Source organism: Pelobates fuscus, chromosome 9, assembly GCF_036172605.1.
Source record: "Pelobates fuscus isolate aPelFus1 chromosome 9, aPelFus1.pri, whole genome shotgun sequence".
Lineage (NCBI taxonomy): Eukaryota > Metazoa > Chordata > Amphibia > Anura > Pelobatidae > Pelobates > Pelobates fuscus.
The window spans coordinates 136,641,773-136,713,861 of NC_086325.1; the positions used below are offsets into that span (position 1 = coordinate 136,641,773).

At 42.9% G+C, this 72,089-nt stretch overlaps 2 protein-coding genes across 2 annotated transcripts in view; one reads left to right on the plus strand and one right to left on the minus strand.

Annotated features, from left to right (window-relative positions):
• Window positions 1-3,469, minus strand: part of FPGT (fucose-1-phosphate guanylyltransferase) — a 17,154-nt gene extending 13,685 nt beyond the window's left edge. The window contains exon 1 of the mRNA XM_063431326.1: window positions 3,275-3,469. Coding sequence (XP_063287396.1) covers window positions 3,275-3,347 — 73 coding nt within the window. The 5' untranslated portion in view covers window positions 3,348-3,469. The remainder of the gene's footprint in view (window positions 1-3,274) is intronic.
• A 16,616-nt stretch (window positions 3,470-20,085) lies between these two features.
• SMC1A (structural maintenance of chromosomes 1A) lies at window positions 20,086-45,607 on the plus strand. The gene is made up of 25 exons (XM_063432505.1): window positions 20,086-20,342; window positions 23,851-24,039; window positions 24,427-24,539; window positions 24,762-24,965; window positions 25,336-25,574; window positions 26,563-26,821; window positions 26,932-27,072; window positions 27,670-27,752; window positions 27,871-28,078; window positions 30,032-30,217; window positions 33,893-34,072; window positions 34,784-34,930; window positions 35,040-35,177; window positions 35,384-35,500; window positions 35,608-35,714; window positions 36,813-36,954; window positions 38,838-38,983; window positions 39,629-39,782; window positions 40,055-40,165; window positions 41,663-41,819; window positions 42,072-42,226; window positions 42,307-42,458; window positions 43,352-43,421; window positions 44,676-44,786; window positions 45,104-45,607. The coding sequence occupies exons 1-25, from the start codon at window positions 20,234-20,236 to the stop codon at window positions 45,185-45,187; spliced, it is 3,702 nt and encodes a 1,233-aa protein (XP_063288575.1). The 5' UTR covers window positions 20,086-20,233; the 3' UTR covers window positions 45,188-45,607.
• The last annotated feature ends 26,482 nt before the right edge of the window (window positions 45,608-72,089 follow it).

Genomic DNA, 72,089 nt, shown 5'->3' on the forward strand with positions numbered 1-72,089 from the left:
AAATTCAAAAGAACTTTCCCACGCTGTGTAAAATGACAGATCACTGTGATTGGATGGTTTTCAAGCCATCCAATCACAGTGCTCTGTGTCATTTTACAAGCGTGGGAAAATTCCAAAGAACTTTCCCACGCTTGTAAAATGACACAGAGCACTGTGATAGGATGGATTTCAAGCCATCCAATCACAGTGCTCTGTGTCATTTTACAAGCGTGGGAAAAACTTTCCCAAGCTTGTAAAATTACACACAGCACTGTGATTGGATGGCTTGAAAACCATCCTATCACAGTGCTCTGTGTCATTTTACAAGCGTGGGAAGGTTCTTTGGAATTTTCCCACGCTTGTAAAATGACACAGAGCACTCTGATTGGCTTACACCAACCAATCAGTGTGTTCTAAGCCTAATTGCAGGGCGGGGCAAGGCTATATAAGCCTTGACCCGCCCTGCGGAGCTCAGTACGCGGCGTGCCCTCCATGGGTGAACATGGATTAATTTTTTTTTTGCGCTCGTTTTTTTTTTTTTTTTTTTTTAAAGTGCGACGGGTATGATGGATTTTTATTTGGCCTTTTTGGGGGCTGAAGAAAGAAGAATTTAGAAAAAAGAAGACGTCAAATGGTAAGTTTAATTATTTTTTTTACAGGTTAGTTATTTTATTCCCCCCTCACTATTTTTAGGGTGAGGGGGGTAGGTAGGGGTTAGAATGTTTTGGGGTGGGGGGGGGGGTGACTAGGGGCTTGGGACCCCTAGTCACCTTGATGGGGGGGGGTTCATTTAGGGCCCCCACCCACCGCTCAGGGGTGGGGGCCAGGGGGGAGGACAGTAGGTCCCCCCCCTTATTATTTTATTAGGGCCCCCACCCACAGCGCAGGGGTGGGGGCCAGGGGGGGAGGACAGTAGGTCCCCCCCCTTATTATTTTATTAGGGCCCCCACCCACAGCGCAGGGGTGGGGGCCAGGGGGGGAGGACAGTAGGTCCCCCCCCTTATTATTTTACTAGGGCCCCCACCCACCGCGCAGGGGTGGGGGCCAGGGGGGAGGACAGTAGGTCCCCCCCCTTATTATTTTATTAGGGCCCCCACCCACAGCGCAGGGGTGGGGGCCAGGGGGGAGGACAGTAGGTCCCCCCCCTTATTATTTTATTAGGGCCCCCACCCACAGCGCAGGGGTGGGGGCCAGGGGGGGAGGACAGTAGGTCCCCCCCCTTATTATTTTACTAGGGCCCCCACCCACCGCGCAGGGGTGGGGGCCAGGGGGGAGGACAGTAGGTCCCCCCCCCTTATTATTTTATTAGGGCCCCCACCCACAGCGCAGGGGTGGGGGCCAGGGGGGGAGGACAGTAGGTCCCCCCCTTATTATTTTATTAGGGCCCCCACCCACAGCGCAGGGGTGGGGGCCAGGGGGGGGGAGGACAGTAGGTCCCCCCCCCTTATTGTTTTATTAGGGCCCCCACCCACCACGCAGGAGTGGGGGCCGGGGGGAGGACAGTAGGTCCCCCCCCTTATTGTTTTATTAGGGCCCCCACCCACCGCGCAGGGGTGGGGGCCAGGGGGGAGGACAGTAGGTCCCCCCCCCTCTTATTACCATTTATGATTTTACAGTGAGCAGCCACAGGCTGCTCACTGTTTAGTGGACATGCCCCTACTCGCGGTATAGCGAGTAGGGGCATTGGGGAGATTTTAATCTCCCTTGTGCTATTATGGGGGTCATATTGACCCCCATAGAGTGAGGGGGGGACCTGGGGGGCTTATGAAGTGGTGGGGAGCACAGCTCCCCACCGCTTCTGTCTTTACATATTACAAGGAGGGAGCTGCACGTCGGTAGCTCCCTCCTTGTTGTAAACTGATCGAACAAACGAACACTGATACTCAGTGTTAGTTTGTTCGTCTGATTTTTTCTATTCATTCATTCGTCTGTCTGATGAATGAATGAATAGATGAAATTCCCGTTCGCATGTCCAGGTGTTTCACTGGGCATGTGCGGGAATCTCACAGTCTGTCTAGTGTGGGTAGATGACGTGTCCCACAGGGACTTCACCTACCCACACAAAGATGGCGGCGCCCTGAATAAAGATCGGGGCAGAAGATACAGATTTAAAAATAGGTAATCTGGGGGGCTTAGGGGCATTTGGGGGTGACTAGGGGGTCAATTGGATGTAGTGGAGGCGGGAGGGGGGTTAAAAAAAAAAACGGGATTCGGCATGACAGTGCCGCTTTAAGGTAAATTACATCTGTTTGAAAGTGAAACCAGTTTTTTTTTTCATACAGGCTCTGTCAATCACAGCCAGGGGAGGTGTGGCTAGGGCTGCATAAACAGAAACAAAGTGATTTAACTCCTAAATGACAGTGAATTGAGCAGTGAAGTTGCAGGGGAATGATCTCTACACTAAAACTGCTTTATTTAGCTAAAGTAATTTAGGTGACTATAGTGCTCCTTTAATTCAAACAGTGAAAATGAACAGTCGGTGCTCCACGCAGTCTGACTCCCATCTTCCTCAGCATTCTCTTGTATTTAATGTTCCTTTGTGTTCCATGTAATGTTATGCATTCTGTTCTAACCTCATGACATCGCTTTTTATATACTGTATCTCCTGGTATCCTGTTATCCACACAGCCGTACACAGACTGCCATATTAATCTATAAATTATATATAAAGTTCCAACAGAGTCATCAACCCTGTGCAGTGTGAGTCATACAAACATACAAGTAAATGTAGAGAAACAAGTTAGGCAAACAGGAACAAATGGTAAGAAGATCCTGCTCAAACAAGCCTTTTGACAACCAACAGGGTTATTTACTAAGGTGAGAATTTAAAGTGCATTTCAAAAATAAGGCCAGAGTAACCAATCTGAAAGCATAGCTGGCAGAGGATTTTTCCAGTTTGGCTATTTTGGTCTTAAATTTCAAATACAACTTGAATTGGCACTTTAGTGAATATCTCTGATAACAGTCTTACATACAGAATGCCTGTCCTGTTAAATCAGAGTTATTACCAATAAATATGTTAGCGTTCTGTACTGTGTAAATGCTCATGCTCTCCTATCCAAAGCCCACTACATCAATTGTACACTTATAAATGGGGTTTTTAAATTCACAATCAAGGGGTAACCAGATATTCCCTCTAAATAGGGTGTACATACATAAAATACTTCAATCAGAGCAACCATAAACTGAATGCAACTTCATCTACGGTGCGGTGTATGTGATGAACACACATTTAAAGGGGAGATATCTGATCTACATGTATATGGTTTGTAGTAGAAGGTAGGTTTTGGGGTACCTCTGATAGTGTTGAATTTAGCCAGCCTGCGGTAGGTCTCTGTCTGCAGACTGACATCTTCCTGATTAAACATCCTGACCCCCTCCTGGTTTCTGGAGAACACCCCCTAAACTTTGATTTAGCTGCAATAGGTAGGTACCAGGGAACCAAAGGCTTGACAGAGGCGAATATGAGACTGCTACAATGTAACAAGGCTGCAAGAAGAGAAAAGTAGGAAATGGGAGGTTTGGCCATACACAGACAGCCTCTTAAAGGGACAGTGACGACATCAGCCTCTAACAAAGGGGAAGCAAAGTATAACAAACACATAGCTGCAGTCAAAGCTCACACATAAAACTGTTTATATTCGAACTTCCTGAATGCAAGCTGTTGGCAAATCATCAAAAATCAACCTAATGTTTCCCCCCTTTTTATCTGTGCCTGCTGCAATTTATATTCATCTTAATGCAGCTATGTAGTGTATAATTTCCAGAGGTATTCACAGTTGAAGGAACCCAGAAACGCATAAAACAAGCTAGTTTCAGAGTAGTATATAGCTAGCCAAAAAGGGGTTTATTTTTGCCTGGCACACAGGGCCATACTTCAGAGTATTGGCAGAGCGTGTTTGAGTTCAGTTGGCTCAGAATTAACTTGTGTCTAATATTAATATAAACTCGTGCTAGCTTGTCTTAGATATATATCCAGAAGCTGGACATCAGAGATCAAACCCAGGACAAAAGCCACAAATTAGGATTGTCTTGCTCAGAAGTATGCTCATAAGCCATTTCCAGGTGGAGTAAGCGTACCAGTTAGTACACTCAGTGAAATAACTTTATTTAGGCATTACAGATAGACTTTCTGTACTGACAAGATTTCAGCGTAAAGGGAAAACATCACAAAAAGCGTGCCACCCAACCACCATTGTTGGCATCACATAATATTAGTGAAGCAAGACTGCCCACATTGACCAGTGCCCCCTGTATTTCCTTTGGCACATGTATTCACAATCAAGAAAGCAGTACTTTATGCTTCTAAATCATTTGCATAAAACATCAGACGGTCAAGATGACATCAGTGGCGCAAATTTCAATTTAGTTTTAGTCATAGTATTTTGACTAAAGAGCCATTTTAGTTTTAGTCATATTTTAGTAATTTGAATTGTTCTAGTTTTGGTCGACTAAATCTCCAATAGATTTTAGTTGATTAAATCTCCAGTTGGTTTTAGTCGACTAAATCTAATGGGTTTAGTTAAAGCCTCCATCTGTCTCTTTTGCCTCTTCTCCAGCACCTCTGTGTCTCTTTGTGTCCTCCCAGCCCCTCTAGGTGTCTCTCTACCAAGCTCCGGTCTGTCTCTTTGGCCCCATCCCCCAGCCCCTCTATGGCTCTTATTGTCCTCCCAGCCCCTCTAGGTGTGTCTCTCTCAAGCCACGGTCTGTTTCTTTAGCCCCTTTCATAGACCCTCTGTGCAGAGTTAATTTTGGCAGCAAATTTCAATTTAGTTTTAGTCATATTCTTTTGGCTAAAAAGCCATTTTAGTTTTAGTCGTATTTGAGTCATCTGAATTTTTTTGTTTTCATCAACTAAATCTCAAAACATTTAGACGACTAAAATTTGACTAAGATTGTTAGTTGACAAAATTAACACTGGACAACATCTCTCATTTTATCAACCTATCTTCTGTGCACATATTGTAAACAAAAATAGTACAAATCATACATATAAATTAGTTACTCATACTTTAGTCTCCTGCAAAGGAATTTTAGTTAGGGGTTTATGCTCTAAACCAGAAATTGTGGAAAACAATTGGACGCATAGGGAATATGATAAGTTCAGAGTTTCTGGCTGTTTGGATGGCCCAATGGCAATGTGTATGTAGGAGAAAATTGAGTGTTGAGTACATACATGTGAATGACGGGTGTATTTGTGTATAGTGCTAGTGTGTGAATTTAGTGGTGTGTTTTTATAGAGTGCCACTGTGTGCACGTCAGAGCATATATGTGTGATGTTTTAGTATGCATGTGTGGCTATTTCATGTGCATGTATAAGTATTTAATGTGCATGCACAGGTGTGTATGTGTGCTGTGTTTCCAATTCTCATCTGCCCCTCTTTATCCCTCCGTGTCTCTCTATTCATACTTCTCCCCCTCACATGTGTTCCTCTCCACCTTTCCCAATTATGCCCTTTCCACATAACCCTTCCTGTCTCCAGCTCTTCCCTCTTCCCGCTCCCCTCTTCCCACTCCCCTCTTCCCTTATTTGTTTCCCTCTTCTTTCCCCCATAATTCACTTGTCCCCCTCTTCTTTCCCCATCCCTCATTTGTTCCCCTCTTTTTGTCCCCATATATCACTGGAACCGCTCTTCTTCACACAATTGCTCTCCTCTTTTCTCCCCCCATCCATCTCCCATTTCAATCACTAATTTTCCTATAATATCCCCCCTTCTCGAACACCTTAGATAACACTAGAAAAAACTCAGGGCTAACAAGAGTATTTCATATTTCTTAGTATGGGTGTTGTTCTGGACCAAACCAAGTGTTTGTTTGTTTGAGTATCTGTCCAGATTGTTTGAGATAAAATGCGTGCACGCGGAAGTAAATCACACTGAGAAACAAGTTTCAGGTTAATGAAAAACTTTGGAATGTTTATTTAGAGGGGTGGCAGACCCCTTATAAAGCAGAAAATACATCATATGCAAAACATGAGATAACAGAGAGATATACATTTTACCTACATTAATTTCTAACCATAACAGTGTTGTGCTGAGACTAGAGAGGGCTGCCAAATGTACTTTTGGGGCAGCACTCACTACTGTAAAGAGATATTTCAGTGTATGCATAGTGTATTATTATTATTATAGCAATTTATATAGCGCCAACAGATTCCGTAGCGCTTTACAATATTATGAGAAGGGATTTAACTATAGATAGGACAATTACAAATAAACTTACAGGAACAATAGGTTGAAGAGGACCCTGCTCGATCGAGCTTACATTCTATAGGAGGTGGGTGTAAAACACATTAGGACAGGAATTTGCAATCAAATAAGGTGGACTGCCCTTTAGGAGAGGGCAAGAGACAGGTATGTGAGGTAAGGGTTAGTCTTGGAGGCCATATGCTTTCCTAAAGAGATGGGTTTTAAGGCACTTCTTAAAAGATGCAAGACTAGGGGAGAGTCTGATGGCGGTAGGCAGGCTATTCCATAGGAAGGGAGCCGCCCGCGAGAAGTCCTGCAAGCGCGAGTTGGCCGTACGAGTGCGGACAACGGACAGGAGGTGGTCACGGGCAGAGCGGAGAGACCGAGAAGGGACATACCTATGGATCTGTGAGGAGATATAAGAGGGGCTAGAGTTGTTCAGTGCTTTATAGGTGTGAGTTAGTACCTTGAATTGACTCCTATAGCATACAGGAAGCCAATGTAAGGACTGGCAGAGGGGTGAGGTGTGAGAGAAACGACTAGAGAGGAAAATCAGTCTAGCAGCAGCGTTCATTACGGACTGTAGGGGTGCAGTACGGCTTTTGGGAAGACCAATCAGGAGAGGGTTACAGTAATCCATGCGGGAGATTACCAGAGCATGGACAAGCTCCTTGGTAGTATCTGGTGCAAGAAAGGGGCGGATGCGGGCTATGTTTTTAAGATGGAATCTACAGGATTTGGCAACATGCTGGATGTGAGGCTCAAAGGTGAGACCAGAGTCAAGTATGACGCCAAGACAGCGCGCTTGCAAGGATGGACTGATGTTGGTACCACAAACTTGAAGGGAGAGTGAAAGAGGAGGATCAGTATTAGGAGGAGGAAAGACAAGGAGCTCAGTTTTTGAGAGATTGAGTTTCAGAAAGCGGGAGGACATAGTGTAGGGGTAGGCAATCTTTGTCACTCAATTTGTTGTTGACTACATCTCCTCTGATGCTTTTCCAGCATGATGGATGCAAGAGCATTATGGGAGATGTAGTCCACAACATCTGAAGTGGCGAAGGGTGCCTATCCCTGACATAATGTATAGCAGCGCCTGTGCAGAGGGCTTCTGTAGTGTTCTCTCTATGTAGGAAAGTCTTTAGTGGTATGAAGTATGCATAATGGTTTTCTGGGGCCATTTGTGATGTGCATCAGGTTACTGGATGTACCCTGGAAAAAAGTAAACCTGAGAAAAAGTTTATATGATCATATTTGTCCTTTGTAATGTGCTGCTGTACATCTAATATAACTCTTACAGTTTCAGTTATGTAAAATATCAAGATAAGGAGTTATTTACCATTATTATATTTTATGCAGAAAGAGCCAACACATTCTGCAGCACTGTCCATGGGAATAAATAAGAAGACAAATGGTACAATACACCAAAGAAACTATACAAAACTTGACAAAACAATAAAGGAGATAGTTAGGGCCCTATTCCCGTGGGAATTTACAATCTAGATACCCAGATACCCTCTCTGCTCACATGAGTTATTTCAAGATTGAACTTGAACCACAAAATGTAGAACAAACGGACACATTGTTCTACTCAACAATTTTCTAAATGCAGCTAATTATCTATAAACATTGTCAAATCTGTACATACTTTACATATTACAGTCTTTACGTGAGCACTACCATCCAGATAGATCTGAGTTACATGAAAAAAAATATAGAGGCCATTTCTCCTTTCTTTCTGCTCTACGATGTGTCCCCTTAATCCCATTCCCTCACAATTTACTCAGTCTCTCTCTTCTTTAACTGTCCCATGTTTAGCTGAAACCTTCTCTCTCTTTTTGCTCTGGCATGCCCCTTTCATCCTTCAAACATGCACTGATCATAATAAAATAGCCTTCTTTTTACCCAGATGTTTTGCCAAGCTATCATCCGTTCTCTCTTCCTCCCTTTGCCTCCAAGCTCCTTAACCCCTTAAGGACCAAACTTTTGGAATAAAAGGGAATCATGACATGTCACACACGTCATGTGTCCTTAAGGGGTTAAAAGGCTTGTCTATACTTGACTTACAGACTATCTGAACTACAACTCCTTACTTGACCTGCTACAGTCTGGCTTCCACTCCCAACATTCCACAGAGAATGTCTCAACATTCCACAGAGACTCTCCACAGACTCTGTCCAGTCACGGAACTACCGCTGGTGCAGCTGCTGTGGCGTACACTATGGGGGCAGAGCGACTGGGTCCCCTTCTTTTCAGCAGCCTGGGAGGAAGTGACTGCTGGTCACTTCCTCCCACAGAGACCGGAGCCATGCAGAGGGAGCAGAGAGGAGCGGTCCGCGCAAGAGAGCAGGAGGAGAAGGAATAGAGGAGGGGGGCTGGGCTGGGCTGGAAGAGCCAGCCTCTAACTCCCAACTATCTCAGCGAGCTGACTCAAACCCAGGGAAGGCACCCTTTAGCAATATAAAGGTAGAAAACTGGAGGGTGGATATACAAGTGTACATTTTGACCTGCATTTATATCTGTATGTCTGTTAGTGTGTGTATCTGTATCAGTGTGTGGATGTGTCTGTCTGTGTGTCAGTGTGTTTGTTTCTGTATGTGTGTCAGTGTGTATCTGTATGTGTGTCAGTGTATCTACATGTTGTCAGTATGTATCTGTATTGTGTCAGTGTGTGTATCTATGTATCTACATGATGTCAGTATGTATCTGTATATTTGTATGTGTGTGTCAGTGTGTATCTGTGTCGTCAGTATGTGTATCTCCATGTGCGTCAGTGTGTGTGTATCGGTGTGTCTATCTGTATATGTGTCAGTGTGTGTATCTGTGTGTCTGTGCCTGTAAATCCACACAGCCTCTCTACGATTTGGAGAGCTGAAGTGGATACTTTCCCTAAGGTCCTGATGTCATATTCCGGCTCCAGAATCACAGCAGAACCCATGAGGGAGCAGATGAAGGAGAGCACACAGATCAGTGCTCACTTGCCGCCCAACTAGAATATTCGTGTTTGCCCTCCTGACAGCTCTTGTGCCCCCTAAAAAAGAGGCTGTCTCTCCCCCTTCTTCCATGTCTCCCCCCACCTCGATCCCAAGTACCAGTCAGATTTGTGTCCCCATCCCTGCTGTTATACCTTTCAGGGGAATGGGGGCTCTTGATGTCCAGCGTGCTGCCTGTAGTTTAAGACTGAGTGCCATGTCGTTATGTGACAGTCCGCACTCCTGCGTAAAATGTATAGGAGAATGCGCTCCTGTGCTAATTTAGTGTATGTGCGGTTCCCTTATGAAGCCGCTTGCTACCTGTAAAAAACAAAAAGCCATTGTGTTGATACCGGAGAAACTGACGGAAGCCAAGCACAGAGAGATGGACACAGGTTTCTTCAGGAAGGAAGAGATTCTTTATTGGATCACCGATCGGGACTCAGAGGGACTAGCGTCACCAAAATACCACAAGTTCTGAGCCCCGGACAATAGTGCAGGCTCCTTATATAGGCATATAACTCCTCCCATATTAAGCTCCACCCGCACATTCTCTTAACCAATCAACACAAATAAGAATTAACTTCCTGTTTGACCGCATGGCTTGTCCAGCACAATGGAGGAGGGGAATACTATATCCTGTATTCTTGCACATGCTCCGTACACTACTGATCGTATCTTGCCTCGTGCAACCAACTGATCGATACGTCAGCATATGCACGTACACATGCCACGTGGTAATCTCGGCCTACTAAATTTATTTTTACCGAGATTCCACCACATTCCCCCCTTTGATGCCTCTTGATATTTTACAATTACTTGAGGCATCACATAACCTTAGTTTTGCTTACACCGCAAGTTACCTTGAACCAGACCAGACTTATCTTATGATGTGAATCTTTTAACACTCATCTTCCTGCATTGGTTCTCCTTGATCTAGAGCCTTATACTTATATATCGCCATTATCTGTGCAGCAGCCTTCCTCTCTGCTATACTTCCTATCAGGCTTTGCACAGACCTAACTACTAAGGGTATAAGACACGGTAGGAGTAGACACAACAGTAAAATCAGTAGGACTCCACCTACCACTGCCTTAAGCCCTCCAAACCACTCATACCAGCTACCAAACCAACTACTTGGATTGTACCCTTTCCATACCTGAGTAGGCACATGCGCTAGTTTAACCATATGGCTAGTAAGCTCAGCTATTGCTTGCCCTTCGTCATCTATTTGAAGACAGCAATTGCTTAGGTTAAACTTCCCACATACACCTCCCTCTACTGCCAAAAGGTAATCCAAGGCTAATCTATTCTGGTATACTGCTGTCCTCATCCTGGTATTATGTTTCACTAGGAGATTGAGCGCTTGTGATGTTTCATTAGTGATAATCTCAACCACCGCCTGTAATCTTATAATGCGGTTGAGCATATAAATAGGGGTTCTATAACCAAAGGTACCATCTTCTGCCCACGTGGCTGGCCCATAATAATCTATGATACGCTGGGGAGGCCATTCATTATCTTCCCAGGTGCCTATCTCTAAGGGTCCCCTTTTCTTCCTATGATTCACATCATACACTTTAACACCTAAAGTCTCACCTGTTTCAATCGGTAACAAGAAGAAGGATGGTTTGAGCATACCCAACACACATGCCCCTTCCCAGTCCTGTGGCAACTCCGAATAGGCTTTCTTACCACAGATCCAGTACAAATTTGCTGGGGCTCTCCAGGTAGATGTGATGGATAAATCAAACCACACATCCTTTAAACTGGCATATCTAGCAAACGGGTTAGATGGTTCTGAGACATTTGAAGCCGACCACCAAGTTGTATTTTTAGTATCATCATCATAAGCTTTTTGCCCTAGACAAGTTAATTCTCCTACAGAAGTATTATACATTATTCCTTTCCTTGCTATGCAAACATAACCTATGATGGAGGTCTTTAATCTCCACTCAGATTTACCTCTAACACTCAAATGATAATCGGCTTGTGTAGATATTAGTTGGTCAACTGCCTCAGAACCGGACATTACCTCCTTTGCTTCCCAAGGCCATTGGTCTCCCATGTTAGTACCTCCACACACATAGCAGTTGGTAACATTAAGACTACCGGCAATACTTTCAGCTAGGTCAATGAACAGGTTTTTAGCGTTATGGGGGATCTTATTATCTATACTCATCTCTTCATAAAAGGAATGGTATACTTGATGAGTCTGGGAGGATACCGTATCAGTCTCTATTCCTATAAACAATAATGTCCCAGGATCTAAACCCGTCCCGTATATCTGAAACCCAAATAAATTTCCATACTTATCTAGGAACTTGTCGGGGTTATTAATAAGTATATGGACTGGGTTGCATTCCATAGATTTACAATAAGGGCTAGTCGGCAACTTAGTCACTATCATGTCTTTATCTACTGTCTGTCCCCAAGTCGCCCACCCCACACAAGACCAATATGGGCAAAAGTTATAGTCTTTATTTGGGCATCTAGGACTTACATATTTATTTTTACTACTGGGACAAATATATTTATCATTAGACCCATACGTCCTCTCCCATCTAAGATCCCCACATACATTCCACGGTTTTCTACCACTTGATATCGCCTTACATGCATCAAATAGCAGAACACCCGAAGAATATACGGATTCTAACACCGTCTTATTAATTAGGGTCCCCTGAGGATCTCCATTCCTGAGAGTCAACCAAATTGTACGAGGTTGATACTCTGGACTGAAGCACTTAGGTTCTCCTACTCCTAAATGGCACACACTATAGTCTATATTTAGGTATCTACATCTTGATACCTCTCCTTTACATTCGTATTGTGAATGCCAAATTAGGGTTTGGGAAATATGGTTACCTGTTCTCGTAGTCTTAATGCATACCTCACAGCTAGGAGTGTCGGTACCTCTACCTTCCTGAATATAAAAACACATGTAAATAAACACAATCAAAAGCACATCTTTCGCCGTCATCCTCAGTCTTCGTCCGTGCGATGGAACCTCAGCTTCCAGGATGTGAGGGCTGCAGGGAATGGAGTTCTGCTCGTCTTCACAGGTGTCCCTTCGAGACTTTCCTGGCTTATACACTATGTGTTGGTAAGCGGACAGGCTTTATTATGGCCTTCTCACTCACACCTGTAACAATAAAATTTGTAATCCACAATAATTCCTCGTTACTCCGACTGAGTAGTGCGTTTCAACCGGATCTTGCAGGGATTCTCTGGGTCTGCTGTAACTTGCCAAGAATCGACTGCTGCTGGTTTAACCCTGGAGTGATGTATCCACGGAGTTACTTCGGCTACTTTTATCGCTGTAGGGGTAGACAAAAGAACAACATAAGGACCTCTCCACTTGGGCCCTAACGGTACATTATTCCACTCTTTAATCCACACTTGGTCTCCTGGATGATAACTATGAACAGGGGGATAAATATTCACAGGTAATCTATCTTGTACCCATTTCTGTACCTCCTCCATAGTCTTACCCAACTCTACAACCTGCTGCCGGGTAATTCCTTCTCCCAACTGACTCAAATCCCCCCTTAAGTTACCAAGTACGGGAGGTGGTCGCCCATACATAATTTCAAAAGGAGAGAGGCCCATCCTTCTGGTAGGGGTACTGCGGATTCGCAATAGAGCTATGGGTAAGAGAACGTTCCACTTAAGTTGGGTTTCCTGACACATTTTAGCCAACTGGTTCTTAATAGTTCTATTCATTCTCTCTACCTTACCAGAACTCTGGGGTCTATATGCAGTATGAAGCCTCCACTTTATACCAAGCATATGAGTCAGTTGTTGTAGGCACTGGTGAACAAAAGCTGGACCATTGTCCGATCCTATAGAACAGGGTAGTCCATATCGGGGTATTATTTCTCGTAGCAGGAATCTTACAACTTCTCCTGCTTTCTCTGTACGAGTAGGACATGCTTCTACCCAGCCTGAATAGGTGCACACAATTACCAACAGGTAACGATGTCCACCCGATTTAGGCATTACTGTAAAGTCTATTTGTAGATCGGACATGGGGAGTCCCCCCATAAACTGGACTCCTGGTGGCTTTACTGGTCCTTGTCTTGCATTATTCTTAGCACACGTTACACATCTGCGTACAATGGCCTGAGTCAAGTTGGACAATCTTGGTATGTAGAAATGTTTCCTGAGAGATTCTTCAGTACTGTCTCTCCCAGAATGTGTCCCGTTGTGATAATTTTGGACAATTTCTACCGCTAGTGATGCTGGTATGACTATTCTTCCATCTTCTAGCTGATACCACTTGTTCTCCAAATACTTTCCCGGTTCAGTCTTTAACCACTCCTCTTCTTGAGCTGTATAAACTGGAGTCCATTGAGACAGTGGAGTTGGTATAAGAGCAGCTATATGCCCCACATACTCCTGTCTTCCTGATTCAGCAGCACGCTTAGCTGCACTATCTGCCATCCGATTTCCCTTGGTTACATCACCATCTCCTCTCAGATGCGCTCGACAATGTATGATACCGACTTCTTTCGGCTCCCACACTGCTTCCAATAGTTGTAGGATTTCGGCTGCGTATTTGATTTCTTTGCCTTCTGAATTCAGTAGTCCTCTTTCTTTATACAAAGCTCCGTGGGCATGAGTGGTTAAGAACGCATACTTAGAGTCCGTATAGATATTCACTCTTAAACCTTCAGCCAATTGTAACGCTCGTGTTAGTGCTATTAATTCTGCCTTTTGTGCTGATGTTCCTTTCGCCAGTGGCCGAGCTTCTATCACCTTGTCTATTGTTGTTACTGCATATCCTGCATAGCGGATCCCTTCTTTCACATAACTACTGCCGTCGGTATAATATTGAACATCGGGGTTCTGGATGGGAAAATCACGAAGATCTGGTCTACTTGAAAATACTTCATCCATTACTTCCAAACAATCATGTTGACTTTCAGTAGGTTGCGGCAAAAGGGTAGCTGGATTTAAGGTGTTTACAGTCTCTAAATGCACTCTTGGGTTTTCACACAACATTGCTTGATACTTGGTCATACGGCTGTTACTAAACCAATGATTTCCTTTGTAATCCAACAACGTCTGTACTGCATGTGGGACTCGTACATAAAGTTCTTGACCCAGAGTGAGTTTATCGGCTTCAGCTACTAGCAGGGCGGCTGCAGCTACGGCTCTTAGACAAGGTGGAAGTCCGCTGGCCACTGCATCCAGTTGCTTAGACATGTAGGCAACAGGTCTTTGCCATGATCCCAAGTACTGTGTCAATACTCCCACAGCCATTCTTCTTTGCTCGTGTACATATAAGTAGAATGGTCGTGTGTGATCAGGTAGACCTAATGCTGGGGCACTCATCAAAGCCTTCTTCACATCTTCAAATGCCGTTTGCTGTTCTTGGGTCCATAAGAAGGGGTCGTGCTCTGTACCTTTGATAGCTGCGTACAGAGGTTTTGCCAGTATCGCATAGCTGGGAATCCATATCCTACAGAAGCCTGCTGCCCCCAAGAATTCTCGCACTTGTCTTCTATTCTTGGGTATTGGTATTTGGCAGACAGCTTCTTTTCTCTCTGGCCCCATAATCCTTTGACCTTCAGAGATATGGAATCCCAGATACTTGACAGTTGGCAAACACAACTGAGCCTTCTTCCTGGACACCTTGTATCCTGCCTTCCAGAGAATATGTAGTAGATCGTGCGTTGCTTGCTGACATTTTTCTTTTGTAACTGCTGCTATCAACAAGTCATCTACATATTGTAACAATACACATTCTCCTGGGATAGACTCGAAATCCAGTAGATCTTGACTAAGAGCTGAACCAAATAGAGTAGGTGAATTTTTAAACCCTTGGGGCAGTCTTGTCCAAGTCATTTGGCGTTTTGAGCCAGTTACAGCGTTCTCCCATTGGAAAGCGAAAATACATTGACTTTCTGCGGCAATTCGGAGGCAAAAGAAGGCATCTTTGAGATCTAAGACTGTGAAGTAAGTAGCCCCGCCCGGAATTAAAGCAAGCAGGTTATATGGATTGGGTACAACTGGATGTATACTAACAACCGCATCATTGACTGCTCTCAAGTCCTGCACAGGTCGATACTCATCTGTACCGGGCTTTTGAACAGGCAGCAATGGGGTGTTCCAGGGGGAAGTACAGAATTTTAGGATACCATACCGTATGAACTTATCCAGATAGGATTGGATGTTCTTCTTAGCCTTCTGTGGGATGTGGTATTGTCTTAGGCTCACTGGATAAACCCCAAGTTTCAGTTCAATTTTTATAGGTGGAATATTGCGGGCCAGTCCTGGTGGGTTGTTCTCTGCCCAAACTCCTGGTATGTTAAACAATGTCTCATCACTCCTAGGGTTTTGGCTAGTCAACACTGTATAAAGTCGCCACTCTTCTTCCTTTGGTACGGATAAAGTCATAATACCTGAAGGTCCATTAAACTTTAAGGATGTTGTTCCATTTGGTAGGAACGTAATCTGCGCTTGTAATTTTGATAGCATATCACGTCCCAGCAATTGGACTGGACATTCAGGCATATAAAGGAATTGGTGTTTTACTACGTGGCCTCCCAATGTACAGAGTCGACTTTTAAGAACCGGTTTTTCAGCACTTCTTCCAGTTGCTCCTATCACAGTAATAGTCCTTCCAGATGGAGGAGCAACTAGATTAGTCACCACTGAATGTTCAGCACCAGTGTCGATCATGAACGCACTCCTTTTTCCCCCTATTGATACATCGACCATAGGCTCCGCTCGACCAAGGGGGATGGAGCCCGGTCGGTATCAATAGTCCTCCATGACCGTGTCAGCCAATCCTACAAAGTCCCTACCTTCTCTATCGCGGGACCTTTGCGCTGCTGGAATATACCTGTCTTCCCTAACACTTCCTCTGTTCCCATTACTCCCTCTATAACCATTACTCCCTCCGGGGCCTCCTCTACCTCTCGCTCTGCCTCTAAAGTTTCCGTAGCCTGCCCTGGGTTGGTCTCTCTCGTACTGCTCTCTTTGCGGACATTCGTTCCTCCAATGCCCTTCTTCCTTGCAATACGCGCATTGATCCCTACTCAAAGGCTCTCTACTCCATCTATTATTGCCTCTATCTGGGCCCCGTTTATCTACGCCTGCAATCGCTACCGCTAGCATATCAGCCTTTTTACGCATCTTGCGCTCTTCCTCTTTCTTACTTTCTGTATCCCTGTTCATATAGACCTTATTTGCTACCTCCATTAGTTGGGTGATGGACATACCTGCAAACCCTTCTAACTTTTGTAGCTTGCGCTTAATATCCCCGTATGCTTGGCTGACAAAGGCGGAGTTAACCATTCGGGAATTATCTGCGTCTTCCGGATTAAAGGGGGTATACAAGCGGTATGCCTCCAATAATCGGTCATAAAAGACACTGGGCGCTTCATCGCTTTTCTGGATCACCTCAACTGTCTTCGACATGTTAATGGCTTTCTTTCCTCCTGCTTTCATGCCAGCAATTATAGCGTCTCTATAGGCTCTGAGTTGAACCATATCAGCACCATTTACGTTCCAATCGGGATCAGTGTTGGGATAATGTGTTGCGGCCCATGCTGCTGGATTAGCTTGGTTCAAAACACGGGCTCTATCTTCTAGTGCTTTTATGGCTGCTTGATTTATTCTTGTCCTTTCCTCATTGTTAAATAAAGTCATTAGTAACTGCTGGCAATCAGCCCATGTCGGATTATGCGTCTGTACTATTGAGGTGAACAGATCAGTCATAGCTTGTGGTTTCTCAGTATACGAGGAATTATGGGTCTTCCAGTTTAAAAGATCGGTTGTGGTAAATGGGACATATACGAAGACTGGGTCAGCGTGTGCCATTTGACCTGCGGCATCGATATAAGCTGACCCGGGATTCAGACGAAGAGGCATCTGATAGTGCTTTAATTGTTGGGCACCAGTCAACTGTCGGGTTTGGATGGGGCTACGTAGAGAGGCGTCAGTCATGGGTTCCGGTCGGGGAGAGATAGGGTATGGGGATGTGGGAGGTTGGTTTTGGGAAAAGGTCGTAAATAAAACACTTCGAGCCGAGCTAGATGAAGCTTGACCGGAAGTCTGAAGTGGCGCCAAATCAGGATATTCGTTTCTAATGGGGGTGGGTTCTGGTTCCGGAAGGGGAGATTTAGTACGAGGGGGGGTGGATCCTGTACTGGAGGAGGAAGCGGAAGTGGATGGGGGTAATGAGGGGAGGGCTGCAGGACTTCCTGCGTTTGCGTCACTTCTTCTTAACGGAAAGTAAGGGGGCGGCAAAGGGATCTCGGACTCAGGGGGCGTGTCCAAAATGGGCCTAACACCAGTCCTAGTGGACGAACAAGTCCTAGCTACCATGAGGCGACACTGCTCCTCGTGGCATGTCTGGAGCCATTTTGGCGAGTCATTTACGGCCTGTCTCCAACAGTCAATATAAGGAAACTGGCCGTAAAGTTCAGGCCTACCTGATACAGCCACGTGTAAGCGCTGTACCAGAGTTAGATCCAAACTGCCACGTGGCGGCCATGCCGCAACCAAAGTAGGCCACTCCCTAGTGCACAAAGTAACTAAACGCACAGGAGACATCTTAACCCCAAAATCACAAGTTTTGAATCCCTTTTTAAAATTCTTCACCATACAACCTAAGGGATCCGGAATCGTTGACTGCGACGCACCCATACTTAACAATGGAACGTCGTCGACAACGAATACTATACACGCGTACTATTCAACAGTCACACCCGTTTCCTCTGGCAACAGCACCACGTGGTACGGTTACCAAGTGAAACGTACACAATAACAATAAACACTCAGGGAATTCCCGTACACACACAGCTGTTACACCAGTCACTATATAATCAATATTATGCCCTTTGGCGTAACTATACAGTCACCCACGCTATAATTCTCTATATATGAATTACCCGTCTATAACACACCCCAGTAACATCGTCTTTTACAATTAGCGGTTACAGTACGGTTAGCATAGGTCAAAGCACAAGTTAAGGTCACAATACAATTATTAGTGGTTATGGTGTTAAACATGCAATGGACGACAATGATTAGTACTTATATACAGTGTCAGTAAATATACAGGGTTATGGTACCGTGCACTATAATACAGCAACACACTATTAACACTCTCGCTAGACGGCTGAGCTCGCGCTATCTAACAAGATATACACTTTACTAAAACAATCGTTAACACATTTACAATTCCCAACTAAACTATTGGCCAGTACCTTGAATGGACTACCTAAAACTATATACACCCGTTTTGGTTAGCCACACTGCCCAATCACCACATATATAGCGAGCTAGAGAACCGAATTTACACAGGCGCCTCTTAGTCGCACTATCAAAAGTCTAGTGGGTTCCAAATTTACACGCCTTCCCACTTAGCCCAGATAGGATGAGAACTAGCGAACCGAATTTACACAGGCGCCGCTTAGTCTCCCGGTCCCTCCGACCTAGCGAACGTAATATACACCCTAGAACGCTAGTCTAGACAAGACACCGGTGTCCGGCTAGGGCTATTTACACCAGGACCCCGCCTGACTAACCAAATCAAACGGTCTGACTAAAGAGCGTTCGATCGAGTGGTGCGCCTTCGCTCCTTCCCTCCGACAGAGGGGGCAGATACACAGATTCAAAACCCCTTTGGGCCTACCGCACAATCGGTATACCCCTAGTGGGTCCTGCCGTCTAAAACAGCAGTTGTCTTACCTCCTCGTTCCTGAACCTGAGTTCACACTCATCGACGGGGACACCCCAGCACTTCTCACGTAGAGGCCGATGATCTCCTGGACAACAGACCAGTGGCGCCGAGACGAAGGGAGGTCCACGCAGAAGTTCAGGGGTGCAGCCGTAGAGAACGTGGGCAAAGATAGACCGTCTCACGCCTCTGCCTCTCAGCTACCGTTGAACGATGAGTTTCCCGGCCAATGCACCAAATGATACCGGAGAAACTGACGGAAGCCAAGCACAGAGAGATGGACACAGGTTTCTTCAGGAAGGAAGAGATTCTTTATTGGATCACCGATCGGGACTCAGAGGGACTAGCGTCACCAAAATACCACAAGTTCTGAGCCCCGGACAATAGTGCAGGCTCCTTATATAGGCATATAACTCCTCCCATATTAAGCTCCACCCGCACATTCTCTTAACCAATCAACACAAATAAGAATTAACTTCCTGTTTGACCGCATGGCTTGTCCAGCACAATGGAGGAGGGGAATACTATATCCTGTATTCTTGCACATGCTCCGTACACTACTGATCGTATCTTGCCTCGTGCAACCAACTGATCGATACGTCAGCATATGCACGTACACATGCCACGTGGTAATCTCGGCCTACTAAATTTATTTTTACCGAGATTCCACCACAGTGTAATGGCGCAGCGAGCCCCCCCCCCCTTAAAATGCCAACTGGGGCCATGGCCCCAACCAGTCCCATTGTAGGGCAGAGCTGTGTATGGTGGAACTTCTTAAAGAGAAACTCTTCACTTACAGTGGAACAAATGCACAGTGCAAATTTTAGGTTTTGTTTTAGAACTTGGACAGTTAAAATGTATAATGTGTATAATACATGACAGAATATATAGAACATATAGCAGTGGTGATGTATTCTCACTGAGTGACATCATGAATAGGGAGAATGAAATGAAAACTTTGCTGGCACTATTTTAATCAGTCGCAGTTTATATTATAATGAGGGGGGGGGGATTGTAACCAACAAAATGGCACCGTTCCTCCTTGGTGTCGACACATTCCATTCACCCTTCTTTGCTGCTATCATTTTAGAATTCGCAGTTCATGTTATAAAGGGGAGGAAAAAAGTGTAACCAACAAAATGGCGCCGTTCCACCTTGGTGTCGACACGCTTCTAATGCGTGAGCACGTCGTACGTCGCGGCGCGCAGCGCCCCAAGCTTCCGGGGAGGAAAAAAAAAAAAAACAACACTCGGTGACGTCACAACTAAGCGCGCACAGGTTGGGTTCGTAGTGGGGAATTGGCGGTTTTTGGGCCCCGTGTCCCGTTTCCTCGTCGGGCGGTGAAGTAGGAGGTGCTTACCGAGTGACGGCCACCGGGTTACGTCACATGACACTCCGCCATGGGCTTCCTCAAACTCATCGAGATCGAGAACTTTAAGTCGTACAAGGGACGTCAGATCATCGGGCCATTCCGCAGGTTCACGGCCATCATCGGGCCCAATGGATCCGGTGAGTAAGGCGGCCAAGGGCTGCCACATCCAGGGCAATGTACCCTCCCTGGGCTTACTGTCCAGCCAAACATCAAGCTAGCCGTGCATCATGGGAAACGTAGTCCACTGTAGCCACAGTTTAGCCAGCAGTAGCAAAGGTCATGGGCAGGCACCCTCTGGCACTCCAGATGTTGTGGACTACATCTCCCATAATGCTCTTACAGCCATAATGCTGGCAAAGCATCATGGGAGATGTAGTCCACAGCATATGGAGTGCCAAAGGGTTTATATACGGCAGGCGGTTGGCAACTTTTGGCATTCCAGATGTTCTGGACTAGATTTCCCTAAATCAGGCATAGGCAACTTTCGGCCCTCCAGATGTTTTGGACTACACCTCCCATGATGCTTTGCCAGCGTTATGGGTGTAGGAGCATTATGGGGGATGTAGTCCACAACATCTGGAGTGCCGAAGGTTGCCTATCCTTGTCCTAAATGCTTGTGCAGACATAATGCTGGCAAAGCACCAGGGGAGATTTTGTCCTCAACATCTGGAGTACCAAAGGTTGCCTATACCTGGTATATAGGGTGTAATCTACCTGGCGGTAATTTATTTTGGAAAAGCGTTAGGGGAGATGTAATCCACATATGGAGTGCTGAAAGTCGCCTACGCCTCGTTTAGTGTATTCAGTTGTGAATAGTCACACATTGTTTACAAACACAATGTCACATTTTATAAGTTACAATGGTGCTACAAGTAAACACAATACAGAAACCTCCTGCAAAAAGACAAAACCCTTCCTAGTAATGTGACCTGGAAGTGATGTAGGGATAGATTTCTTACATGAAATGTTTTGCAGAACACAGTCCTTGTTTTAAAAGACACTCCAGGTTGCAACTGACCCAAATCTGTTTACATGTTAATATATTCAATGTAGAGCAGGCATTTGAATCTGCTCAGAAAAACACAAACAAAAGAAACATCATTTAAAGTTGAACTGTCACTTTCAGAGAAGTGACCTTACATCCTTTCCTCTCCCCCCCCCCCCCCCCCCCCCCAAAAAAAAAAAAATAGAGCTGGTACCCCATGATGATTTTCATCTACTGGGAAATACAATAGTGCCAAATATGTGCAGTTTAAACAGCAAGTAAAGTTAAAAAAAAAAAACAACATAAGCTCAGCATTGTGGATCACACTTGTCTTACATCCAATGTAAATGGACTGAAAAGGCAAAACTCAAGAGACCAGGCAATTGCCTGGAGCACCTGTCTTGCAAAGACTTCCCATTGAGCTGCATTGGGAAGTCTGTGATTGGACAGCCACAGGAAGTCTGGGCTGAGGAAGAAGAGGAAGATTTGCAAAGGTTTAAGGCAAAGGATGAGATCTGCAGCTTTTGCAAGCAGTTTTTAGATATTCTTCCAATGAAAAAATACACAATTTGAATGCTTTCATTGGCGGTATATCCTCTAAACAGTGATTTTTATTTTTTTACATTTTGGGCAATGGAGTGTACCTTTAACTTGGGAAGTAGCAAGGATCACAATGTGCATTGTGGGTGTGCTTTTAACCATGTGTAATCATGTCCATTCTATGTAATTTGTACTATAACTGGTGCAAAAATATATAGCTAGTTCAAATATATGTATAATGCTTTATGGGTAATCAATTTCAATTCGAGTCGGTTGTCAAGTGTATTAGCTGGATAAATGTGATCGTATACTTATCTCACACATTTTTCCACAGTTGTGTACATGAGGACTTTGACTTTATTATCTTCTGTACTTGTCCCAGTCTTTTCATTTATTTATAATAACAATAGATCGTGCTTTAAACCCAATAAAGAGTACATGCATTTTAAGTTGCATAGTTCCATACTAATCTAGTTTGAATAAATAATCGTCCATAATAAAGTCCATCGATTTCAACCTTTAAAACACATCTATTGTTTTTTTTAAATAGTTTTATTCGTGCATAGGTTAAAAAAGCAGGGTTGCACTGCTACAAAAGCTGGTGCAAGCAGATCATAAGGCATAGTATAACAGTTTGTGTGGCATCGAAAATATTTTGTTAATGAGAATAAACAAGCTTAAAACTAATGTCTTCATGTCACAGCAGTGAACAGGAAATATTAAGATATGTCAGGGGTAACGTAGACATGAGGCTGTCTGAACAAATCCAGTATCTTATTTAAGTAACAAGCTAGGTAGTCAACTATATCTTGTGAGTGAAACCACTAGGATGTGATTTAGAAGAGTGAAGGTTTGTATCACTAGGTAAGTAATAATGTGTGCAGGCCACCAGCGGGTACAACTTCAGCAAATTCCCTGGTTTGAGAGGCAGTGGGCAGTCTCGGGTTAGTCCTTGGGGCAAGTGGCAAGATAGGAGCGAGCCGGGCCAACCCTCCAGCTCCAGGCCTGATCAAAGGGCCGCGTCTTTGTAGCACGAACTTGGGTATACCAAGTGCTTTGCCTGAGGGTGTCTCATTCACCTTCCTGGGCTCCTATTTTATGCCTAGATCCGGTGCTATCCAAGCTGCTATTGCTTAATTAAAGCGGTCAAAAATCTCCTCCAGCCTCTGCAGACGTCAGCTTGTGCTCACGATGTGATTCTGCCATCTTGGGATAGCTAGGTGCTGTCTGGGCTACTGTATGAGTTGGCATCTGAGCGTTAGAGTTAGGGGTTAATTTCAGTGGGGACCGGGATAACACCAGGTCGTGAGAGTGACCGCTTCACCTGCCCGGTATTTCTACTAGGCCTCTCCAATACCTTCGGTAAATGCAGTGGCAGACCTTCAACGAAGCCACATTTGGCCACCACGTGTGGTTCCAGAGATTGGGTAGTCACAAATTGTGCAGGATGTGAGTGCTAGGCATTAAGTACAAGAATCCTGCAGGAGTTCTCACAGAATGCGTCTGGCCACCATGCGGTTCAGCCCCCCGTCCCCCTAAAACACATCTTTTTATGCTGTTGAGCCAAAATAAGTGGTTTCTCAACACATTCTTCTCAATACATTCTTTTTTTTTTTTAAGGATTCATCCAACCCAAAACCAGTGTTACTTAAAAATAAAGCTTAAATTTGTCTAATTTCTATTGCTGAGACAAAGTACTCTCTCTGCTTGATCCTCTTAGAAAGTAACAGGGTCGGTGGTCTGACAGCCAGGTGGATATAACAAGGTTAATTTATACAAGTGCCAAATTCTGTTGAAATCTGTCCCTTTTGTAAAATGAAAAAGAGGACACAGTTCACACACAAAGCATCAACAAGCCCAATTGCTTTATCGTCCCTTTAATTTCCTGAATAAAGAATTGTCATGAATTTAGACTAAATTCCAAAATGTAGTCAAAAATGGCGTAATTTGGAAAAATTTGCAACTATTTTGCTTTTATTTTACGTTTTAGTTTCTGTTCACTACAATTTGCTGTTTTTTTTTTTTTTTTTAATAAGCACACGATGTGCATAATATTCATGTTTGCTCTGATTGCTTATATTTATTTTACTGAAGCTTTCCAACCACCTCTTAATCCACAGGAAAGTCGAATCTTATGGATGCTATCAGCTTTGTCCTGGGGGAGAAAACCAGCAACCTAAGAGTAAAGACATTACGAGATCTCATCCATGGAGCTCCTGTGGGGAAACCTGCCGCAAACCGTGCATTTGTTAGCATGGTGTATGCGGAGGATAGTGGCGAGGAGAGAATCTTCTCAAGAGTTATTGTGGGTAAGAGTGTGGCATAACCGGGGATAACTGAATTCCAAAACAAAATCTTCGTTGTTAATCAGGCGTTGTTAATTTTTTTTTTTTTTTTTTAATTTCCAATTTTACACCGGATCATAATTTGAAATGCAATTATTTGTCAACAGCATGGATTTACATATATATCAGCAGATTTTGCAACTACATTATAGACTAAAAACAACAGCAGCAAAAAATGGGTGTTAAGAGGATCTTAATTACGATATCAAGAATAAACATGATTTTGGAGAGTAATATATTATACGTTTGATAATCCGGATGCTATTCGCTTTTTAAAACTTTCATACAGTTGATAATGTTGGTGTATTTTTCCTTCTTAATCCTGCTTGTGCTTTTTTTATTATCTACTAGGTGGGTCATCTGAATATAAAATCAACAAGAAAGTAGTCCAACTGGCAGAATACAGTGAAGAATTAGAGAAGCTGGGGATCCTTATTAAAGCAAGGAACTTTCTGGTGTTCCAGGTATGCAAACACGTTTAAAGTTCACAGATTACTACTATTGAAATTGTTAGCATTTCTTCTGTAATCTTTTGTAGCTTTCCTATAAGTGCTTTCAGTTTGTTGTGTTGTGATCTCATTCTGCATTGGTGACAATTTCAGTAGAGGAATTTCTCCTAAATGCCACAATTATTATTCTACATAGAACATCACTCTAAAGGTGGGTTAATATTGTGTCTTACTCAGGGAGCTGTGGAGTCCATTGCAATGAAAAACCCCAAAGAGCGTACGGCATTGTTTGAAGAGATAAGCCGATCTGGGGAGCTGGCACAGGAGTACGATAAGCGCAAGAAGGAGATGGTGAAGGCAGAAGAAGACACACAGTTTAATTATCACCGCAAGAAAAACATTGCTGCTGAGAGAAAGGAGGCCAAGCAGGAGAAGGAAGAGGTTTGTAGTAAAGTTTTTGAGGATTGTCTCTATTAAGAGGGAAAGCACAGAGACAGCTATGTGAGAAATGACTGTTTAGATGTATGTGCTGGTAAATAATTAAGGAAGCTATGAGGAATAGAGTGCTAGAATAAAAAAACTTCAAGCCCCATGATGTACATTTCTGGTTGATGATCTGTCTTTTAGAGATTATCTAATGAAAAGACAGTCTATGCATTTTACCAGGCAGTAGGTATGTGAACTACTGAATAATACTGGGGAAGAAAATCAAACACACCAACAAACAAACAAAACAGAAACCATAAAACCTCATACTGTATCTATAAATCGGTGGATCAGAATCTGTAATCCCATGTTTTGTTGTATGCAGGCGGAAAGGTACCAACGGCTGAAGGATGAGGTAGCTCGCGCTCAGATCCAGATGCAGCTTTTTAAGCTTTACCACAACGAATCTGAAATTGAGAAGCTGAATAAGGAGCTAGGCACGAAAAACAAAGACATTGATAAGGACAAAAAACACATGGACAAGGTGGAGGAGGAGCTGAAGGAAAAGAAGAAGGAACTGGGCAAACTGATGCGTGAACAGCAATCCATTGAGAAAGAGATCAAGTGAGTGGCACATAAATATTTGGTTTCTACTCCCACTCGCCCAAAATAAATGCAATGCAATAAAATGTCACATTCTTTTAAATTGCTATCCTCTGCATTGGATTCTCCATTCTTTGCAGTCTTGTTAGTTGCCCAAGTGATTGGTAATAGAAAAAAATGGAGTTGCGCTTTTGGTTTAGTAGGCTTTAGATTATTTGGGTATGTATTTTTTTGTAAGACTGGTTAGTGCTCCAGTTTTTCTAATATTTAAAGCTTGTGTGGTTTTGCACACAGAGGCTTCTTGTTGTGGTCCTGCAATATTTGTAAGAATAATGCTCTGCATGTTGGCTCTGTATGGAGATTCCAAACAGTTCCAATAGAGGTTCATTGAGCCAATGTATCTTGTAGGTTTCATGCGCACTTATGCTGAAGCATTTGATTGGCTTAGATGATCAGTAATGATGATCCTAGCCAGGGGAGAGGGGTGTTAACCAGTGTAAGAATAGTACTTTGAGGGTTGGGTGGATGCATAATCTAAATAGTATAACACTTTAACATTTGAAATGCTTGTGTTCCTTTAACAGGGTGCTAAGAAGGAGACTCCCAGGTCCAGGGTAGAAATTTGTCTACCTATATTTAAGTAGATTTTTTAGGCCTCACAAAAATATTTTTGTTTTAATATAAGGGGTAGGTAAACATATTATTAAGAATCCTGGGTATTTACTGTCCTCTTTTGGGTATATATATTGTGGCATATGGTGCATATGTGTATGCAAGGGTGTGGGGGCGCCAATTTGGTTAAGCCTCCATACAGAGGAAATATCGCTCCTAATCTATGAGCAAACCTCTTCAGTTCAGTGCACTGCAGTATTCGCTAATGTAATATTAACATTGTTTCGGAACTGTTTATTCTGTTCTGTTCTTACGTTAGAAAATAAAATAATATGCTGATGGAGAAAAATGGTCAATGGCCTTTTATCTATTTCCCTCCCCCCATCCCCCTTTGCAGGGAAAAAGATGCAGACCTGAACCAGAAGCGTCCTCAGTATATTAAAGCCAAAGAAAACACTTCACACAAAATTAAGAAGCTAGAGACTGCAAAGAAGTCCATGCAAAATGCTCAGAAGCAATACAAAAAGCGCAAGGCAGATATGGACGAGTTGGAGAAAGAGGTGAAATCTGTAGATAAGGCCAGACAGGAATTTGAGGAAAGAATGGAGGAGGAGAGCCAGAGCCAAGGTCGCGATCTCACCCTAGAAGAAAATCAGGTAATTTTTAAGAGAACACTAAACTTGAAAGAGCAAAATTGACTTGAAAGCGGGACACCATATTTAATTTCCAGTTGACAGAACTGATCCTGTTGCTTTCTTATTGACAGGTTAAACAATATCATCGCCTGAAAGAAGAAGCGAGCAAAAGGGCAGCCACTCTTGCCCAAGAGCTGGAGAAATTTAACCGGGACCAAAAGGCTGACCAAGATCGCCTTGATCTGGAAGAGAGAAAAAAAGTAGAAACCGAGGTATGTATGCATTCACATGCCTAGTTCTGAGTGAGTGAGTGAGTCCACCCCCTCCCTTTCTCCCGTACCCCTTTTCTTTAAACTGAGGGCACATTCTCGCATTACTCCTGGGCAGATTTTTGACTGCCCCTATTATGGCTTTAATGATGTGTACAGTCAAATTACTACACCCAAAGGGGGGGGGTCTCTACCTTATGCATGTTCTGAAGAAGTGTACCTAATGATGATATGTCTGTTACTGGGATTATTATGGATTTCCCCAGTTGCGTGTTATTCATTATTTGTATGTTTAATTTATGTTGAAGTAATGCTTATTTTCTTTTCTGTGAACTATGTGAAAATGATAAAAATAAAATAAAAATAAAAAAAGCCGAAATGTTAATCTATTTTGGATAAAAGGAGAGAAAACATTCTTATACATAGTTCATCTATTTAGATCAACAATGGCCCTAAATTCTTAATTGCACCTGTAAAGAATATATGCTGTGTTTTTCAGAGTGGTGAATGAAAAATAACTAAATGTATGTTAGATATGTGTTTAGCTAACCGCACAAGATTTTGAACATTAGTGGTGGTGTTTCTTGTTCCATTATACAGGCAAAAATCAAGCAAAAGCTGCGTGAAATAGAAGAGAACCAGAAGAGAATTGAAAAATTGGAGGAGTACATTGCCACTAGCAAGTATGTGATTATTTCCTTGCAGCGCCTTTGCCATTTACTGCTATTTAGAATCAGGTGTGCAGGTTCCTGCATACACTTATCCCTTATCTAATATCACATTTTCTTTACCACTGTATAGGCAGTCACTGGAGGAGCAGAAGAACCTGGAAGAGACCTTGACTGATGAGGTGGAGATGGCCAAAAGAAGAATCGATGAAATAAACAAGGAGCTGAATCAGGTTATGGAGCAGCTGGGTGATGCCAGGATCGACCGTCAGGAAAGCAGTCGGCAGCAGCGCAAGGCAGAGATCATGGAGAGCATCAAGAGACTGTATCCTGGATCAGTGGTGAGTTCCCAAAATGTGTCTAGAACCTCCATGGAAAGCTGTACGTGAAAACCATTAATAGTCAAATGAAGTCTTCATATACAAATATCTCATGTTTTCTGTAGTAAATACAAAGTTACAATACTTTAATTTAGGAGACAAAATATTATTGAAAATAGGAGAACTTGTTCAATACCAAGTGACATTAATGTAAGCAAACTAAACTTTTAAATATAGTTGCAATATTTAATTACCGTATATACTCGAGTATAAGCCGACCCGAATATAAGCCGAGGCCCCTAATTCTACCCCAAAAAACTGGGAAAACGTATTGACTCGAGTATAAGACTAGGGCGGGAAATGCAGCAGCTACTGGTAAATTTCTAAATAAAATTAGATCCTAAAAAAATTCTATTAATTGAATATTTATTTACAGTGTGTGTATATAATGAATGCAGTGTGTGTGTATGAGTGCAGTGTGTGTATGAGTGCAGTGTGTGTATGAGTGCAGTGTGTGTATGAGTGCAGTGTGTGTATGAGTGCAGTGTGTGTATGAGTGCAGTGTGTGTATGAGTGCAGTGTGTGTATGAGTGCAGTGTGTGTATGAGTGCAGTGTGTGTGTGTGTGAGTGCAGTGTGTGTGTGTGTGAGTGCAGTGTGTGTGTGTGTGAGTGCAGTGTGTGTGTGTGTGAGTGCAGTGTGTGTGTGTGTGAGTGCAGTGTGTGTGTGTGTGAGTGCAGTGTGTGTGTGTGTGAGTGCAGTGTGTGTGTGTGTGAGTGCAGTGTGTGTGTGTGTGAGTGCAGTGTGTGTGTGTGTGAGTGCAGTGTGTGTGTGTGTGAGTGCAGTGTGTGTGTGTGTGAGTGCAGTGTGTGTGTGAGTGTGTGCAGTGTGTGTGTATATGAATGCAGTGTGAGTGTGTGATGCAGAGTGTGTTTGTGTATGTGTTGGTGGGGGGTGGGCATTTTGATTGTTATTTTATTATTATTTTGATAATGTTTTGTTATAATATTATTATTATTTTATTTTTTTTTATATTATTTTTTTTTATTATTATTTTTAATATTGTATTATTATTATAATTTTTTTTTTCATCCCCCCTCCCTGCTTGATCCATGGCAGGGAGGGGGGCTCTCCTTCCCTGGTGGTCCAGCATTGGTAGTTCAGTGGGGGGAGAGGGGGGCTGGCAGAGCTGTAACTTACCTGTCCTGCAGCTCCTGTCAGCTCTCTCCTCCTCCGCGCCGTCCGGTCAGCTCTTCTGTCAGCTCCCAGAGTAAGTCTCGCGAGAGCCACGGCTCTCGCGAGACTTACACTGGGAGCTGACCGAGGTGCTGAACGGACCGGCGCGGAGGAGGAGAGAGCTGACAGGAGCTGCAGGAGAGGCAAGTAACGCTCTCTCACAGCCCCCACAGCCCCAGTCTGTATTATGGCAATGCAAATTGCCATAATACAGACTATTGACTCGAGTATAAGCCGAGTTGGGGTTTTTCAGCACAAAAAATGTGCTGAAAAACTCGGCTTATACTCGAGTATATACGGTATGTCCTTTATGTATCAATGTCTAGATATAGATAGTTAGATATAAAATTCCTTAATGAAAATTGTCCCTGTAAATATTTTAGGCTTGTATCACCTTAAAAAGTGGACACTCTAATCAATTTATGTTTTAAAGCGGACACGCTAATCAATTCATGTTTTGAGTTTGTTGTGTAAAACAACAATAATGATAAAGTATAAAATTATTACAAAACTTGTTTGTTGATGGCTTAGGTTGTGTACACAGCCTGATTCTCACCGGCTGCTTATTAAAGTAAAATTTATTGCCATTATATGTGTGATGGCAAGGGATCGTGGTAGTTTTTATTTTATCAAGAGATCACTTGATTAAGATGTTGTAGGCCTGGTTTAGATGTTGGGTTAAGTGATCTACTGCATGCAAATCAAATCATTTTCATGCATGTTACTCTTCTTTCACCAGTATGGGCGCTTGATTGACCTCTGCCAGCCTACACAGAAGAAATATCAGATTGCAGTCACCAAGGTGCTTGGAAAAAATATGGATGCCATTATTGTCGATTCGGAGAAAACAGGAAGAGATTGTATCCAGTACATCAAGGAGCAACGAGGCGAGCCGGAAACTTTCCTCCCTCTTGATTATCTGGAGGTAGCTTTGGTTTTTATATTCCTTTTTACTGACCACAGTGTGCTTGAACTATCCCCGCACCACGGAACGTGATTTGATTCATATTAAATCCTGTTGTTTATCTCTCGAAGGATGTGCCAACATGCTGGCTTTAACCCCTTAAGGACCAAACTTCTGGAATAAAAGGGAATCATGACACGTCACACGTCATGTGTCCTTAAGGGGTTAAAATCTTCACCTTTATAAGCGGCAATACAGCATAGTTTTCGTCAGTTCTAACACTCCCATGTGTTGTTTAATGCATGACAAAAAGGTAAAAAAACCTGCAATCCAGCACAGAAAAACAAAAAAAATTACAATAAATCGGAACAAAAAGGGTGGAAAAGCAAGACTAATTCCTTCGAAAGATTTGTGCAATGGTTTATATGTGGATACCACAAAAAAACAGGAAAGGCTTCCCCTCTTGCACTTTCCTAGTCTATGTAAACCTCTGTCGAAGTTAAACATCTGATAATTGATTGTGTGTCCCCCTTTTCAGTCAAATACTGTTTTTGTGATGCATACAGAGTGCCCGGTTGGTAATGACTTAAACCAGGTATAGGCAACCTTCGGCACTACAGATGTTTTGGACTACACCTCCCATGATGCTTTGCCTTCATTATGGGTGTAAAAGCCTTATGGGGGATGTAGTCTACAACATCTGGAGTGCTAAAGGTTGCCTATTCCCATGTGTCATGCTTTCCCTTTGAAATTAATGCATGCTCCTTAATCATGTACAGAGTAGATTTACAATGTTTTCACTGTTAGTTAATGGTGTCTTTACTGCTCTTGTGAGTGGCTTTTAAGCTTTGCTTATGCATTTTGCATACTCTTCTCTTTTAATGGGGGACACGTAGCTATAGTTGACAAATTGCTGCCCTGAAGTTGTATTGATCTATGCATGCGTACATGTACAGAAGTATTGATCGAAATGCATTTGTAATCTTTGTCTTTGCTCTAAATTTTGTATCAACTTAAAAAAGCAAACTTTAATTTCACCCCATTCACCCCTTTTTATTATGCCTCCTATCTATCTCTATATTTTATTTTTCCTATATTTTTTTTAAATTTTCCCCACTCAAACTGCAACATGTTTTCATTACCTTTCTATTTACAGTACATACAATACAGTATGTCTAGCTGTCCAGGCACCGCTCAAGTATACAACTCAAATAAAATTAACCATACAGTGCTGAATTCAACATAGTGGAAGAATTTTCATTAGCACCTGTGTTTTTACAGCATTCTCTACAGATGCCCAATATCACGTGCCCGTGCTCAGATCATCATGGGAAAGTGTCCCCACATCCTTTAAAAAATATATATATATATATATATATATATATACATGGCGCTTAATATGGTGAAGAACTGTCACAATTTGTATTAACCCGCAGGTTCCATTTTTAACATATGATCTGCAATACTGCTGTTTTATTGTTACAGTTGCACTTTTTTTTTTTTTTTTTTTTATTGTATTGTATTTTGCTTTAATGTAATTTCAGGCCAATTATTATTTTTTTTTTTTAGCCTGGTTACCCTCTTTTTTTTTTTTTTTTTTTTTTAATTCTTTATTTTATTTGTGGATATGTACATGCAAAAAGAGGTACAGTAATCTTGTTATCCACTTTTTTTTTTAAATGCTAAGTATGGTAACAAAAACATGCATATTCAACTTTCATAAGTATGTTTACAGCAGCACAATAGTGTATATGCAGTTAGTTTGCATGAGTTGGGTTTTGCTATTGTGTTGTGGTGTGTGAGCTAATCCCTCTGGGGCTTAACATGTTGCTCGGGGGGTCGTCCCCTGGTAAAGCTAAGTGCTCCCTCGGCCTGGGTAGTTGTTAGTGCGTGCGCAGGTATCTACTGAGGCTCTGGGTTAGTATGCAGGAGGTGGGTGCCTGGTGAAAAATGGCTTGGGGTTGTGTGAGTGCTTAAGGTGGCCAGCGCTCTTGTGTGCGGAGCGCACTGTCCTCGCTGCTGAACTGCGTGTCGCCTCTGGCTAGGTCCTCCTATGTTTCGTCTGGGTGTCATCCCTACTGTCGTGTGGGTGTAAGCAGACATGTGGTGGGCATGGAGGGGGTGTGAGTTGGTTGGGAGCTGGCATATATGTTGGCTTGCTGGTATGTGCTGTTGCCAGGCTTGCGGTCTAGCCACGGATGGTACGCGTTCTGCGCAGGTAATGCTCGGGCTGAGTTCTGTGGGTGAAATAATTTATGCATACAGACATTTTAACGGTTTAACGGTAACTGACATTTTAAAACGTTAACTAGATTAGTGCAGAGTAGTTCAAACCGGGATTTGGACCCGACCACGGTCGGGGAAGGTGTGTAACTTGGGTGAATGTCCCGTGCCTCTGCAAGGCCAGGTAGCGGTAGTCCTTTGAGTTTAGTCCCCTGGGTCATTTGTAGATGGGTGGGAGCCTCTTCTTGGCTCAAACGGGGTGATGTTGTTCACATCCCATTGTTGTCTCCTGGGGCTGCCCTTCCTATGTTCCGTCTGCGTTGTGATGCCCCGCTGGGTCAGGAGCAGTTGGCCCTCCGTTGGGGAGTGTAGCTTGTGCATTGTTCCCTCCACAGTGACCTGAAGGGAGCGTGGTGTGCCCCAGCGATATGGGATCTTCTTCTGTCTCAGCACACTGGTAACAGGGCGCATTGTTTGCCGCCAGAGCATGGTGGGCTTTGATAAGTCATTGTAAAATGACAGTGTGTGTTGCTCGAAGGACAGGGAGGGCGAGTTCCTGACCGCTGTCATGATTGCCGCTTTGTCCAAGTATGTGACAAGCTGCATTATGACATCGCTTTGTGGTTGCTGGGGCAGTCTGCCCTGTCTGCGGACTCTGTAAATATTGTCCACCAGGATGCTTTTAGCCTTCCTGTGGGGAAGTAGTTGCTGAAGCAGACGTCTTATATATTGTGGCAGTTCTGTTTTCTCTATCGTGGTAGGTATGCCTTTAATCTTTATGTTTTTGCTGCGGCTGCGGTCTTCAAATTCAGTCATTCTCAGGGACATATGGTGGCTTGTGAGTCTGCTAGCCGTTTCTGCTCTGCAGTAAGTGTGCTTTGCTCGGCTTTGAGGTGGTTGGATGTCTCCTCTGCAGCCTTTATTCGCCCTGTGATTGAGAGCATATCTTCTCTCAGTATTGTTAGGTCCGCCTGGAACATCTTGCGGATATCTCGGAGTAAAGATTTAATATCTCCTTTTGTAGCTGGGATGTTGTTCTCCTCATCCGAGGACTCCGCATGCAGGCCCCCGGTTTGGGGGATCTCATCCAATGCGTCCAGAGAGAGTTCTTCCTCGGACAACGTGATTTCAGCTTGTGGGTCCGCCATTTTGGGCGCCATGCGCGGGAGGCCTCCCTGCATGTAGTCTCCGATATTTCGGGATCCCGTGGCCAGGCCTGCTTTAATTTTCTTTGCCCGTTTTCCCATTGCAGTTTGGGGGTGCTGGTCTGTGTATCGGCGATTTATCGACTGGTTTGCTGCCGTTTTTGGGCTTATTAGTACGGAGCTCTCTCTCTGCACGTCCGTTCTGTGTGCTGGCTTGGCTCCGCCCCCCACAGTTGCACTGTTTTAAAAAATAAATAAAAAATTACCTGGTGTTGTTTAAATGCATAAAGTATATTTAATAAATTTTTTTTTTTTTTTACGTTCACAGGTAAAGCCTACAGATGAAAAATTGCGTGAATTGAAAGGAGCAAAACTAGTAATTGATGTAATCCGGTACGAGCCCCCGCATATCAAGAAAGCTCTGCAGTATGCTTGCGGGAATGCTCTCGTATGTGATAATGTGGAAGATGCTCGAAGGATTGCTTTTGGGGGACACCAGAGACACAAGGTGAGCATTTGCAGTTCTGAAACCATAGGGCAAGTGTGTATTTTTTATTGTATTGTACTTCACTGTGGGATATCTTGGCACATTTTACTGTCCCTTTGTAAAGCAGATTTAAACAAGAAATTGTTCTGTTTTAAACACTCCATGATGCAATGCCATTTTCCTTTTTTAATTACTGCTTATCTGGTACACTTATTTTTTTACTTTTTTTTTTTTTCATGCCCAGTGGTATCTACTGATACTCCACGACAGTTTCTTAAGTTAACATCATGCTTATGACTGGCACTTATGTTTTTCCTCTTGCTAGCTCAGCACTCATACTTTTTAATCTCTTTGACAAAACAACTATACCTTTAATATTCAAGTTATGTATTAGTGTGTAGAATTGACGTACCTGCCTAGCATGTTTATTTTCCTATTATGCTATTTTAACGAAAAATGAGGCTGTCCTCTCTAGAAATATATTCTTTGCTGCTTTGATACCTTTTTTATTTTCAATTTTTTTGTGTACATCTGATTTAATTCCATTTATTTTTTCTGTAACACATGCATCTTAATTCTCAACAAAAGAGAGATTGCAAAAAAAAAATAAAAAATATATATATATATATATATATATATATATATATATATTAGCACTTCTGAATGAAATGTACTGATTGTGTACTATGCAATCTACTATCAGCACATTGTAATGGTTTCTCTTTTTCACAGACTGTGGCCCTAGACGGCACCTTGTTCCAGAAGTCTGGTGTGATATCTGGAGGTGCTAGTGACTTGAAAGCCAAAGCCAGGCGATGGGATGAAAAAGCTGTGGATAAACTTAAGGAAAAAAAGGAACGTTTAACAGAGGAATTAAAGGTAGGTTCGACTCTGTGGTTGGTGTATTTAAAAGATAACTTCTAATTGATCTTCCCAGTACAAGAAACCTCCATTAGTTTTTGTTAATTTTGGATTGTTATTTTTACAGGAACAAATGAAAGCCAAGCGCAAGGAAGCTGAGTTACGGCAGGTCCAGTCCCAGGCTCACGGTTTGCAGATGAGACTTAAATATTCCCAGAGTGACTTGGAGCAGACCAAGACACGCCACTTGGCCATGAACCTCCAGGTACCTGCTACTGGTTATTTACGTGGTTATAGCAGGCACAGGACTATTTTCTCTTGTGATTAGAAAGTTAGACCATGAGTAATAATTTTAAAAACGCTTGTGATAAGAGTTCCAGATAAAAAGTTAAAAAAAACATAAACTCTCTTTAAAACGTCCTGTTGATCTAATGGCTCGTACTGTCACTTTTTTCTTTTTTACTCATGTAGGAAAAGTCCAAGCTTGAAAGTGAGCTAGCCAATTTCAACCCACGGATCAACGATATCAAGCGAATAATACAGAGCCGTGAGCGGGAGATGAAGGACCTTAAGGAGAAGATGAACCAGGTAAGGAGTGAATGTTGTTGTATAATGGTCTCTGGAACCCTGTGTTGGTTACCAGAAGCAATATTACATGTCTCCATTTAATCGCTATATAAATCTGTGATTTCTAGGTGGAGGATGAGGTGTTTGAGGAGTTTTGCCGTGAGATTGGAGTTCGTAACATCCGAGAGTTCGAGGAGGAGAAGGTGAAGAGACAGAATGAGATTGCTAAGAAGAGGTATTTACTTTGCTGCCCATTTTTCCTTAGGCGACGTTGTTATTTGTACGTTATTATTAACCTATTCCACTGCGCTTTACAAATATACAGCGGGGCCCTACGGAAACAAACTTACAGTAATGGTATGTTTGCTATGCCTACTTGCAATAAGGATTCATGTAAGCATAACAAAAAGCAAAGGAAACAAAAACTAAACCAAACAGTGTGAACTGTCTAATGGGATTGAGAGATGATATTCAGTTAGAGTTTACATACACAGCAGTTTAATAAAAAGACTTGTTGTGGGATGTTAGCATTATTGTATGGGCATTATTGTATTTGTTTATTTGTTAGCATTATTGTATTTGTTTTGTGCTTTTTTTTTTAAATAAAGTTTTGTTTGTTAAAGGGAGACTCCAACTCCCACTACCCTTAACCCTTCATAAACTGCAATATTTACATTGCAGGGTTCAGTCCTCCTCTAGTGGCTGTCTACTAGACAGCCACTAGAAGAGAGTTCCATGTTGATAGAACACGTGTTTTAAAACGACGCTGGACGTCTTCACGCTATGTGAGTACCTCCAGCGTCGTCAAAATCCCCATAGGAAAGCATTATATAATGCTTTCCTATGGTGAGGTCTAATGCGCGTGCGTGCCCATTGACGCGCATGCGCATTAGGTCCCCTCTGCCGCCAGTCACGCATGCGCGTTAGGTCTGACGGCGGGACAGGATCGTAGGTGGAGCCTGACCCAGCGCCGAGGGACATCGGCAAGTCACTGAAGGGGTTTTAACTTGGGATGGATATATTCCTGGCACTGGAGAATCCCTTTAATGTCTGGCATTGAAGCTGTTACACTGACAGCCACTAGATTGTGCTTCTGCAGTGAGAGCAGAGTCGTACCCGTTTTTTGACGTTCGGCATCCTCACGCATTATATTCGTCAATTTCCCTTTAATGTACATAAAACGGAGCATTAGTTGATAAACAGTTAACACAACTTACAGGTGATTTTCAGTTTTGTATTCAGTGGTGTAATTTATGGAAAACTGGTACTTCCGCTGTAAGATTGCTTTATTTCTTTATGGACTTCGTTAGCTCATGTAGATCTTTCTCTGTAGGCTGGAGTTTGAAAACCAGAAGACCCGTCTGGGGATTCAGCTGGACTACGAAAAGAACCAGCTAAAGGAAGACCAAGGGAAAGTCCAAACTTGGGAGCAATCTGTGAAAAAAGATGAAAATGAAATCGAGAAACTTAAAAAGGTAATTGTGAATATGCACGTAGCTGGGGGGATTTGATGGGGGTCACACTCAGTTAATTTGTAATTATTTATGTGCTATAGCATTAAATTGTTTTAGAGAATTACTTCTCTGAAAGTCAAGCAAAAAGAACGTTTTCCAACATTTTGCATCCTAACCTGCACCCTGTCACATCTCCCTTCCCTCCATTTTAAAATATTTCTTTCTGGCTGGTTACACCATTGAATCATAACTGCCTTTTTGTCCTTTCAGCAGGAAGCATGGCAGAGATTTCTGGGAATTGTAGTTCAGTTAACAACTCTCATAACTTGAACTAGAACTTCCACACACCACTGTTCTGGCCATAATGTCGTGATGTGCAGGGATTTGTGGGATAAAGTCGGAACTTTAAAATGTACTCTAGAGTAGCTTTTTAAATTCTTTTTTTATTGAGGCATGTGATTCATACGCTACAGAAAATGGAAAAGGGTAGTATAGCAAGAATACACAGCATAAGAATATCAGATTGCATAAAATTATACACCTATGCAGATCAGCCTCCTTTTAAAAAATGTTTACAAAATTAAATGTTTTTAAGTAAATAAACAGGCTAAGTATTCTCGTCAGATTTTACGTAATAACATACTTTAACATGCTGATGAATATGTCAATAGAGAATTGGGATGAAAGCAGAGAAATCAGGATATACTAACTGAAAATGTGACTAGTGTAAATGAGAACACAGGAAAGCTGCAGGGCGGAAAATCTAGTGTAAGCAAGAAATGCTAATATCACAGTAATACAGAGCCGTCATCCTATGCTCAATTTGGGTAAGAGCAGTGCCCATACTTCAGGAATGCTTCCCAGTGCACGTCTAGTAGGCCCATGCGGGTAGCCACACAATCTCCAGTCTGAGATTAGAGCCAACACCAGTTCTCCACGGACCCAGCTTTTAGTATTGCCCAAGTCCATACCCCTCTGGAGTCTGCGTGGGTTCCAGGTACGATTGCTGCGCCTCCGCTTCAGTCTCTTGCTGCCCCTCTGTTGGTGAGAGTAGTGTGGTGAGGTCTTGCCTCACCGGTAGATCCCAGTAAAGGTGTTTTTTAGGAGACGTAGGGATCAGTGGTAAGGGATTTAATATCTATGAGACTGTATTGCTCTGCAGGATTAGTTACACTCCTCCCCCTTAGCTATAAGAGGTGCCTATTTTTAGGCTGTTTGAGGGGTAATGTTCCTGCATTATTCATGGTACTTTAATTGCTATGAGTGATTATTGAAGTGCAGAAGTACATTTCTTGGCAACTTCACTTTATAATATCTTCAGGATATAAGCAATATCCGCGTTGCCCTTATATATCCTACTTTGTATTTGCTTTTGGTCGTTTCCTTTTGTTAATAGTTGCTCTATGACCATACACTTCACTGTTTAGTGAACTATTTGTGTTCTGCAGCCCTATTTGCAATCTGTGTCCATTTCTTTCCCAATAGTTTTATTTAATAAAGAGTTGCTTTACTGGATACATTTTGTACAAACATAGCTGGAGGTATATAGATATAGTATCCTCCCCCCTTTTCTTTTTTCTTTGGGTATATTCATTGTTTTATCCCTATTTTGTATGTCTCCCTTCAGTATTTTAAAGAGATCTTAATAAAGATTTTTATTTTTAAAGACCTTGTTTGGATTGAACTGGGATCTTATCCTATTGGTCAGTTTCTAAGAAAGATATTATTGGGATTATTTAACTTTTCTGCCACTGCATATTTTTGGGTTACTCACTATTACCCAGTCCAGGTGAACTTCAGGTGTTAAGAGACGGGACATGGGAGGTTTTTGCCCTAATCCCAGTCTTACTTTTTTCTGTGCTTTAGTCCCTCTTACAATTCTTGGTGTTCCTGTTTGTTTTTAGGAAGAGCAGAGACATATGAAGATCATTGATGAAACAATGGCCCAGCTGCAGGACCTGAAGAACCAGCATCTTGCCAAAAAGTCAGAAGTAAACGATAAGAACCACAACATGGAAGAGATCCGCAAGAAGCTTGGCGGGGCCAACAAGTCAGTATATGAATTGAAATGCATATCAACATAGCTACTCATGGATGTATTTACCAAGATATGTGCTTTGAGTATCTGTTGCAGGGTCACTTATCCGTACAGTAGTGTCTCCAATAATTTGATTGCTTCTATAGTTGTGTTTTTTTTTTTTTGACCATACTTTGTGATACACAAACTTTTAACATGTTGTAGACGAAATCTCCCATAATGGACTTACACCACAATGCTGGCAACGCATCAGGGGAGATGTAGTCCGCAACATCTGGAGTACCAAAGGTTGCTTACGCCTGGTATACACAACCGATATAGCAACTTTTAGACACACAGCTCTGATTTGCAAAACTTCATCTCTTATAGTCACAGCTTTGCTATTTTAGCTTGAATTTTGCAATTCGATTTTCAGTTTGCAGTCATTCACTTTTTTTGGGAGGGGGCGGTGTGTTTTTGAATATATTTTGTTAAATATCTTGTCTTTTTGCACATTAACAATCATAAGCTAGGGATCTACACATTTGCTATTGATTTAAATAGCAGGATGGAAAGATTAGGATGTTTTATACCACTTAATTTGAAATATGCTAGTTTGGCTTTAATGGTTTGCCTGGCGTGAAAATATTAATTATGGTGCCTAACTGTTGTTTATAGGGAGATGACCCACCTTCAAAAGGAAGTCACAGCCATTGAAACTAAATTGGAGCAGAAACGCAGTGACCGTCATAATTTGCTGCAAGCCTGTAAAATGCAGGATATTAAGTTGCCACTGACTAAAGGAACTATGGATGACATCAGCCAAGAGGAGGTAGGAACAAAATATTGCAAACTTCTCAATCTACGCAGGTTTCCTTTAGTTGTAAGGGTTCACTAGCAGTTGGTGTATTATGTCTGATTCCAGAAAATCTGCACTGTTGAGTGCCCGTTTTATACATCAGTCCTATATTACCAATTGAGTTTCTGTAATTTTTATCGTATTATGATTGGCATTTCCCATTGCTATTCAGCTTACATAATTATGTAGCTATGCTGTAAAAAATATATGAATGTTTTAAATTGTTTTTTATTAACTCATTTTAGGGTGGGTCCCAAGGAGAGGAATCTGTAAGCAGCTCCCAGAGAAGCTCCACTGTCTATGCTCGAGAAGCCTTGCTAGAGATCGACTACAGTGACTTGTCTGAAGACCTCAAGGTGAGCAGATAAGATCTTCTGAAGCTCTTGAAAGAATAAGAACGCGAATGAAAGTATATGGTAAACCTGGAATGATGGACAGACACCATTATTCCAGTAAGATTTGAGAGCTATGTCCTCAAGATAACACTATGGAAATGGACAGTACAGATAAGAATGTGTAGTCTTTTCCCATGTGGGATAATAGGGTAAATGCAATGGTGAATTAGCAGATACAAGATTGTTTGGATTAATGTAAAGCATTTTAAGGTAAGTTTAAAGACCTGCACGAGGAGGACATCGATGTTGCTTGCACAGAAATTCGAGGAAGGAAAGACTTGGTTCATAAGAACAGAGGTGCCTGATAGGGAAGTGGTTCATAATATGTCTAAATAAGGACACTATTCCTAGGGCTTTTTAAGTCCAAATTCATTTTATGGAGAATTACATACCTCCCAACAATGAAAGGTATGGAATTGGGATGTGGTGTGCAAGGCCCTGAAGGGGTGTCTGGTGATGCCCAGAGGCGGCTCTAGACTTTATGAGGCCTTAGGCGAAACTCAAACATGAGGCCCCACTAACAAAAAAGTGTCACATATACACATTGATGCACAGTTTACCTGTGTATGTGCCTGAGTGTGTCTGACAGAGTATCCTTGTGTGTGAATGTATGTCTCTGTCAGCATGTTTGCGTTTTTGTCTGAGACCCTATGTGTATGGGGTAGCTGCTTGAAGTGTGTTGTGTGTATGGGGGGGTGATGGTGAGAGGGAGAGGCGGGTGATGGTGAGAGGGAGAGGCGGGTGATGGTGAGAGGGAGAGGCGGGTGATGGTGAGAGGGAGAGGCGGGTGATGGTGAGAGGGAGAGGCGGGTGATGGTGAGAGGGAGAGGCGGGTGATGGTGAGAGGGAGAGGCGGGTGATGGTGAGAGGGAGAGGCGGGTGATGGTGAGAGGGAGAGGCGGGTGATGGTGAGAGGGAGAGGCGGGTGATGGTGAGAGCGGGGAGGGGGGTGATGGTGAGAGCGGGGAGGGGGGTGATGGTGAGAGCGGGGAGGGGGGTGATGGTGAGAGCGGGGAGGGGGGTGATGGTGAGAGCGGGGAGGGGGGTGATGGTGAGAGCGGGGAGGGGGGTGATGGTGAGAGCGGGGAGGGGGGTGATGGTGAGAGCGGGGAGGGGGGGGTGATGGTGAGAGCGGGGAGGGGGGGTGATGGTGAGAGCGGGAGGGGGGGTGATGGTGAGCGGGAGGGGGGGTGATGGTGAGCGGGAGGGGGGGTGATGGTGAGCGGGAGGGGGGGTGATGGTGAGTGAGGGGGAGGGTGAGAGGGAGGGAGGGGTCAGAGTAAAATAAGACACAAGCGTTATGCTTGGTTACTTTGGAATATGGTAAGGAAGAATTTGTAGTATTGGGAGGGGGATGTCTTCAGGCAGTGATAGAACATCGTAGAAGAGAATAACTGGTTTTACATTTTGCAGTAACTTGATTTAAATTGAATTATTGTTCTGTTTTTTTCCTGGCAGGATGCAGTGGCAGATGATGATATCAAGCAGGAGATGAGTTCGTTGCAACAAAAGCTGAACGAGCAGCAGAGTGTTTTGCAGCGTATCTCTGCTCCCAACATGAAAGCTATGGAAAAACTGGAAAGTGTCCGAGACAAGTTTCAGGAGACCTCAGATGGTGAGCTAAACTAAAGAATCTTGTTCAGTTCTAAAGCACTAGCCTGTCCAAGTAGTTGAATGGGCCTCCACCCCATCTACAAAACCTTTGGGATTAGGATTAGAACAAGGACTGAGTTTATGCTTAGGTTATTGGTTTAAGGCCAGGAATTGAATCTTGAGGCTTTGTCCTTGAGTGTTTAAAGAAATAGAAGTGATCTACATTGGTTATGTGGTTTTATATTTGATTTTAACTGTGCATCCTTTGCTGCAGAATTTGAAGCTGCTCGTAAACGTGCTAAAAAGGCCAAGCAAGCGTTTGAGCAGACCAAAAAAGAGAGATTTGACCGGTTTAATGCCTGTTTTGAGTCTGTGGCAACCAACATAGATGAGATCTACAAAGCCCTTTCCAGAAATAGCAGTGCCCAGGTAACACGCTAGTCTTTTTTTGATAACCTACTTAGTTAGCTGCTTCCAGTTCCCTTCCTCACTTTGTCCCTTTTGCTCAGGCTTTCCTTGGACCAGAGAACCCAGAGGAACCCTACCTGGATGGCATTAATTATAACTGTGTAGCTCCTGGGAAGCGTTTTCGACCCATGGACAACTTGTCTGGAGGGGAAAAGACTGTGGCCGCTCTTGCCCTTCTCTTTGCTATCCATAGGTAGGTGATAAAGTCAAAAATTGTTTGGTTTGTTTTTTTATATATGAAAATGAACTTTGGCTTTGTGTTAAACTACATATTGAAAAAGAAACATGACTTGCGTATGTTTTATAAACCTGTATATAATTGGTATGCTTTAGTAGTAGTTAAACAAGATGCTTTTGCTATGTTTAATGTATTTCTTCGTGGGTGTTTTTGTAACCAGCTCAATGTTACTCCTGAGTTTTATCCTGTCAAGAATTGAATGTGAAGTGGTGTAGTAGTGTAATAGTGTAGTAGTGTTGTAACATTTAGAAAGTCAAAATAACCTCAATCATTTCTCTGAGAAGCATTGCATTCAGTGCTTCGTGTAGAGAAGCATCGGGCATCCACAGAGCCCAGTGTCCACTTGCAAAGTATATCATTTAATATAATTGTGAAGACTCATGTCTCTGTCTGGTAGCCACTACACTGATTTTATTTGAAAGACTGCAGCGGCAACATCCATGCCCCCAAATCACTTCATTACAAAAAAGTTCTTTTGGTGCTTGGAGTGTCTCTTTAATAAAGAGTAGATGGAGTGCTGAAGGATAGCCATACCGGGTGTAGGGAATCAAGCAGGACATCACTTCTGGCATTTATACTTTATAGCAAGCAGGGTTGGGGTTAGATTTAACTCTGTGGAAATAAATGTATTTTAGGGTTTAAGAGACACTCTACGAATAATTATTTTTGGTGTGATTCCCACCAGGAACTTTATTGTATTACATTAAACTAGCATTCTAAAACAGCCTTTCACATCATCCTGTCATAGGTCAATGATAATAGATCTATGCCAATTTTATTTTTTATTTTTTTAAATGTTTTTATTTTTTTCAATGGCTTACTTTTTTCAATTCTTTCTTCACCCACAGCTACAAACCCTCTCCTTTCTTTGTACTTGATGAAATTGATGCTGCTCTTGACAATACAAACATAGGAAAGGTAAGTGCTTGAGCAAAGATCCATGTTTTTACCTTGGCTACATTAAAAGCCAGTATGTATTTATTTTATTTTATTATTTAAATACATTATTGAATTCTGAAATGTACGGTCTATAAATCCCATATACACATATATTGGGGGGAAGCCTCACACACAGCAGCTCCCATAGATTGTTTCAACAATTATCCCAGAATGCCATGCTGAATATGCAAATGAATACACAACTTTTCTCTTTAGGTTCATTTAGCAATGGTATACTGCTTTATAACATGGCCGTTTTTGTTTTTTTTAATCATTCTTTATTTATCGGTTATATATATATATATATATATATATATCTATCTATCAATATTCAGGAGAAGGGATACAGAAAAGAAGAGGGAGGGGGGGGGGAAGGGGTCGCAGGGTATGCTTTAGAATATTGTAGTACAATGGTATACATTGGCAGTTTGACAATGATTAGCAGTCAAGATTCGATGCATTCTCCCTTTGTCGATTGTGGGTCTGTATTTGTGTATACCTGTATTGCCTCAGTGTGAGGTTGCTTTTGGGATGGGGGGGGGGTGGGGATCTGTTCGGGTCATGTGTTCAGCTGGGGTTAGAGCGCCTTGTCCCGTCAAAGATGCTACTGAGCTCCGGTCTGTCGTTTCAGTCTGGGTTGGTTGGTTTGTTCAGAGTTGTGTCTCCGGTCGTACCCATTTGTTCACCGAGTTTGGTGGTGTGCTTTAAGGGTGTCAGGGATGGGTTCCGTATAACATGGCTTTTTACAGGACTACCTGGGTTAGTAACTAAATGACCAGATATGGACTGCACGAATTTGGCTTTCTAGGTCTCTGGACCAGTGGAGGAAATATCTACGATTTAATGAAACTTGAACCAAGTGGAATTTTTTACTGTGCAAAAATAACAGAATTGGGCAGTACTAGAAGTAATTTAAAACATGATTAGCAATCACATAGTTGATGGCACAATCAAGAGAAATTGGGCTTAACACTTCCTAAGCCTCTTAATATTTAAGCACAGATGCAAAATAGAATGAGTCTTATCATAAAACTATACACTGCTTGGGGAATAAAAAAAAATGTATTTTTTGAGTGTTTCCAATGCAAATCCTAAAAAAAAACTCTTATTTTTATTTATCATGAAAATCTATCCATATGAAGGGCAGCTTTAAATGGAAAGATTTAAAGGTGCAGCTTCACCATGTCAGTTCCTGCATGTAACTCTTTTTCTATCCATATCTTCTTTCTGTAGGTGGCCAACTACATTAAAGAGCAATCCATGACCAACTTCCAAGCTATTGTCATCTCCCTGAAGGAGGAGTTTTACACCAAGGCTGAGAGCTTGATTGGTGTATACCCAGAGGTAAATTAACATTTGGGTTTGTTGGCGAAGAAGGTATACAATGTAAAATGGCAGTGCAAAATTTAATGGAAATGTGATTTTTCAGACAAAATGGCTAAGCTGGAAAAACTTGGTGGATACATTTTCAAAGTTGGCTGTTTTCGTTTAAAATTTAAATGTACAATTCAATTTAACTATTCCTGGTTAATACAGACACAGTAGTGGATTTCCACTTGGAACACGCAGTATAATTCCTTCTATAAAACGTCTTAAGTGTGCAGATTTAATACACTCCTGTGGTCTTTCAACCAAAATCTTTTTTTTTTTTTCCCTTTTAGCAAGGTGATTGTGTGATCAGCAAGGTCCTCACCTTCGACTTAACCAAGTACGCCGATGCCAACCCTAACCCAAATGATCAGTAGTGAGCGTGTGATGGATTACAAGAGTTATATTTCACATCCTTCTGGACATTTTGTTACATTTCTATGTATGCTCAACACATGTGTTTTGATTATGGGACGACCTTGTCAAGTGATTTTTCTTCACATGGGCATTTGTACGTGTAGATACCTGCTGGAAAGCTATGACCTGATCTTTATTTTTAAACCTATGCCTTCTTAATTTTAATCCTAATTATGTTACTTATCCACTGGCTCTTATCCTTTCTATCAGATTCATGGAATTACTGTGTTTTAGAGGTCACCTCCTATTTGGTTTGGAGGTGGATAATTTTAGCGCTTTTATCACTCATGTAGCTGTAATGGCTTTTATTGTTTTTAGTGTATATGTTCTTGCAGCTGCATAGATTGCGTATTGTTTTGCAATAAAGATCCTTCAAGTAAGTCTTTCCTCTTTCTCGTCTCATTCATGATGTTTTTTTTTTTTTTTCTTTGTATGAAACCTGCCTGTGCCAGCGAACATGTTCCTGTTCACACCTTGATGCTTGGCAGGCTACGAAGCTGAGGTGTTAAACTTTCCTCAAACATGCTACATGTGGTATGCAACCACACAGCAATTTTAACTTCCTAAAGCTCAAATTTAGTTTTCACTAAATTGAGGAATTGTCAGGAATTCACCAGATCACTGTAACATCTCTGAATTGAATTTAATTAAAACAAAATACTCCAATTCGATATTTATAGCTCCGTTTCTGCAATTCTTAGCCGTTCAGTGAATACTTCTGTCAGTGTTCCAAGAAGGAAGGGGTAGTGTTCAATGTAAAAAAAAAAAAAACAGTTTTATCATGGAAACTAGTAGAAAATTCTTGATTGCTGCATGTTTGGAAGCACATGAGGAAGTGACCATAGTAGACAGCCACTAGAGGTGGAGTTAACCCTGCAAGGTAATTATTGCAGTTTATAAAAAACTGCAATAATTAAACTTGCAGGGTTAGGAGTAGTGGGAGTTGGCACCCAGACCACTCCAATGGGCAGAAGTGGTCTGGGTGCCTCGAGTGTCCCTTTAAGTTAAGGTGGCAAAAAGAAGTTAACCCCAATATACCGTATTTTTCGCTCCATAAGACGCACTTTTTCCCCCCTCAAAAGTGAAGGGAAATGTCTGTGCGTCTTATGGAGCGAATGTGAAGCTTTACTTACCTGTCTTGCAGCGTTGGCCGGCAGCACAGAGCGCACCGCGGTAGTGGAACTTGAATTTCATGTTCCGGTTTCCGGCGGGACTGAAAGGAAGTGTGCACAAGCTGAGTGCGCACTTCCTTTCAGTCCCGCCGGAAACCGGAACATGAAATTCAAGTTCCACTACCGCGGTGCGCCCTGTGCTGCCGGCCAACGCTGCAAGACAGGTAAGTAATTATAGGACAAGGGGAGGGGGACAGTATGGGAGGGGGATGAAGTCTATGGGAAGGGGTGGGGATGGAAGTCTATGGGGAGGGGAGGGGTGGGGATGGAAGTCTATGGGGAGGGGAGGGGTGGGGATGGAAGTCTATGGGGAGGGGAGGGGTGGGGATGGAAGTCTATGGGGAGGGGAGGGAGGGGGATGGAAGTCTATGGGGAGGGGAGGGGAGGGGGATGGAAGTCTATGGGGAGGGGAAGGGGGGGATGGAAGTCTATGGGGAGGGGAAGGGGGGGGATGGAAGTCTATGGGGAGGGGAAGGGGGGGGATGGAAGTCTATGGGGAGGGGAGGGGGGGGATGGAAGTCTATGGGGAGGGGAAGGGGGGGGATGGAAGTCTATGGGAGGGGAGGGGGGGGATGGAAGTCTATGGGGAGGGGAGGGGGGGATGTAAGTCTATGGGGAGGGGAGGGAGGGGGATGGAAGTCTATGGGGAGGGGAGGGAGGGGGATGGAAGTCTATGGGGAGGGGAGGGAGGGGGATGGAAGTCTATGGGGAGGGGAAGGGGGGGGATGGAAGTCTATGGGGAGGGGAAGGGGGGGGATGGAAGTCTATGGGGAGGGGAGGGGGGGGGATGGAAGTCTATGGGGAGGGGAGGGGGGGGATGGAAGTCTATGGGGAGGGGAGGGGGGGATGGAAGTCTATGGGGAGGGGAGGGGGGGATGGAAGTCTATGGGGAGGGGAGGGGGGATGGAGTCTATGGGGAGGGGGGGGATGAAGTCTATGGGGAGGGGGGGATGAAGTCTATGGGGAGGGGGGGATGAAGTCTATGGGAAGGGGGGGATGAAGTCTATGGGGAGGGGGGGGATGAAGTCTATGGGGAGGGGGGGGATGAAGTCTATGGGGAGGGGGGGGATGAAGTCTATGGGGAGGGGGGGGATGAAGTCTATGGGGAGGGGGGGATGAAGTCTATGGGGAGGGGGGGATGAAGTCTATGGGGAGATGGGGGGATGAAGTCTATGGGGAGATGGGGGGATGAAGTCTATGGGGAGATGGGGGGATGAAGTCTATGGGGAGATGGGGGGATGAAGTCTATGGGGAGATGGGGGGATGAAGTCTATGGGGAGGGGGGGGATGAAGTCTATGGGGAGGGGGGGGATGAAGTCTATGGGGAGGGGGGGGATGAAGTCTATGGGGAGGGGGGGGATGAAGTCTATGGGGAGGGGGTGGGTGAAGACTATGGGAGGGGGGGACACTATGGGACAGGGGAGAAAAAAAATATTCTGTACAAACTGTCCCATAGTAAGAAACACTATGGGACAGTTTGTTCAGAATATTTTTTTTTCTGGGTTTCTTCCTCTAAAAACTAGGTGCGTCTTATGGTGAGGTGCGTCTTATGGAGCGAAAAATACGGTAGTTTCCAAAGCAAACATGCCCTGAACTTGAAATTCCGCTATGAACTTGTGAAAATGTGAAAGGCCCTATTGTATGTTAACCGAAAGTGCAAGGTGTGAAATGTTTTGTGCATGAATCAATAAGACATTTAATCCAGGAATGACGGGGCAGGGGTAGCCAGCCGGGAAGCGGTGGGCAGAGTCTGGAGCAAAGCCTGAAATCGAAACCGGGACAAGTGATCAGCTGCTATATTTGTGACACCCGGAACGTGAATTCAGGTGATAAAAAATTGGCAAGTGGCCGCTGCCTATGTGAGTTTTCTTACAAATCTCATAATTACCAAAGATGATGACTGGCCTTTATTAACAATGTAACAAGTGGCTAGGTTGTCAGAAAAACATCTGACTGAGTGACCAGCCCCCAGGCAACGGACGCGGCCATGATTGGGTATAATTCAAACATGGCCGATGTAGTGGAGAAGCTAGGTAGGGACTTAACTTCTCTAGGCCATGGACCCCAAAGCCATTGATTTCCACAGATGGCTGCAAAGCCAGTATTGACCGCAGCATCTATCCAGAGTGTAGGTGAATTGTTGGAAAGAGGGGGGATGAACATGGCTTGCCCATTCCAAGATGTGAGAAAAATGCGCCACATAAGTAAGTCAGCTGTTGCGTGAGTGTCTAACGTGATGCGTGATTCGTCTGAGGTGAGTTTGGGGAACAAAGAAAGTAGGCGGGAAATGAAGGATCTACCCTGTGGAATGATCCTTATGGCAAAATTGAGCGACCCCAGCAGAGATTGAAGTTCTTTCCGGTTGCAAGAACCTAGCTGTAAGAACAGTTTAATATTCGCCAGAGTGCACTCAATTGTATGCTGGGGAAGACTTGCTTGCATGTGAATAGAGTCTAGTTGAATCCCCAGGAAAGGCATAATTGTGTCTGGACCTATGGTTTTTTTTGAAGGGAGACTGGTATACCCAGGAACTAAAAAAGAGCCAACATATGTTTAAGGCTGCTAGGGGGTAGTGAGTTGTTTTCAATCGGGAGAAAGTAATCTAAATAGTGAATTACAGTCGGACATCTGCACACATTAAGTAGTAACCAACACAAGTTTTCAGCAAAGATATTGAATATTTTGGAGCTGGTCTTGGAGCCGAAAGTGAGCCGGGAGAAGAAATAATATAAACCCTGCCATTTAAGGCCGTGCAGAGGCCACAGTGAAGGGTGAATGGGAAGTAACTTGAAAGCGTTGACAATGTCCGTTTAACAGAATCATGCTCCTGTCCCAGCTGCCATAGTGGCCCAGATGGCATTGTCAATAGTGGCATATTGCAGGGAGAATTTGTCGGAGGGTATGAGGGAATTGAGACTGGGGATAGTGGAGGAATGTGGTGCTGATAAATCGATGATCAGTCTGGGTTTATGGTAAGTTTTCCCTGTGACAACCCCAATAGGGTTAGTTCTCCTTGAAGTGAAAGGTGGGGAAACAAATGGCCCTAACACAAAACCCTGTTCTAATTCAATTCTTATGAGATCACTCACTAAATCTGGATCTGTCATTGCTGTTTGTAGATTATTACATTTCAGTGTACCAGATGGCAAGTGCATGATACCCGTGTGAAATCCCTCAGACAACCTTTCGGTGAGAAAATTAACCAAGTGTTGTGAGGGGTGATGTTGTAACAGCACAGCAAATAACGTGACATTGATGCAAGTGTGGTACGGTTTAGGAAAGATTTTATTAGGACACATGGATTTTGCGTGAGCCTGGAAACAGTGAGCACAAACGTGTAACAATCTACAGGAACTAAAACCACAAGTGCCCGCATTAAAATTGTTGCATGTTTGGGATTTGCCCAGGAAGACAATGTCCCTACCCAGCTTATCCTTCTAAATTCTGGTTGGTCTTGCAGAGTTTGGGCCTGAGTGGCTCTGCTCAATTTCTACTTTATAGGGGCAAAAGCTGGTGCTTAGGATGCACAAACTGCAAAAGCCAGAGTCCTGAGGCCTGCAAAAATGTCTGCAGAATAACTGTGTCCAGCTTACTCCAATTTATGCTGTAGTTAAGCTGAGTCAGAGCTGCCGCCCCTTTTGAAGAAAAGGAATGGTGGTAGTCATAAAAGGCTGTTCCACCGTATTAGTGCCTGGCCTCTCCGTGATAACTAAAGCATAAGATAGTATGGGAGTGACATGTGAGGATGGGTGTTGGCCTCACGGGACCACTAGCCTGTGGCTTAAGACCAGAAAAACAGAACCTATTTGGACACCTAAAATCCATGATAGCCAGTACTATCTGCTAACAGGAGTAAGGTATAGGAGTTGTGAAAGTTGTAACCTGAGATAGTTTGAATCAGAAATTATGATTCTTGCAGAAATTAGGGAAAAGAGGGTGGCAGTAGATACGTACTGTGATCTATAGATACGATGTAATAAGTATCTGAGCATATCGATATATGTGAGTGGGCCCAAGTAACAATAAAGGAACCTACCCGAAATCCTAGATGCAAGGAGTGAAATTTGACAGAAGCTGATACAAAATTGAAGAACCTGTATAAATGCTACAGTCTGGTCTGACCAAGGCACCTAAAGGAATTCGAGATGTTAATTTAATATCAGAAGGGGTTATTTAACTAAACCAAACTTCAACCAAATTACCAACCTAAAAGGACAAGTTTTCAAAGCTGACTAATCTTCCTGAAACGCACCTGTGGGAAGAACATCATGATGACAAAAAAATGTCAGCTCAAATGGCATGATGATATACCATAAGTAACCAATCTAAATAGCAATAATCATATACCAATATTTGTAGTTCTGTAATAACATTTATAACCAATAGAGGGCACCGTGAAGCCAAAGCGACAGGTATATCTACTATTCGTCTGAATTTGTGTAAGAGAGGAATTAGTAACACCTGCTAATGGGGAGAATTGTGCAAACAGTCTATGCCTTTACCCAATCATTCGCACGTTTCATGAACAAACATACTGGAAAGGTTCCTATGAAACATGGTGAACGATGCTTGCGTTTGTGCGGTAGAAAGAACCGAAACCCGTACCCATAGGAGTAAACTAATTGTACGAATAGTGCCAAAATGCCTACAACCATACGATGAAAGAAGAAAAGGAATAGACCCAAACTGCGATGACGTTGAACGAATGCAACCGCAGCCTTACGGTAAGGGTCTGACTTAGAATTGAAAAACGAGCTGCACCAAGACCAGTCTCCGAGCAAGCCGGAGGAGGCAGCGAGCTTGTAGCGTTTGGTGAACGGTCAGGTAAGTAGGACAAACAGGAGCCAGGAACCAGGACCACGAGGGAAAATAGGTAAGATACAGCAAAATGGCGACTTCACCGGCTTCAACTAATGGCCCAGCCTTAAATATATATAATGAGAAACCAGGGGGCTTTTTTATTTTATTTATATATATATATATATATATATATATATTTTTTTTTTTTTATTGTGGGGAAAAATTGCAATTGAAAACCCCTTCCACCTGAAGTCTGTGGATAGTTAATACAATATCAAACAAAAATGTGCACACCAGTAACGCCATAAGACTTGCTTTTATCACAGAAATGTTTATATATCATTTTGCACATTCTTGTTCCCTAGACTTCGTATTTTAGGGCCCCCACCCACCGCTCAGGGGTGGGGGCCAGGGGGGAGAACATTAGGTCCTCCCCCCTCATTCTAATTAAGGGCCCCCGCCCATGGGTGTAGGAACCCCCAAAAATCTGGGGGGGTAGCATTTTTACTCGCCGGGTATATTCTTATTCCATAAACTAGGATTCCGTAAACTCTGAAGTATGTGCGGCGATGCCGCGCATGCGCACAAGGGAGCACTGACGCTTCCAAATGGAAGCGTCTGATTGCTCCCTGCTCGCGCCCGCCTATTTAGTCATTTTGACGAAATAGGGGGCGCGGCTTCACGAGGCTCCCGGCGCTGGAACCAGGTGAGTAAAACTGCTTGGCTGGAGAGTCCCTTTAATTTTTAGCACGACATATGACGCAAACATTTTGTGCTTTGCAGATTACTTTTTATATTTTTTTATACATATACAGATTGTGTAATACTGCCCCTGACTTAGGGTGACCACATTTCCTAACTGCCATTCAGTGACACTTTCAGAAGTGCATTCCATACACTTTACTACCCTTCTCTACCCCTTCCATTTATATTAGAACCCCACCTACCCCTTCCATGTATATTAACCCCCCACCCCTTCCATGCATATTAGTACCCCCCTAACCCCTTCAATGCATATTAGAACCCACCCACCCACCCCTCTCCCCATCCATATTAGTAGCCCCCCTAAACCATTCCAATTATTTTTCTACCTCCCCCTTCCTCCCATCCATATTAGAAGCCCCCCCTAACTGCATACATTCATTTTTCTACCTCCCCCCCCTCCCCCTTCTTTAACCCTTCCATTAATTAACACTAAAAATGCTCAGGCAGCTGTTTTTCTTTTCTTTTCAGAGGTGACCTCACTCTGCTCTCCCTCCTACAAACTGTTGGCCCCCCTTTTACCTGACATAGCAAGGGGACCTCTGGACGTCCGGCGGGCGCAGTGTCAGACTGAGCGCCGGGTAGTCACGTGACACCCGGCGCTCCTGTGCGAAGGGGGAGGTGCTCCCCTTCCCAGTCTGCAGTGCGTGTGGTTCCCTGATGGAGCCGCACGCAAGCTGAGGGCACCTGCGGCCGGCAGAGCTGGGGGGGATTTGTCTATAACCTGTCCCCCCCGCATGATTTACTGGGGGGGATGCGTCCCCCCCACCCCCCTGGTTCCTATGCCCATGCCCCCACCCACCGCTCAGGAGTGGGGGCCAGGGGGGAGGACATTAAGTCCCCCCTTATTGTGATTTAGGGCTCCCACCCGCCGCACAGGGGTGGGGGCCGGGGAGGAGGACAATAGGCCCCCCCCCCATTACTTTACTTTAGGGCCCCCACCCACTGCTCATGGCTGTTCACTGTAAAAGAAAAAAAAACCCGTCCCCCTCCCCCTCCTAACCTGAAGGGGGGGACCTTTTGCCCCCCCCCGGCCCCCACCCCTAAACAGCGGGTAGGGTCCCTAAAGTAAAATAAGGGGGGGACCTATTGTCCTCCCCCAGGCCCCCACCCATGAGCGGTGGGTGGGAACCCTAAATCAGAAAAAGGGGGGGACCTAATGTCCTCCCCCCTGGCCCCCACCCCTGAGCGGTGGGTGGGGGCCCTAAATACTAATTGGGGGGGGGGACCTAATGTCCTACCCCCTGGCCCCCACCCCTGAGCGGTGGGTGGAGGCCCTAAATTAGAATGAGGGGGGAGGACCTAATGTCCTCCCCTCTGGCCCCCACCCCTGAGCGGTGGGTGGGGGCCCTAAATACTAATTGGGGGGGACCTAAAGTCCTCCCCCCTGGCCCCCACTCCTGAGCGATGGGTGGGGGCCCTAAATTAGAATGAGGGGGGAGGACCTAATGTCCTCCCCCCTGGCCCCCACCCCTGAGCGGTTGGTGGGGGCCCTAAATACTAATTAGCGGGGGGACCCATTGTCCTCCCCCCGCTGCTCAGGGTTGGGGGCCCTAAATAAAAATTAACCCCCCTCCCCGGGTGACTAGCGGTCTCCAAACCCGTAGTCACCCCCCTCCCCCCAAAAAATACCCCCTACCTACCCCCCTCACCCTAAAAATAATGAGGGGGACCATTTAACTAAGTACCTGAAAAAAAAAAAACTTACCATTTGATGTTTTCCTTCTTCTAAAATCTTATTTTTTCTGCCCCAAAAAAGGCCAAATAAAAAGCTGAATAAAAATAAAACGGTGGATTAAGTAACCAATCAGATAGTTATGAGTCAAATTACACAGCGTGGGAAAATTCCAAAGAACTTTCCCACGCTGTGTAAAATGACACAGAGCACTCTGATTGGTGGATTTAAAGCCAACCAATCAGAGTGCTGTGACAGGTAAATGTAGAGACTTACCTGTCAGTCTCTTCATTTACCTGTCAGAGCACTCTGATTGGTTGGCTTAAACCCACCATTCAGAGTGCTCTGAGCCTAATTGCAGGGCGGGGCAAGGCAAGGCTTTATAAGCCTTCCCCCGCCCTGCAGAGCTCAGTCTGCGCGCAGCCATCCACGGGTGAAGATGGATTTTTTTTTTTTTTTTTAAGTGCGTCTGTTTAATTTAATAGACATGCCCCTACTCGCGGTATAGCGAGTAGGGGCAAAATGTACTAATACTAAGTAATTTTTACTTAGTATTAGTGAATTTGGCTGAAAGACCAATTTAGGTCTTTCAGCCTTTTGGTAGATAACTCCCTAATACCGTGGGAATTAGGGAGTTATCTACTAAGCGGCTGCAAGAGAAGTGCCGAAGTCCCGAAATTCCAAAGTTCCGAAATTCCGAAGTGTTGAAGTGCCGAAGTCCTGAAGTGCCGAAGTCCCGAATTGCCGAAGTCCTGAAGTGCCGAAGTCTCGAATTGCCGAAGTCTGAACCAAACCGAAAATTTTCCCCATGCACATCCCTACTATTAATAGATAATACATTCTAAATTAAACAGATTTTGCAATAAAGGAAGTGTAAACATTAGATGACTCTTTACAGGAAGTGTTTAGAAAGGCTGTGTACGTCACAAGCTGGGAGGTGTGACTAGGGCTGCATAAAAAAAGTGATTGAACGCCTAAATGGCAGAGGATTGAGCAGTGAGACTGCATAGGGAATTGTCTATACACCAAAACTACTTAATTAACCTATATATGTTTTGGTGATTATTGTATCCCTTTAATTCCCGTCCTGTTTTTTGGGATCTTGCTATATCCCAATTTTGTACTGCCACCATATGCCAGGAAAAACTGGAACTGTTCTGGCCGTAGATTATTTTTTTCTTTAATATGGTGGCAGTACAACTCTCCCTCCCTATCTTGATAATAAAATTTTAATTTGCAGTACTTAAGACTCTGTTTTTTTTTTTTTCTTGTTATGAACTGAAAGGAAATTGCCTTGGGAGTCCTTTATACATAAGTGGGAGGGGCCTTTTGTGGCCTTTTTAATTAATCTCTTGCAGAGGGTTAGAACATTCCTACTGTGTACTGCCACCACATTAAGGAGAAACAATTTAGGGTACGGTAAGTAAAATTTCTGTTTCTATTGCTATACCTTTCTACCACCACTAGAGGTCAGTGTATTAGTCAGAAAACTATCAGGAGGTGTTGCTAAACCATGGACATTTTATTTATTTATTTAATAAATGTAGTTGCAGAAACGTATAATGATCATTCTTAACAACACTTCCTAATCAATAACATTTTGGAAATTGTCAGTTCTGATATGTAAGCAGGGACGTTTTTATAGTATGTGTACAATATGTGCTTTATTCGAGACAAATGAGCAAATGTACATTTTGACTTCCTAAAAGGACATTCGAGGCAATGTTTATATTGTATTATATATGTACAATATTTGGAAATATGCACACAATTAATAAATTACTCATATTTGTAGGTCCTGTGTTTACTGCAAAACCCCATGATTTTCAGTTACGGACTACACTAGAATTCATATGTGCTTTATTTATTTTTGGAATAAAAATGCGGATTGGATATTAAATAATATGAGATATAGTGTGCTTACCGTTAGACATTTTAATTTGTGCTAATTTGTATAAATTAGTTTAATCTTGCTAATTTCATTATGGAATAATTGGAATAATCCCCCTCTCATAACACTGTAAAGCCCTATGGAATCTGTTGGCGCTATATAAGTGGCAATAATAATAATAATAATATTTTCAATTACTTTTTTCCTCTGGACTTTTTATGTATTTTTTATTTGGTGGCAGAGTTTGGCTATTTCACTATAACCAGGTGACTTATAGATGCTTTTAAAAATGCTTACTCATATATTGTTAAAGGCTTCCAGAGAATCATGGGAAATGTAGTTTACAAATATTTGGGACCTCAAGGTCAGCCATCAGTGACACGGGTAATATTATACTGAGGGAAAAGATGGACACAAAGGGGAGATTTATGAAAATGTTCTGTTTTAACAAATGGTTCAGAAATGTAAAAGGGGATGAGTCACCAATGGAATGTGGGTGCTGGTTTCCATGGTGACTGCCTTACTTTAGAACGGTAGACAATTTTTTAGAACAGAACACTTTGAAAAATCAGCCCTATGAAGCATACTAATTAATGGGAACTGACTCGGGGAAGGGAGATTTCTGTTGCAATCTAAAAAGTGTAACAATAACCGGAACCCAATGAAATCAGCTATTCCATTGGTGATTGTGGCACCATTCCCCCCCCCCCCCCCCCCCAGATCATTTAAGAAATTTACCCCATGTAATCAATGAGTAAAAAAACGCCATAAGCTAAGAAGCTAAGAGCAACTCTAAAAATTAGTTTTAGTTTTGTGAAAGCTGCAAGACAATATAGTATCATAGAGTACATGAAACAATTTTCTTTACCAGTTTTGATGAGCAAATTTCTAACATAATTCAGAGAGTCAAACTTTGCAAGGAAAAAAAAAAAGAGTAACATGACAAATCCAGTTAGAGATCATATCAAATATTTCCAATTGCTTAAGGATACATTGCAGCTTCTGAATAACTTCCTTTTCACGTTTGTACACGCCAGGCATTACCATAAAATTCTAAATCAACTCATTGATAACAAGTTAGATTTAATATTGTATCTGTCTGGATACACTACAATATCAGATACACATACAAAATGTTATTTATTAAAACAAAAAGTTTAATAATGGAAAATCACAAGCTCGAGTCTTTGTGCATTAGAGGCTTGAGATGGGCAGTGGATGATGGGATGTGAAATGGTCTGAGAGGTATGAAGTGAGCAGTGGGTACAGGGTCATGACATAGACAATAGAAAGTAGACAATAGTCCAGGCATTTAAGGTGTAACCAAAAACACAGGTTTATTGGAGCAGAGTACAAAACAGAAAATTGTTACAATACATACAGTAATTTTTTCCCCCTGGCTATTATACATGTCAGCATCACCTGTGGGTTAGCTCCCCTCTCTCAGCTGATAGGACAGGTATCTAAATTTCAAATGATGGTATATAGGGATGATATATATATATCCACTTCCCCAGAACAAGCAGTCTCTTAACCAGGTCAGTCCAGAAAAAAGGTAGGGTTTGTTGATGCTGACATGGATAATAGTCAGGAAAAGAAAATTATGGTAAGTAGTGTAACAATTTTCTGTTTTCCTGGCCAATCCATGTCAGCATCATCTGTGGGACTTACCAAGCAAAAGTAAAGGGTGGGTGATAAAACAAAAACAATTATACCATACCAATGTTAAACCAAATGTAATCAAACATTAGGAGGCAGCTGAGTCTGAAACGTCTAGGCGTTAGTGCTTCACAAAAGTTTTGAAAAATGACCAGGCTACAGCCCTACAAACATCTTCTGTAGAAGTATCTGCCAAAGAGGCAGAGAGCGTTAACGCTTTCCAGCACTGGTTTGTCAGTGACTCTATAAGCTTTCTGAATCGCAGAAGCAATCCATCTTCTGATAGTAGAAACAGAGGCAGATATAATTTAATGGTAACCAAAAAGGTACAATAAAATCTACTTGACTTACTAAATTCTTTAGTATGGTCAAGGTAAAGGCGTAAAGACCTAACCACATCCAAAGTATGCCAAAGGGATTCTTCTTCAGAAGAAAGGTTTTCCCAAGAAATAAGGTAGGATAATCTCCTGGTTCAGGTGAAATTAGGAAAGGAACCTTTTGAATGAATATCGCAACCAACCTTAGAACCGCCTTATCGCCAACAAATTGAGAAAGAGGATGATCAGATGAAAGAGCTTGTAATTCTGAAGCTCTTCTGGCTGAGGTGATGGCAACAAGGAAAATACTTTCAGTGTTAAGACCCCTAAAGATGAAGAATCCATAGACTCAAAGGGTGTGCCCGTCAGACTATGCAAAACTGTAGGCAAGTCCCATGTTGGGATGAAGTTTTTTTTTTTAATGGAAAAGGCATGGAACAGGTCTGCCAGAGGACACTGAAGTCAATAAAGATGAAAATAATTACTAACAAAGCTGAAATCAACCGCGGCGGCCATCTTGATACACCCAGTGGTGTATCCTGGTTTTGTGCTGCCCTAGGCAGGACAAAACTCAGGCGCCCCCCTCCCACCCACGCCACCCTCACCCAACCCCCCCCCCCCCACCCGCGCCACCCCCACCGAACCCTTCCCCCGTCCCGCCTTCTAAATACACACACACACACATTCACTGACAAATACGCATACACTAGGTAACAGAAACACACTCACTAGCAGACACACACACAGTCTAACAGACACACACACAGTCTAACAGACACACACACAGTCTAACAGACACACACTTACAGACACACACACTGACATACACACACACTAACACACACACACACAGACCCACACACATACAGACATACACACACACACATACAGACATACACACACACACACACATACAGACATACACACACACACTAACAGACACACACACACACAGACACACTAACAGACATACACACACTAACAGACATACACACACTAACAGACATACACACACACAAACTAACAGACACACACACAGACCCACTAACAGACATACACACACTTACCGACATACACTTACAGACATACACACACACACATACACACACTAACAGACATACACAGACATACAAACACACTCAATCACTCACATATTTAATACATTTTTTTTTTTTAATTTAACCCCCCCAGCCTCCTTACCTTTGGGAAAGCTGGGGGGGGGGATATCTGTCTCCCTGGTGGTCCAGTGGCTGCTGGGAAGTGCGGGTAGGTGGGCGGCCGGCGAGGGAGCACTTCCTCTGAGCGGTCTGCTCAGCTCCCTCGCGCGCCGCAGAGTGATGCTGGGAGGCGGAGCCGGAATATGACGTCATATTCAGGTGTTCTGTCAGAATACTATACCTCGTCAGATTTCACTTCCGGTATAGAAATCTGACGAGGTATAGTATTCTGACAGAACACCGGCTCCCAGCCTCACTCTGCGGCGCGCGAGGGAGCTGAGCAGACCGCTCAGAGGAAGTGCTCCCTCGCCGGCCGCCCACCTACCCGCACTTCCCAGCAGCCCGCCGGCCGCCCAGCATGCCTTGTTAGCCGCAAGGCTAACAAGGCATTTGCCCTGGGCATTTGGGGGCGGCTTTTTTTGCCGCCCCCTGAAAAATGCCGCCCAAGGCAAATGCCTTGTTTGCCTCGCGGCAAATACACCCCTGGATACACCCAAAATGCACTTAAGGTAACCAGGCTGCCTTACTACCTCAATCTTTGATTTAAAAGTTGTAGAGTTTAGTCCAACAAAGTCCAATCTTTAATTACTATGAACTATCACAGTAATCTTAACCCAGGGAGTCCCAAACTGCTTGGGCTGTATCTGAGTTCTTCCTTGGGGAGCGAGGCTGAACTCCCCAGGGATGCCATAATGAAAAACTAATGGCAGGTGAACATTAAAATAAAACTGTGTTGCCTACCAGCTGGAGGACAGGAAAAAAAGACTGCTTATTCTGGGGAGGTGAATTCCTTATATACCATCATTTGAAATTTAGATTCCTGTCCTATCAGCTGAGAGGGAGGAGCTAATCCACAGGTGATGCTGACATTGATTGGCCAGGAAACAACATTTCGATGTTGGTAGCTTGAAGAAGACCCTTTGGGGGTTAAAACTTCAGTTTTACTCTGCTCCAATAAACCTGCATTTTTGGTTGCACCTTGAGTGCCTGGACTATTGTCTACTTTCTAAACAACAGAGTGGGGTTTGACCTACCTCAGGTCTGGTTGCACCCTGTGGACCAAGGGAGTACGGTGTCCCTTGTACTAATGACATGGCCAGAAACTAAAATGAGTAGTGGTGAAGACAGATATAAAATATAAAACATTCATATGTATATATTTTTTTAATTATTTTTAATCTAACATCTGAACAGTGGCGTACTAAGGGGGGGGGGGGGGGAGAGGGAGGGGTGCGGTCCGCCCCAGGTGCCACTCACTAGGGGGGTGCCTGGGGCAGATTGCAATACCCCTCCTGCGACGATCGCTCTGCGGAGCTGCAGACCGGAAATCAGGGCCACCGGACCCCCAGGGACCCCACTGGACCACCAGGGACCTCACTGGACCACCCCACTAGACCACTAAGGTAATTTTTTAGTCACCCCCTCCCTCTCATCCTCACCCCCCTCCCTGACCTCCCTCTCACTTCACCCCCGCACACCATCACCCACCCCCCCTCCCTCTCACAATCACCCACCCTCCCTCTCCTCATCACCCCCCTCCCTCTCACAATCACCCCCCTCCTCATCACCCCCCTCCCTCTCCTCATCACCCCCCTCTCCTAATCACCCCCCTCCCTCTCACAATAACCCCATCCCTCTCACAATCACCCCCCCTCACTATGACCCCCTCCCTATCACTTAACCCCCCCACACCATCACCCATCCCCCCTCCCTCTCACAATCACCCACCCTCCCTCTCCTCATCACCCCCTCCCTCTCACAATCACCCCCCTCTCACAATCACCCCCTCTCACAATCACCCCTCCCTCTCATCCTCACCCCCCCTGCGCTTCCTCTCACTTCACCCCCCCACCATCACCCCTTCCCTCACACCATTATCCACTATACAAGCACACACACTGCATTCACTATACAAACACACACAGACACACACTTATACATGTATGTCTGTGTATCTGTATGTGTGTTGGTATATGTGTATCTGTATGTGTCAGTCTGTGTCTGTGTATCTGTTTGTGTGTCTGTGTTTGTATCAATGTGTCTGTATGTGTGTGTCTCTATATGTATGTGTATCTGTGCCTGTGTGTCTCTGTGTCTGTATGTGTGTGTGTTTTTATCTATATGTGTGTATCTGTGTCTATCTGTATGTGCCAGTGTTTGTCTGTGTATGACTGTTTCTATGTAATTGCATGTGTGTACATATGTGTCTGTGTATGTGTGCCAGTGTGTGTATATGTATGTATGTATGTATGTATGTATATATGCCTACATCTCAGCATTTCACCTACACTACACACAAATACAACCCTGCATTATCCAAATGTCAACCCTACAAAAAAACGCACACCACCATATTCAAAAACCACACTACAGAAAAATGCATTCCTGCATTCAAAAGCCAATACGTGCAAACACACCGTAAATTCACTCACACATACCCCATACAAAAACATGCTTACATTCAAACACACAAACAGTGCTTGGTGCTAAATACATAAAAATAAAAACACTACTCAGTGCTAAAGATATAACATTATTTTTTTTTTTTTTACATTTTTAAGGGGATGGGGGTAGGCGGGGGGTGCCAAATATAGGATCCGCCCCTGGTGCCAAATGCTCCAGGTACGCCCCTGCATCTGAAATGACTTACCCTCAGTGGGAGATATTGAAATAGATTATAATTATAAAATCCTGTAATGACGTGAACATTTATAAAGGTCTTCTACTCTTGTCATGCCAAGAATGCGTCTGTCTGATAAAGAATCATGCAAAAAAAATGTACAAATCAAATGCTCAGCATTTTTCTTATAGAAATGAATGGTTAAACTAACTTACAGCAGATGCAGGCAGCTCATTCACAAAAATTGAGGTAGAGAGTTTGGAAGGTAAAATCCACCACCAATCTCCTGAGTGGAGCACTGAATAAAATACACTTACCCTTAGTTTATAACTTAGGGTAAAATCGGTCCATTATGAACATGAGGAGAAAAATGGAGGAAAAAAATCTAATAGTGTAGTATGTATAATACTTAAAATAGATAAATGAATATATATAAAAAAAAAACCTCTCAAAGATAGAGTCAAGTGTAGGACTGGCTCAAATTACAACCACTTTGGTGTATTGAGGTGACACCTTTCCTACTTCTGGTTTCTTCTTATAAACTCAAAAGGAAACACAGAAAGAATTGCCTCTAGTGTAGTATGTCAGGTACAAGGTGGAAATAGATAAATTAAATAAATATTGCTCACCTTAACCAGAGCCAATCAAAAGAACCTGTCTCTGGCTCTGAGTATTAAAACTTTTAACCCACTAAAGGTGGGATACCCTTCTTTAGATGGTAGATGGAACAGACAGCCAGTAGGACTTAAAATTCAATTGGATACATTTATTGATACATAAAACAAGTAAAATAAGTGTCCAAATTATAGCTTCTTTGCTCCGAGACTCGTTTCGCCCTCTTCCCGAGCTTTCTCAATCAAAGTTTTTATGTACACTTCTATCTCCTCTTTTAAATCCCTATCTGTCTTCTGATTCATTCGCAGGCTGTTCCGTGACCAATCACGGACGCTAAAGGTGTGGGCGTCATTCCCTCAGCTGATTTCACTCACCATCTCGACTAATGGGAGTGACATATTGCCCCTTTCGGCGCGTCACTTCCGTTTCTTGTAACGCCATTTTCCTACCTAGTGTCGCTTATCTTTTTCCCTTACAGGGTTAGTGACACAGTATTCTTATGCCTCGTAACCGGAAGTTCACCACCAGCCATTTTGGAATGGGGAATTTGTGTCTTTCGTTATCTTGGTTGCCCAATCTTAGTGTCCTTGTACAGAACCAAAATATATATAGATCGAAAGTTGTTCATTCAATCTGGGCATTATAAATAGCCTATAGCTATATCCTAAAAAATGGGTGTTAAATAAAACATATTGTAAAACATATATATTAAAATCTCCAAATATTTTAAAAAATTATATAACTCAAAATCAATATTAAGGCCATAAGGTAAAAGGGAATTTAAGTTAAAAATCCATCTCATTTCTGATTTGCTCATTGCACAAATTAGATCCTCTCCTCTCCAATGAGTCTCAATTTTTTGTATACCTAAAAATTCAAATTGGCTCGGGTCCTTGTTATGTTTCATTTTAAAATGCTGTGAAAGGCTATGTTTCTCAAAACCATTCCTAATATTGCTGATATACTCTTGAATCCTCACATGTAATGCCCTCGTTGTCCTTCCTACAGAGATCAACACGCAAGTACATGTAATAGTGTAAATAACAAATGTTAACCAATGCTCCGCAATTGGCGCATCCATAAAAACCCACTACTTCATTTAAAAAAAATATTCTCGGGGTCTGTTTGGATTGCAAATGGCTATGAACCAAATTACTTTTCAGACTGGGTACTCCCCTATAAATTACAGTATATTAGGTTTATCTGGAAGTATAGAATTTACAATTTCATCCCTCTTTAGGATTGGCCAAAAATTATTAAGAAGTTTTTTAATATTGTGACTTTTACAATTAAAATCACAGATAAACGAAAAAACTGTTTCTCTTTATTATTGGTATTTGGTTTATTGGAGTTAAACAATTGGTTTCTATCCTTTAAAACAGTTTCCTTACAAGCTTTCTGTAGAAGTTCTTCCTTATATCCTTTATCCTTAAAATCGTTTAAAACTTTTTGTGACTCTTCTTTAAACTTTATTGTCTGTACAATTGCGTTTTATTCTTAGTAATTGTGATTTAGGTACGTTCCTTAGCCAAGTGGAAAAGTGGCAACTGCCTTCTTCCACATAGCTATTAACCTCAACAGGTTTAAAAACAGTTTGGGTCTTAATCTTACCTTTGATTGTCAATGAAGTTAATTTTTTTCCAGAAAATATATACAGCGGTATCACATATAATGATGAAGAAATGTGTTTCAAGAGAAAATCACAGCATATATAAGTCATTTTAAATACATATTTTATTATACAGATATACATTTGGTAGCAGTCTCGATAACTGTGGCAATTACATTGCTGATTGTGAGATCGTCATTTGAACCATCACATCAGACTCACAAACAATGCTATCGTTTTGACTCGGTTATTTGTCTAATGATGTCTAAAGTTGAAGGACCTTCAGTAAGTTTGACGTGATCGCAGTTTGAACAATTGTCTGGGCACACACTGTGTTAAACTGTTTTTGGACCCTTTTCTCAAGCTTCTGGAAATATTTAAATATTTTTCGAGCATCATGATGGCTTATAGCTGTGTATTTAACACATTTGTTTAGTTCCTCTTCTTGATGTTTAAACAATTCCTTCATTTCAGCCCAGGCCTGCTGATTGAAGTCCAGTCTCTTGTTCTGCTTCTCCAAAAATATTTTTGTTTCATTTAGAAGCTTCTGAACATTGGCTACAGCTCTTATCTGAGATCTATTTGGAAGTGTGGGACCAGATGGACAGTTGTCGGAGAAGTCTTCATTAGGGATCAGTCTATTGAATGTCAGCAGTAGTTTGTTGCTACTTGTTTCTGCCTGTTGGTGGAGCCATTGACACTCACAGTCTATGGTAGAGCTCATACTCAGCAAAATAATGAATGTCAATAGGGCTGGGTGACTCATTGTCACAGGCCTCTCCAGGAAGGTAGTTCTACACACTCCTCCATACTGCAGGTTAATATACACAAACTGTAGTTTCTCAGAAAACTCAGTTTCTGTAACACAGCTATATAAGACAGATACCTCGTGTAACAAGACAAGTCTGAAGAAGCCACCTCATTTATACAGATCCAGAAACCACTATTATAGAATCAAAGTTTTGGATACATTAACAAATATAATTAACTTTTTTGGTTACCAGGCATTTTCATATTGTGAGACACAATAAAGAGAAGTGTTTTGAGGGGAATGACTCAAAGGTATATATTAAATAATGCAAACAATATGTATTGTTTGGTGAGTGGAATATCTGACAGTCACGTGTCAACAGGTAAAGAAAAATCCCCACACCCCCTTCCTGCTAAGCAATTATTGTATATATATGAAAAAGAAAAGACGAGGGAAAGAGACAAGGATTAAAGGAGAGAGATGTGAGGAAGAGTTGAGAAATGAAGAGAGGGAGAGAGAGAGGGGGTAGGAGAAAATAAATAAATAATGAAGATGCCTGGTTGCATAGGTTGTTAATGTAATGAGTGAAACATAGAATGTGACGGCAGATAAGAACCATTTGGCCCATCTAGTCTGCCCAATTTTCTAAATACTTTCATTAGACTCTGGCTTTATATTATAGTTAGAATAGCCTTATGCCTATCCCACGCATGCTTAAACTCCTTTACTGTGTTAACCTCTACCACTTCAGCTGGAAGGCTATTCCATGCATCCACTAACCTCTCAGTAAAGTAATATTTCCTGTTATTATTTTTAAACCTTTGTCCCTCTAATTTAAGACTATGTCCTCTTGCTGTGGTAGTTTTTCTTCTTTTAAATATATTCTCCTCCTTTACTGTGTTGATTCCCTTTATGTATTTAAATGTTTCTATCATATCCCCCCTGTCTCGTCTTTCCCCCAAGCTATACATGTGAAGATCCTTTAACCTTTCCTGTTAAGTTTTATCCTGCAATCCATGAACCAGTTTAGTAGCCCTTCTCTGAACTCTCTGTAAGGTATCAATATCCATCTGAAGATACGGTCTCCAGTACTGCATACAATACTCCAAGTGAGGTCTCACCAGTGTTCTGTACAATGGCATGAGCACTTCCCTCTTTCTACTGCTAATACCTCTCCCTATACAACCAAGCATTCTGCTAGCATTTCCTGCTGCTCTATTACATTGTCTGCCTACCTTTAAGTCACCAGAAATAATCACCCCTAAATCCCTTTCCTCAGATGTTGAGGTTAGGACTCTATCAAATATTCTGTACTCTGCCCTTGGGTTTTTACATCCAAGATGCATTATCTTGCACTTATCCACATTAAATGTCAGTTGCCACAACTCTGACCATTTTTCTAGTTTACCTAAATCATTAGCCATTTTGCTTATCCCTCCTGGAACATCAACCCTGTTACATATCTTAGTATCATCAGCAAAAAGACATACCTTACCATCAAGACCTTCTGCAATAACACTAATAAAAATATTAAAGAGATTGGGTCCAAGTACAGATCCCTGAGGTACCCCACTGGTGACAAGCCCAAGCTTCGAATATACTCCATTGACTACAACCCTCTGTTGCCTGTCACTCAGCCACTCCCTTACCCATTCAACAATATTGGAATCCAAACTTAAAGATTGCAGTTTATTGATAAGCCTTCTATGTGCAACAGTGTCAAAAGCCTTACTGAAATCTAGGTAAGCAATGTCTACTGCACCACCCTGATCTATAATTTTAGTTACCCAATCAAAAAATCAATAAGATTAGTTTGGCGTGATCTCCCTAAAGTAAACCCATGTTGTCTCTGATCTTGAAATCCATGTGTTTTTAGATGTTCAACAATCCTATCCTTTAACATGGTTTCCATCACTTTCCCCACTACTGAAGTAAGGCTTACTGGCCTATAGTTGCCCGACTCCTCCCTATTACCTTTCTTGTGAATGGGCACAACATTCGCCAACATCCAATCTTTTGGGACTACTCCTGTTAACAATGATTGGTTAAATAAATCTATTAATGGTTTTGCTAGTACACCACTAAGTTCTTTTAATAGCTTTGGGTGAATTCCATCAGGTCCCGTTGACTTATTTGTCTTTACTTTTGACAGTTGAAATAGAACCTCTTCCTCTGTAAACTCACGTGTAATAAATAACTAATTTATCCTTTTTCTTAACTGAGGTCCCTCTCCTTCATTTTCATCTGTAAATACCGAACAAAAATATTCATTGAGGCAGTCAGCTAAACCTTTATCCTCTTCTTCATACCTTCCTTCCTTCTTTTTTTTTTTTTTTTTTAATTCTTTATTTTGGTTGTGCACAGAATGAACAAACAGCCGGTGTGTGCCACAACAGCGACATCTGGTAGAATAGGTGAACATTGGTATTACATGTTATGGCATTTGATATACAGGCACATTTTTTATAATAGTTATATGATCTCTAGAACAGTAGTTTAGGTTCACGTTTGGTTTGGAATATGGTAGCATAATGCACATGTCATGGAGAAATAGGTAGGTAAGAGACATAGTAGGAGAGCATGGCTTGTGCATGAGAATGTACAAAGAAGGTTAAGTAATAATAAAATAAAATTAACACGATAACAGTACTCATTACTAGCGTATATGTGTTAGTGAGTTGCATGCTGTAGTCTAGGAGTGTGTAACACATAATGATTATTAGGTTAGGCACGTCTGAAGTTTACATGCTATGTTCGTCTGGGGTTATGATTGCAGGCACAACTATATATATTAGTTCAACATTTCACTGTTGTGTACAAATCAACCAATGTGTTCAAAACAGAGTTTTAACTGTAATCTAGCACAAGTATGTCGTGACATGGGTGTTGGAGCAGGTAGCCCAAGCTGTGACTTGCCGTCTAACATTAAGCTGAACAGTGATGGCCTATAGGCTATACCGATGCACATTTTCGTTGGGGGTCAAGATTTGTACACCTTTAAACTTAAATGCAGTATGAGTATAGAAAACAACACAGCAATTAGCTAACAGGCTTAATCGTGTCTGTGATTAGGTTCGCAGGGTATGCTGCACATTTTCTATAGATACATGTACATATATGAACCTTGCTTGTGTGTCATGGATTTTTCTCTCGCGGATGCTTAGTAAAGGAGAGCATAGTGACATATATACAGCATTATGTTAGATACTTTAAGACACGATAAAGGGGTTGTAGTTGAGATCGGCAGCATATAGCAAGTAGGCTAGACTTAGTTAACGAGGCATGCGTTTAGTAGTGGCTGGCGTCACTTCGCTGGCATGGATATGTCTATGACAATGTAAAGATTTAAACAGCCTAAAAAAGCATAGGCAGGACATGTGGTAATTACTGCAGCCATGGAGCAAGTGGGGTTGGTTTGGTTTAGAAGGTTTCAACAGGTGCATGTGTTCCCTGCCCCCATGTCCCATGAATTAAGTACTATAAACGTGTAAAGTCAGAAAATGCAAAGTCAACAGTAATATAGTTTAACTGGAAAGATGGTATTTAGGAACTTATAAACAGTCACCACTACTCCCGTGTTACCGGGTGGGATTGTTAAGGGCTCCGCTCGCGTCTATCAGCCGATGCCACACATAGTCCAGATTCGGTACAGCGGCTTGGTACCGAGCTCCTCTTTCCTCCCTATTTTCTTCCGGGTTCTCTCCCCAGTGGGTCGTGAATGAGCTCTCTGCTGTTTTCGTCCCCCGGGGTTCTGCCTCGCTGCATCTCGATCAGCGTCGCCGTGGGCTTTGTGGGTGGTAGCGTGCAGGTTTGTACTTTGCTGGTCCACGGTTTCTGGGACCGCTGAGTGAGGGGTAGGTCCGTGCTTCTCCTGTGGCACAGGATCATGGATTGCGGCAATCGAAGGACTCTGCTCCGTTTCCCGCCTTTTTTTTAAGCTTTGGCATTGATTCATTTTGGAGGTCGCTCTGGGTTTGCGAGGGGGATGCCATTGCAGGGTGCGTCGTGTGGACGGGCTGATCCACGCCACCATCTCTCTCATTGCCATCCGGTAAGGTTGCCTACGGGCGTTGAGCTTTGCCCAGAGATAGGTGCATAGCAAGCTTATAAAGTCCCTTGTGTGCTTGGGTGGTGCGATGTGTGGGTGCTTGGTCTTAGGCCGCAGCCGCGACGCCATTTTAGTTGGGTCTTGTAAGCTTTGTCTGTTCAATGACTTTGTCGCTTGTGCAGGTGTGTTTGTGGGGGTATTCGTCCCCAGCGAGGACCGAGATGTCCCCCGCCGGTCCATAGGGGGGGGTAGCAGGCGCTTCCGCTTAGGAATGCGCCTCGGGTCGGGAGATCGGCCGTCTTCCTCAGACTTCAGGCTTTGCTCCAGTTTAGGCCGCATGGCCGTTTGAGGTTTTTCCGCGGTGCTTCGGTGCCGGATGTGTATCATTACGTTCACAATGCTGTTCTGTATCTGATCCCGGTCACCGGTTGCCGCTAATACGGTTGTGTCGGTCGGTGGCTTCACACTTTTGTCCGTGGTTGCCGGAGCTCTCAAAATGTGCGACTGGCCATCTTGGCTGTCAGGCCCCACCCCCCCTTCTTTTGTTTTTAATCTAACTAATCCTTGTTTTAGTTTTCTTTTCTCATTTATGTATCTAAAAAATGTTGTGTCCCCCTTTTTTACTGACTGTGCTATTTTCTCTTCTGTGTGTGATTTGGAAGCTCTTATAACTTGCTTAGCCTCTTTCTGCCTAATCTTATAGATCATTCTGTCTTCCTCACTCTGGTTTTTTTTTATAATTACTAAATGCTAACTTTTAGTTTTTTACTATTTTGGCCACATCTGCGGAGTACCACAGTGGTTTCTTGAATTTTTTGCTTTTACTGACAAGCCTAATGCAATTTCTGTTGCCTTCAGTAGTGCAACTTTTAAATAATCCCATTTCTCTTGGACGCCATTTAAATTGTCTGATAATGACTCCTTTACACATATTCTAATTTTAGAAAAGTCTGTTTTTCTAAAGTCTAAAACTTTTGTTTTTGTGTGGTGTGACTCAGTCACTGTTCTTATATTAAACCACACTGATTGATGATCACTGGATCCTAAACTTTCACCTACAGTAATATCGGATACCAAATCTCCATTTGTTAACACTAAATCTAATATGGCCTCTTTACGAGTTGGCTCCTCAACGACTTGTTTTAGAGACAATCCCAGTAGGGAGTTTAGAATATGTGTGCTTCTGGCACAAGCAGCTATTTTTGTTTTCCAATTTACATCAGGAAGATTAAAGTCACCCATGAGGATAACTTCCCCCTTTATTGTCATTTTAGCTATTTCCTCAACTAGTAGATTATCTAACTCTTCAATTTGTCCTGGGGTCCTATAAATCAGACCTACACGAATTACTGTGTGATTACCAAATTCTAACGTAACCCAAACGGACTCTATGTTCACCTCACTAACTTTTATTAGGCTAGATTTTATGCTATCCTTCACAGGGCCACCCCTCCCCCTTTCCTGCCTTCCCTGTCTTTTCTATATAAAGAGTACCCTGGTATTGCTATGTCCCAGTCATTTTTCTCATTATACCATGTCTCAGTAACAGTGACTAAATCTACACTATCAGTTGCCATTATTGCCACAAGTTCATGGATCTTATTCCCTAAACTGCGAGCATTTGTAGACATGACTCTAAGCTTATCATTTTTTAACACACTTGCTACAGGCACCTTCTGTCCTTGTTTTGGGGGACAATTGGATTGAAGTTTTAACCCCCCCCCCCCTCCTAGTTTAAATACATCCTAGCAAAACCTCTGAACTGCTCACTGAGAACATTTGTTCCCTTTTGAGAAAGATGCAAACCATCTTTTTTGTACAGTTTATTTCCATTCCAAACAGAGCTACCATGAGAAATAAAGCCAAATCCTTGCTCCCGACACCATTCACCAAGCCACAAGTTAAAGTCCCTAATACGCATCCGCCTGTCATTCTGAGTGTTATGCACAGGCAGAACTTCAAAGAATGACAGTGTGGAAGCAACCTGCCGTATATCATTGGCAAAAACACTAAAAACTTCCTTAACCTGATGATTGTAGAGATGATCACCACACTGTATCAGCAGGTAGCTGGTCAATCCTTGTGCAGTAAGTGAAGTCAATCCTAAGGCTCTCCTATGATTGGGCTGCGCGCTTGGGACATGCGTGTCCCTTCGATGGCCTTAGTTTACTCCGTGCTGCCAAAAGAAAAATGTCAGGGTTTAAATATCCTAAATGTTGGCGGCTAAACTCTGCCGCGTCTACTCCGTGGTCCTACTTCCGCATTCCGACGTCAGCGTGCGTCATTACGTCATGCGTGTTTCACCAAACTTTATTGTTTACAAACATATTCTGGTTACACATAACCAGAGCTATTGAACAAATGCAAATGAGAACCTATTGTAGGAACATTAATGCAAATACAAGTGAAGATAAAATAAGCATGTAGATTAAATGTTAATGGTGAATTAGAACGCAATCAAGAATTAGTACCTAGGTACTACATCAATTGACTTCTAAGAAACAGCTATGCATAAACCAAGACCTCAGAGTAGTATACTGTACAGTTATCATGATGCTCACCTGTAACAGAAGATCAAGAGGAAAAAGGAAGTCTTGATATAAAAAAGCTAGTTGGGCAACCAGCTGTATGAAAAGGAAACAAAATTTATTATCTTTAATTATACTCTACAAAAAAGGGGGGGGGAAACGTTTTTTACAAAATAAATGTTACAAAAAAGGGGGAAAAAACTTTATCATGAGGGAACAAGTAAAACTGTTGAAAACTTTGATGGTGCAACTCACCTGTCTCACATAGCCCCATTGTGTCCCCGGGCCCTGTCTGTGAGGGACCCTGAAATGTCGACAGGAAGCGGACCCAGAGGGGTCAAAGTGTTGGCAGGAAAGAACCACGGACCAATGCTGGTCATGGGGAGCCTCTGTAAGGAGCACAAAATCATAGAGCAGACAATAGTGAGGATCCGGAGAAATATATATTATAAAAAGTGTTTGAGATCATAGTCCTCATTAAGTCCTAGTGGTGACAGAGTCTCCAAGGTACTTATCCATTTAGTTTCTCTCTGGAGTAAGAGCTTCTGTCTATCTCCCCCCCCTGCGTAGGGGTGGGATTCTGTCTAAGATTTGAAACCTCAGTTGGTTCACATTATGGCCATGTATTTTAAAATGCCTGGGTACCGGAGCTTCCACTTTATTGTGCAGTAATGCCACCCTAATGCTCCTTTTGTGCTCCCCTATCCGCTCTTTCACTGGCCTGATGGTCTCCCCCACATATAGAAGCCCACAGGGACAAAAGTATGTCTCAGTTGAATATGGTGATCGAGCCTAGAGTCGGGGGATCAGCCGCCTCTCACCGCTATCAGGTCATCAGACTCAATAGGTTACAGGATCGGATTTGGTGGGTATCCAACCTGCACAGGCACCTCAATACTGGCAGAGTAGATGGTCACTGGTGTCAGTAGTAGCTTTTGCGTTTTTTGTCAAGATTAAAGCAGATTATGCTTAGTTTTTGTTCAGGTTAGCAGAAGCAGCTAAATATGACGTCCGGCCATCTTGGGTGCCTTGCCCCACCCCCTGCCTGTGTTTTTTTTTTTTACATGTAATAACAGTGTCTGAGTATTCAAGTTACTACGGAACACTCACCGAAGGTTAAGCTACTTGAACTTTTTTCTGTTCTCATTGCTCGCAAAAACCCATGTTTTGGGATAATTTGCATAAGACTAGAGTCTCT

Excerpts from the sequence above, each read along its gene's own strand:
- SMC1A (XM_063432505.1), top strand. The coding sequence starts at position 20,234 with ATGGGCTTCCTCAAACTCATCGAGATCGAGAACTTTAAGTCGTACAAG. Across the intron at positions 35,178-35,383 it reads ACTTGGCCATGAACCTCCAG|GAAAAGTCCAAGCTTGAAAG; the intron begins GTACCTGCTACT and ends TTACTCATGTAG. Across the intron at positions 43,422-44,675 it reads ACAATACAAACATAGGAAAG|GTGGCCAACTACATTAAAGA; the intron begins GTAAGTGCTTGA and ends TTCTTTCTGTAG.